At 37.8% G+C, this 72,089-nt stretch overlaps 1 pseudogene; it reads right to left on the bottom strand.

Moving 5' to 3' along the window:
* Nucleotides 1–15,958: 15,958 nt before the first annotated feature.
* Nucleotides 15,959–61,130, bottom strand: LOC124962878 (programmed cell death protein 5-like; annotated as a pseudogene).
* Between the last annotated feature and the right edge of the window lie 10,959 nt (nucleotides 61,131–72,089).

The raw sequence follows: 72,089 nt of genomic DNA, 5'->3' as shown, positions 1-72,089 counted from the left end.
TATTTTGTACTCTAAGGATTTATTGAACTTAACTCTGTAATTGCTAGCAATATACAAGCTCATTATATCACAATTAGTGTATTGATGCCAGCTGTTATGGAGTTAATGGCAAAGTCGAAAGAAATGACATAAAGTACACTCTCATGTTTAGTGAAACCATCTAATATTACTGTTAAAATCTCCAGTTGACCCGGGAGTCACTTGAGTATTGTTTCTTACCATTGTCAGTGTGAAAAAATAAGATTTTTTTCCCCCACCAACATTGCATTTGATAATTGGTTAAACACTAAACTTTTGCCTGTCTTGTATGAAAACCTTTCATACATATTTTCTTATTCTGAAAGTTATTTTTGGCAAAGCTGCAATTTCAGAAACTGTTTTCTTTTCATTGAAATGAGATTTGAGAGGTGTCTGTGTAAAAAAAAAATAAGAAGCAAATATGTTTTTAATTGGGTTACGTGTCACTCAGTATTTTCCCTTCCTGATATAAGTGAATATTTCCGACTTAACATTTCAACAGAGCCTGTGGTTCTTAGGGGAACAAAACCAAGCTAAAAGCAGCATAACACCCAATATGAATTCAATAGCAAAATTCAGAAATAAAAAAAAAAGATTTTCCTGCATTATAAGGAATTGCATATAAAGAAGGTTTTATATACGGTGGTGTATACTGTTCATAACTATGATTACTATTCTTATTTTCACAATTTTGATACAACAGATCAGTGTTCTTTGTAGTTTTGCATCCCCATGTAAAGCCATTGATATGTTTGTTACCTGTGATGTGCTTGTAAAATCGTGGTTGCAAAATTTTCTTGGTTTGAATTATGTAACTTTTTTTGCTAAATATATTATTTCTGAAATACACCAAATATGCAGTGCTTGATATATTTCTTAAAATTGAACAGATGCTAAAATAGGAAACAAGAAACGATTTCTATTTGTGGGAACACTTAAACTAGTTCTCACCCTCTCCTGAAGTGATTACATTGGAACCAATAATGTTTACACGTTTTGTGAATTTGTGTATTTAACTTGGGAAAAAACTCACTCTTCTTCAATGTGTGACAGGTAAAAAGAGAAAATGCGTTTCCAGGAAACAATCCACTAGTAATTTAGTCCATCTATTTTCAGTACTTAACTTTTGTATTTTTTTTCTTAAGTTCACTATGATATGACATTTCATTATTAGATTTTAAAAAATAGTCACTCAGTAGATATTAAAGGATGCAATTGGTTTCAGTTCAGGCAGGTTTTAACTGCGTTTTAATTAGCTTAAAACATATGCTTCCATTTATCGTATTACGTGGAGTACATCCTATCCCATTTAGCTGAGTATTGAGGACTATTGTACAATATTGTGCTCAGGCTAAAACAATGAAATACTAATTGGATCCAGTAAAATAACTGTAACATTTCGATTCCTATTAGGCAGGTTACGTAAATTAGGCTAATATAAAATGGTGCTTAATAGAATTGCAAATATGGTGTGATGATACATTCAGACAGGAAAGACAGTGAAAGGGGATTTTGGAGGAAATCAAATACATTTGCATTACAATAAAACATTTCCTGCTGTGAGGGCTCTTGCAATGCTGGAAAAAGCACCACTCCGCCACCACTCCCTCTTATTTACATAGGAATGCCATCCCAACCTCTTCCAGTTCCTATGAACAGTGTCTGTCAGTAACAGAGAATAACGTGCAGTTTTAAGTCTGTTGATGAATATAGTCCTTTATTATTTCGTCGGGCATCACATCTGAGATCTTTATACTGCAATGAGGGAATGTTTTCCTTTATATACAGAATGTCTTTTTTTGATGAGAATGTGCTGTCTGAGGCTTTAAAAACTGACTGCAATCATTGGATTGGATTGATATTTCCTATTTGAGCTACAAAATGTCTCGCATTTATTTCCTTCTTTTCTTTTAAATTATTAGTCACGGGGCTGGATATTTGGGACATTTGTGTATACTTTAATCATCCTGAAATGGATTAGAAGGAAAGTCAGGATATCTTCTCCCTTCTATGTCTGGGCCCCCTTGGACTTTCTGGTAAGCTTGCATAACAGTACTGTCTAATATTTTTAATGAAGAAATTTAAGAAACTGACACCAAGGTGCAGAAGGGTAGAGTGATCCTTTTTCTAAAATCCTTTCAAGGGCAACACTAATTTTGTCTTTGTTCATTAGCAGAACCCATGGCGAGTTTGCTTCTGTATTTTTGACGAATCCAGAGCACTTTCTGGGCTGAAAGGGTTTCTGGGGAGGAGATTTTTTGAAGCTGTCCCTCAAAGGAAAAGTTGCCCAATGAAGTGGGGAAGGGACTACATTTTTCCCTTGCAAATACACTGATAAAAGAGCTTTCTGCTGAACTCACAAGCACCCTTGAACCTTTCAGTTTGCTCCCAGCGCTCAGATCGCAGTGTTTCTGTGAAATGGCAGAGAGAGAAGACCATTCTGGGCCTAGCATGCAAATGAGCAAGCCACGGTAAAGGAAAAGAAAATTTAAATCCCATCTATTGTATTCTAAGCAGGTTGCTAGCAAGCTTTTGTGGAGCTGGTATAAAATGAATCTCATCTCCTTCCTGGCATGAAAACTAAAAACATACTTTATTTCCTCAGCAGCAATTTTTATGCAGTTTTATCTTCAAAAAAGGGTTTTGTTTTTCCTAGGAGTTTAGTGTAACATTTCATTCATGATACAAATATTTTATCTGCGTCTGTGCCTCTGATTAGACCTTAATCTCCCGGAGATCTTTAGTTGTGGAATTTGTCACTTTATTTATATTCACAGGTAGTCCTCCCCCTCTTTTCAAAAATGTTGGAATTAATACTGTTTGCTCAAAGGAACAGTGATTTTTAAAAGGCACTACATCGTATGGGGCATACTTTCCTGGTGAAGCAAAGCAAGGGGAAATCCTCTAGATTCAAATTCCCTTCTCTTTCAACTGTGAAGAAAAGGATTTTCATCTAGATTTAAAGATGGTAATTGTACAATAAAGGAAGGGTTCTGGCCAGTAGGAATGTGCTTGGGGGACCTGAAATGAAGGGCACCAGGGGCAAAAGAGCTGGTCACCAGGCCCAGAAGGCCAGACTTAGGAGATGCATGACTACCCACGCAAAGCAGAACTGTCCTCCAGCCACGTAGGTAACCTGCCTGGCTGGGTCCCCCATTGTATTGATCAGGAAGAATTAAACTGATTGATTTGTTTCAGCCTCCTTTCATACAGGGAGAGTGTGGGAACCTTTACATATGTTTGCTTCTCTCCTGCTTTCTCTCTCCTTTCCTTTTCCCCTGTCACCTTTTTAAAAATCCTGGTACAACATAATTTCGTATCAGACAAAGGAACTAACCATACTGTTCAAAGAAGGTTTCTGTTCTTTTTAAGTTGTAAGTAACTTTAAAATCTTTTCAATATTGAAAATGATGATTGACTCGAGAATTATTGGAAGTTGCAAAATGAGTACATAGAGGTCCCTTGTACTCTTTACCTAGTTTCTTGCATTGGTAACATATGACTTAATCCTAATATGGTGTCAAACCCTGCAAACAGAAACTGACCATCGATGGACCTTCACTAGTTTTAAGGGTATCCATTTGTATTTGTGTGTGTGTGGTTTCAAGCAAGTTCATCATATAACTTTTTTTTTTTTTGGCTTAGTCATAGATTTGTGAAAAAATTGTGGTGATATTTTACGAAATCTCTCATTAGTTCAACACTGAGTGATAGTAAAAGCAAATTTTTATTATTTTGCTGTTGTTTGTTTTTAATAAAAATGGACTCTTCACAGATTGACATAATGAACATAAAATGTTTAGGTGCAAAAGTGGTACTAAATTTGCTAGATGCAATTATAACCAAGGTAAAAGCCCAGGTAGTTAATTAATATTATTAGATTTTTATCACAACTCAGACATTAATTTTTAATTATACTTAGAATTATAATTTTTAACCTTTCACACACACATGTGCACACTCATAGATGTAAACTTGCTGTAACCCTACTTTTATCTCATTGATCACTAATAGTTTTGGTGTGCACACACATATAAATAACTACACACTCGAATTACACAGATTATAGAGTACAAAAGGCTTAGATCAGGGTCAACAAACTCTTTCTGTACAGGGCCAGATAGGAAATACTTTAAGCTTTGCGAACTATACAGTTTGTTTTAACTCCTCATCTCTGCCTTTGAAGCAAGAAGGCAGGCAGACAATACGTAAATGAATGAGCGTGGCTGTGTTCCAATAAAACTTTATTTATGGTCACAGATTTGAATTTCATATAATTTTCTTGTGTCACAAAATATTATTTTGCTTCTGATTTTTATTTCAACCATTTAAAAAGATAAAAACCAGTCTTGATTCAAAAACAATCTGTGGGCTGGATTTGGCCAGTAAGCTGTAATTTTCTGACCCCTGGACCACATAATACCCAGAATTTCGGGTCATGCTTTCATAGATGTGTGTGGTACAAAAGTTTTCTCCATTCTACACTAATCTCATTGTCACTAGAGAAAGCACAGACAAATTGTATGGGAGAAGCAGTCTGCTAACATGAGAGAGGTTCTTAATGCAACAATACAGTGACAGTACATCATTACTTCCTCTTCATCCTCCTCCTTTTTTTTTTTTTTTTTTTTTTGGTTTGTCGTTTAACATTGCATTAAAGGGAACAACTCAAGTTTCTAATTTTTTTCCTATTTTCTTGTCATGGATATATTAGCAGTACATGATGCATACTAATTATAAAGTTGGCTGTAACAAGAGTTCCTCTTGTGAATCCATTTAAGAACTGATTGTTTACTATCTTTTTCTGTAAGTATAAAATTTTAATTATGCCACTGACAGGAACTGTGCGTGATACAGTGCTCTACATTTATCACTGGGAGAGGGCCAGTTGCAGAGCTGTTTGACTTTGGAGAAATCCTGATGCGTTTGCAATGTTGAGCAGCAGGTGCCACATTATTATGTACAGAAAAGCAATTAGGAAGCATATTGGATGAATGGGGAGTGCATTAATATTAGCAAGTACATTTGTCAGTGGTTTTGATGCGAGTCTTTTTCTTTCCTTTATGCAACATTAAGATTGTGGCTCTCATAAATTCTCCCCTTAAATTGCCATCTGTTCCCTTGTCAGGCAGTAGTGAGGTAGAGAAAGTTTTCTTGACAAAATGAAAGGAATTTCTTTTATTTAAAGTAGAAGCAAAAGGGCCTATAGAAAGTTGCAGAATTGTAGGTTGTGCAGTTGGGCTTTGCCTGTGTTAAGTAATTACCTTCGAATGTAACATTAACTGTGGAACCCTTTGATTTTTACAAGTTGCTGTTTTTTTTCCCAGTCATTTCATGTATTTTAAAATTCAACAGGAAAGAGTTATAATTAGATTAATGCAATGACAACCAGCAATTGGCCACTGGATTAAGAAGTTTGAGGAAGGAAATGCTGGTTTTTTTCTTGTGGTGCATCTTTTCCATTTTTCTGACCCCACTTTTTCCCATCCTGAAAGGATTTAAGAATATCACCCTTCTTTAACCCTAGACTCTTTCTGAAATAAATACCACACAGTAAAAGCAATTGAAAGAAATCCTGGGCCCACGTCCTATAACGACTGGATATTATCATCATGACAAACTGATATATACTTACTATTAAATTTCCAAAATCTTCATTAACTGAAAAGCACAATAAATATGTGATTTTGGTTAATTGAGCTTACTGGTTAATTGAAAGGTAATATAATTCCTTTAATTCCAACCATCTTAATTGAAATGTTTTTTTCTTGAAAATATTCATTTACTTTTTAACTTTAGCTATATAGATTATCATTAAATTTATGCTTTTATGTACTTCCTCATTGTTGCTTGTCTCAGGCATTTCAAAAATGCCTTAGAAGAAGGGAAGAATTGGGCTAAATTCATACCTAATATAGAACATAACTTTATTTTCAAATGGATAATGTTGTCAACTTTTTCTTCTTTTTTTCAAAAATCAGTATGTTTTCAGTGTGAGTCATTAATTACGGGCCCCGAAAAGGTGGAGTGTTCTTGGGTAATATAGGCTCATAGCTGAGGTACCTATAATGAATGACAGATTAATAAGAGAAAAGCATACAGTTACCTAAAACAAGTTATACATGACATGGGAGACTTGGTAAGGAAAGGAACACCAAAGAAAGTTTCCTGGGTATTTTTATGGTAGATTTGATGAAGAGTGACAGTCATGGAAAAATGTGATAGGATACATGGAAACTCAGCCAGGACTCCGTTCAGGTTCCTCACTGTGGCCTTTCATTTTCAGAGAGAGAAGGTGCCTCTTTCCTTCAGGGATGGAGAGGTCACCTTTCCCATGAGGATCTTATTCAAAGAATGTCAGAAAACCCTTCCTCGCTTCATCACCTGCTTCAGGGAGAAAAACAGTGAGAGGGGATCTGAGGGACCTTCCTGCTTCTGTTGCTTTCAGCATGTCAGGGTGGCATCATATTTTGGGGCAGTGTGTCCTGAACCCATCGAAAACATGACTTTTCCACTCAGGTCAAGTGTTGTGCAACCTGGCCCCTTTGCGGGTGCCTGTGGCCATAATTAAGTGAGAGAAGCTGAAAAAGAGAACAAGTTTGAGTGAGGTCTTCTAATTCCCTTTCCATTCTCTTCCCAGGATGAGTAAGATCAAGAGGACTAACTAACCCTTTGCTACCCAAGCTCACATGAAATTCCTGTAATAATGAATGATGTTTACTCACAGCAAGATTGGGCGATCTATCAGTTGGTCAGCTTGATATGTGCAGGTGACTCTTGCTACAAGCTGAAGTTTAAGGACAGGCTTTTGTTGGTGAGCAAGTCCTTAGAGCCAGTGGATTTATCTTGGCCTTCAGCTAGCTTCCTAAAGTTCTGATAGCCTTTTGGATAGTCTCCATCCTTGGAACCCAGGTGTTTAAGGATCCTCTAATTTGGGCAGGGCTAAAGACACCTTATAAATTCTTAAATTGGGAATCCATCTTTGTCTCTTCAGTTTTAGCTCAGTTAACAATATCTACATTCCTTAGAAACTTGGGTACTCCTAAATTTCTATAGACAAAGATAATCTCTTAGGTGATTTATATTCATAGATGGTTAAGGTCATTATTAGATATCATTTCTCAGCCTTTCAAGGGTTATCTTAGAGCCACATTCTGGAATATCTATATACCCTCCCTATCTTGTTCAAAGTGCCAGTGTGAAAAAGGACCATCTGGGTCCTTTTAAAGTCTAATCTGAGTGTGATTGCACTATGGGGTGCCACTCTCACACTAGATAGCTAGTGGGGCCCCATAAACAAAACCAAAAATTAAGTGAAATAGGGCCATTCGCCAGGTAATTCAGGGAAGCAAACCATAGCAAAAATGGATGAAGATATCTTATTGTTGGCAATGAACTTTCACACCCTTTATCTCAGTAACTTCTTTTAACAACCCAATCAAGCAGGCATTGTAGTTACTGAAAATGAAGAGACTGACCCTCTGCCAGGTTTCCAGAGTCATTCTATAGGAAGGGGCAAATGAGGACCTACCAATTCTGCATCTGGTACTTTTTCCTACCTCCTAGCCCTCTTCAAAGCTTTGTACATTTGCACGAGGCAGTTTTTAACTCTAGTTAATCCATTTGCAGATCTCAGTTTCATTGGATATTTGATCAACCTCCAATTTGCTTGGTCAGGTTAAGTGGATCCTAACCTCTCTCACTGACTTCCTGTCCAGATGCCTTTGAGTTTTTTTGTTTAAACCAGATTAATCGAAAGAGATCATGGTGGGTGAAAAAGAACACTGGACTAGGAGTTAGGAGAGCTACTTATACAGGAGTTTAATGGGTAATTTTGAGCTAATCATTCCATCAAACTAGGTTTTATCTATAAAATGAGGGAATTGGATTTGATATTTTTGAGCCCTTTTCTGGGTTGGGATTTTATGTCTGTCTCATATCTCTCAGAAAATCCCTGAACTGCTTGCTGTCCCTAGAGCTTAGTCCTCTGTTCCTCTGTGTGGATGACTCTGGGTCCCTGGGCTCCAGTTCCAGTGGGGAAGTGCACCAGCTGTGTGACCAAGCACGAGCAGCTTGCACCTCTGAGCTTCTCCCCCCGTTTACACTATGAGGATGACAGTCTTTAGTCTGCTGGCTTCACAGGGTTGTATGAGGATCAAATGAGTAATAGTTGTGAAAACATTTTATAAACTGTAGAAACAATATAGTCCATGAACTTGAGTGAGCAGTTGCTGTGTAGCTCATTTCTCCATAGCACCTGTTCTTCCCTCTTCCATCCTGGTCACTGGTCTTCTCTTGAAAGCTAGAGGCAAGGGTGCAAGGGCACATAATCTGAACTGGGTAAATCAGAGCAAAGTTCTCTGTGGGTTAGACCTGTAGGAGTCCAGTTATTCCCCAAGCCTCACTCATTCCTGACACTAAAGAAAGATCTACGGGAAGACATATTTAAGCCCCTTAAAAGAAGGGAAAAAACACTACTATCTCTTAAATTCTGAGAATAGAAAGAAATGTTTTAAACATGAATGCCAGGCAGCCTGGCTTCTACTGGTGGCAAGAGAAAATGCCCCCTGAGCTTTATAATTGGATGTCTGTCACTGCCTTCCAGCCATCCAGGCAGGCAAATTCAAACCTATTTTCTGTCTCTCACTAAAGAAGAATCTGATGCCAAGCTTATAACCCTTCTTGGCATATCTTTTGGATCCTTTCTTAGGTTTCTTAATTATTTATTTATTATTATGAAGCCATCACTTTGAATCTGGGCATGAGTACAAAATGAAAAGGAAAAAATGTGAAAAAAAAAAAAAAAGCCAAAAAATAGAACCATGAAAGTCAGCTGGATTAGTCCACTTCATCACTATAACAAAACACCTGAGATAATTCACATATAAAAAGATAAAGGTTTATTTTGGCTTAAGGTTTTGGAAGTTCTAGTCCACATCATTTAGTTGACTCTGGCTCCATTGATCTGCACCTGTGGTGAGGCAGCATATTATGGATGAGTACATGGCAGAGCAAAACTGCTCTCCTTATTAGCTAGGAAGCAAAAGGTCCCACAGTCTCCTTCAAGGGCCTGCCTCCCAATGACCTAACATCTTCCCCTGAGGCCTATCTTCTAAAGGTTCTACCATCACCAGAAGAGGTCTGAGGAGTTCCTGGAGAGGGGACCTTGATTCAGAACAAGTCCAGGCCATGGCATATGACAGAAGATGATCTCATCCCATGACAATCAGAGACACAGATGGAGATTTATTTAGGAAAGCAGATGCACATTCAAGGAAGAATGAGAACTATCTCAAGGGAGAGACTGGGCTAAGCAAGAAATACACATTCAAGGAAGAAAGTAGCCATCTTAGCAGCAAAAGATGCTTTTGGGATTCTCAGGCTCTTCTTTTAAAGGAAAACTGGTGAGGGGTGGTCATGGGAAGGCATGTGGGGACGTCAGTCTGGTTTACAGTAGTCTGGTCATTCTCAGATCCTTAGGTTGACATGGTCTCCTTATCTGATCAATGGTGCTGTAAAGTCCCTTAACTTATGGGTTTCTTAAAAGATCCAACCTCTCTTTGCATAATTTATTTATTGGTGGGCTAGTTAACAGTGCATAAGGTGATTTTTATAAGTGGCCAAATTTGTGGTGACTTTATGATTTATGAATTTCCCAGAACTTTAGGTGTGCTAGCCCTGGGAGAAAGACTGGCTTAGAGGGGAGATAGGGGTTATAAGCCTGGAAAGGTAATCAGAACCTCAGAGTAAAATTATACTTCCTTGTCCTTCCCTTTTATTTTCTACCTATATTTTATTTCTTCTACTTCATCACTACCTCTCAATAATGCCACCCTGACCAATCTTTAACAAATGGACCTTTGGGGTACCTTTGTCCAAACCTTAGCATTAACCAATTAAAGTAGCTTCCAGAAAGTTCTCCCTGCATTTCCTCACTGTCCTCCTCCCCTACTTTCTCTTCTCCACTGAGTACCCTGCCTATCACCCATCCACATTCAGATCTCTTTTGTCCTCAGTCCTTAGTGACCTGGTTCATTGAATTTAATCTTGGTAGAACTCCGTTGAGCTCCTTTTGTCAAAACTCAACTATTCTTTAAGTATTTATTATGCAAATCATATTTTAGAGTATTAATATTTCATATTTGTTTTGAATTGATTTTATATTTATGTGAGTCCTATATATGGATTCATTTTTATGTTTGTCCCAGTCCTGTAAATCAGGGACAGTGACCTAGGTTTGTTCTCTGTCCTTCTCGTAGAGGAGAGCATTTATTTGTAGCTTCTCAAAGCACTTCCCAGAAGGCATATTTGAAATGAGCAAGAGAAATAATACCTTTGATACACAGATTTCATGTAACTGTCAGAAGTTCCCTTAGGAATTATTAATTCACTTCCATGTACTTTATTGAGAACTGAGATATTTATTAAAACAGTTTCACCACCATTTGCCCAGTATTGTGTTGGTTACTGGGAAAAGGAAAGAAATAGGAAAGAAAAAACCTGTCTTCTAGAGGGGTTTTACAATTTGGTGAGACAAATCTTGATATATACATGTGGAAGATGATAACCTCAGGAATTCAGGGATAATCAACAGATCAGTTCACCAGACTCAATGGCGGAAGCTTCATGGAAAAGGGAGGATGTGAATAGGACCTTAAAGGACAGATGTAATTTGAAAGGAGTAGCAGTGGGAAGGGCACCGTGAGGGGAGGATGTGATTGACAGGAAGGAGCATGGTATGATTGAAAGGCACTAAATGGGACATCCTGAGTGATGAACGTGACTAGCAAGGCTAAGACCGTTAAATATTGGAGGCCACAGACAAAAGGGGAATCCTGAAGTGTTGAAACAGGAGCATGATGGAACAAGTATGGGTTTTAAGAAAGTTGTATGTTGGCAAATAATACACAGATAGGTCAAAGAGAGTAAGTGTCAAATCAGTGTGGTTCATCAAATTCAGATAAATCCAGGATTATTTTATACTTTTTCTTTCTTTCTTTTTTTTTTTTTTTCCCAACAACTCAGAGCCCTTTGTTTATGTTATCTTGTATATGACACAGAATAATCCAGACAGGTAAATAGGGCGTGCCATGTTATCCCATTCCTTGTGTATAGAGATCATAACTTGGAAATGTTAAATGTCTTGCTCAAAAGTAGACAGTGGAGAAGTGGAAGAGTTGCCTTGAATATGGGCATGTGGTTTCATAACTGGGGCATAACGTGTTCCCATCGACCAGGAGAAATGTTACACTCTTCGATCATTGGGATGATCTCAAGGAATGGAAACATGTAAATTTTATTCCTGAAATAAGTTCATTCCAGTTAAACGGACCTTGGTGTTACACCTCCCAGTCAGGCGCTCTGCTTGTTGCCCATTTTCTTAGGATCGGAGCAGATATTTCCTAAGATCCTTTTCAAGACTTTAACTATTGACCAAGTGTGAATTCTTCTCAATTCTTTTTAAGACCTCTGTTCTTTATAACCTAATATGTTGTTGTTTTTATGCTGGGCCTGATTCTTAAGTATTTTAGCAAAGGATAAACTCAAACTTTCAGGAATATTGACTATGAATTTTTTTTTTTTTAGAAAACTTTTTTAAATGAATCTTATCGTTTCTTCAGTCAGAATAATGCACAGATACTAAGTGTATAACTCAATATTCACAAGCTTAAGCATACCCAAAATGGGAAACTAAGTATAAAGAATATCCTAGGAGCCCTCCTCATGACTAGATGACTGACAACTTATTAAAATGCTCATTCTTTTCTTACTTTTTAAGACTTTTTATAGTAGAAATAGTTCTATAAAATAATTAAGATATACTTTCTGCAACATTCAAGTTGATATTTGAAAATATCATTTTTATATTTTTGTACACGTATCTTAATACCCTGAGAAGAGTTAGAATTCTTCTGTTGCTTTTAATGTTAGTGTTTGCTACCCATACTTTAAACTTACTATATAAATATTTATTGATTAAAGTCTCCAGTATTATAAAGAATACTGTCTTTCTTAGATAATCTGGAATAATTTTGGTACTGCTAAATTTCAATTTTCAATTCTTTCTCTACTTTGACAGTTACAATTTGATTTTCAGGGTTTCAACACCTTAGACATTTTTTGTCCCCATCTCCATCTTCCTTTCAGACACAGTCTGTAGGCTTTATGGTCATTATTACTAGAGTGTTCAGGTTCAGTTTGCTTACTAGAATTGTCATCTGTGCTAATTGCAGTAAAGGGAATTGGTTTCTATATTCTGTGCCCCCCAATTTAAAATTTTTTTATTATTTATTCATGTATTTGTGGTGCTGAGAATCAAACATGCCAGGCAAGTGCTCTACCACTGAGCTACAACCCCAACATCCTGCTCCCCAATTTAACATTTATATGTTAATACAAGTTCAGTGTATGATTTTCTCTATTTAAAGTATATGAATTAATGTCCAGTTATAATCCCTAGTTATCAGCAACACAAAGCTTGCTGTTACTTTCACAGAACTTATTGAGTTTGGTAAGTTCTTTGTACTGTGAAATGTTACAAAACAAATTATTGTTATAAAACAAATCTTATGTACCTACAAGAGTTTTTTCTTTATATTTTCTCTTGCTATTAAAATTTATATATATGTAGATATCATTGTTCTGTTGGTTGTGACATGGTTCTGGGTCCTACCCTAGAAGATAAAGAAAAGTTGATTTTCCCTGGAAAGTTTTAAGAATTGTGTCTGCTGAAATAAACTGATAATAGATCAATAGGAGCAAAGACATGCAGATTTATCAACATGTACATGTACGTGGGAGCCACATAGAATGTGAAATTCAAAGATAAGGGTAGATGGTTTAAGACTCAAATAGCCTCTTCACAGGGAGAAGAGAATTGGGGGCCATAGGCACTCTTATAGAGGGAGGAAATTAATTTTAGGGTACAGGATGTGCCAGAAGAACAGAGATGACCTGGAGCAAATTTCTCCTGGGCTCTAGGTGTGGTGTTTAGCCTTTAATCTCTTCCCTGTGAAGCAAGTTCAGTCTTCCTCCATTAATGACATTTCAATAGGAAGGTGGAAGACGACTGTGTTCCTGTTTGGTAAATCTGATCTTCAGGTAGCTGAAGGAACTTCAGAGAAAGCCTTTCTCTCCATATGCTCCCAGGGGCTCTTGGTTTGAAGTTCAATGCCACATATTTTGGGGTACCATTTCCTGAACCCCTCAAAACACCTATAACTTGGAATCATAGTTCTTGTATAACTTACTTTAAAAAGAAAAAATTAAAAAAAATCTTTACTCAGGTGTCTTAATTCTTACATCACTTCCTTTTTGCCATGTTTTCCCCAGATTCCTTCCTGACCTTGACTACTATGTTTCCACTGAGTATGAGATTGATTTGCCACCTGTGAACTTACCTTCTTCCCTAATTATGATTAACCACTATACAGACTTGGCATCAGGAATCTGGGAACTTCTTCCTGCAACATTCATTTCTAGAACTTTTTTTTTTTTTTCAGCTTATGCAAGCGGCCCTACACTAATTCTTTTCTGACTTATGTTACTCACTGCAAGATAAACATACTCAAATTAAGGACTCCTTGTAATATAGTTCACATCTTCTCTCTGAGTTAAGGAAGGAATACTCCCCAAAAAGGGAGAGAGGAAGGTTCTTTCCATGCCACCTCTCCCACATTCTTTCAGAAGAGGACCAAAAGAGATTTCAGGGACTGTAACAACTAATTTTGCTTGTGAGGGGTAATAGTCCATTGTCAGGAAAAGACCATTAAATATTCAAGAATGTAGATAATCCAGAGTTCATTGCCTCAAACTTTACTTTATCAAGGAATCAGTTATCATCAGGGCCTCCTCCATTACTTTTACGATGGACATCAGTTAGGTACCAGGGCTTCCTTATTTCTCCCTCCTCTTTTCTTCCTAGCGTCTAGGTGTTTTGTGTTTTGTTTGTTTGTTTCTAACGTTTCTGCTTCTCTCTAGAGTTTTGTTTCTCTCGGTCAGTATGGTCCATACGATTTTCTTTCCACATACAGCTGTGCTGAATGGCAGCAGCAGGCCCTTGAGCTGTTAGGTTTTGCATGTTATCTGCATCCTTTTGGGAGAGCCAGCATATACCTTGCTTCTGCTCACTTGTGCACATGAGTTTCTGTCTCTCTCCTCTCTCTCTCCCTCAAGCACATGTCCTTTTCCCAATAAAGGGACAATGCAAAGGAAGGAGAGAAGAGGCGAGTGAGAAAGGACAAGGAAGCCCCATCCTGTTGCCTAAGCATTCTTAGTCTCTCTTTGAAAAGGCTCAGAAACTGCTTGTGCAGATGTAGAGGACAGAGGAAGCCTTTCTACTTCTGGTTTTTTCTGTTCTTGCAGGGAAGTGGAGTGGGTGCTATCAGGGGATGTGCTTGTGCTGCTGTATAGAGGGAAGGCAGCTGCTTGCTGTCACCTCTTGACTTGAGCAGTTGCCTCCTGCAGGTCTGGAGGTACCTGGGAAGTCCTTCCTAGACCTGGTGATGCTGTCTTCTCTTGACACACCACGTTTGTGAAGGTGGAAACAATCCAGGTCTTCCCTTGGGAATGCAGGAAAGGTGACATTTTGGGGGAATATGACATTTGGCACTTTATGTAAAAAGTCATGGGTTCTATCCTGCCTATGTTCTCCATAGGATGTGCCTTCCCTAGGGTAAGGCTCTTTCCACCAATTCTTTATCCACACTACAGAAACTATCTGTGCAGGGAGCTTATGACAGTTAGTATGCCTCAGCACAGCCACTCTGTGTGGAGCTTCGGGCCCTTTTCCTTACAGCCAGTGAAAGCTGCACTCCAGGTTTGTGCACAAGTGATTCACCCCCAATGTATTAAAGGAATATATGTTGTAACCCTGTTGTAATAGCTGCAGCCTGATTTAGCTCTGCTGGGAAGTGTGACCAGTACCTGGTATTTATGAGATGATGTCAGTCACATGTGCTCTTTTTCAAGATACTTCTGTTAGATGATAGTTCATAAGTTTTACCTTTGTCCTGATCATATAAAAGTATAAAGTGTGATAATGTTTGTTTTCCAATGCATGTTCTTCATTCAAGTTTTAGAAATTTTTTTTGGTTAAATAAAATTATTATATAACATTTAGGATTAAGTGATAATGTCTCATCCCTGATCTAATTTTAAGATAGTTACTCTAAGTTGGGCATGGTGCTACATTCCTGTGATTCCAGCTACTTGGCAGTTGGAGGCAGAAGGATAGCAAGTTTGAGGCCACTCTCCATTAACTTAGTGAGATCCTGTCTCAAAATAATTAATAAATAGTAATAAATAAGTAAATAAATAGTGCTGGAGATGTGGCTCAGTGGTAGAGTGCCTCTGGGTTCGATTCCAAGTATCACAAAATAAACAAACAAAAACAATGAGAAGATAGTTATTCAAAAGATATGACTTATTCTGTATCTAAAAACAAAAGAGAAGTATACATTTTGTTATAGCACTGGTTAGTCACATGGTAATACTCTTTTATCCCGGGGTGGCTGGGGTGGAGACTGGCCTGCACTGGCAGAGGGTACATGTGGCATATCTACTCAGGAAGGTAGAGGACACATGAACAAAAAGACTGGTGGATGGGGCTGGGGATATAGCTCAGTTGCTAGAGCGCTTGCCTTGCATATGCAAGGCCCTGAGTTCATCCCCAGCAAAAAAAAAAAAAAAAAAAGGTCCAGACTTGCTGAGTGTGTTTGGGGATTGAGAACCTGAACCCCCAGCATATTCACTCACAGGCTCCAAGCTCTGGCTGAGTTCTGGAGTCATCTTTTTATCTTCTCTCTTCTTCAAGTTTGTCTTTAATGGTTTCTTCTTCTTCTTCTTTTTTTTTTTTTTGAATAACAAGTTTATTTTTTTAAAGGCATATAGACAATAAACAAAGTAACATTTAAATGGATCTTAACTTCTGTACTAGAATTGTTCCATTAAGGTCCAGTCTCTAAACATTTTTAGTTCAGTAATCGTCATCTTCATCAGAGTCCATTACTTTTCTTCTGTTGAATTTAACTGTTGTTTTCTTTTCTATTTGTTGGCTTACTTTTTCAAGAATTTCTATCAAGCCTTGTCTGATACCTTCCCGCTGAGTTGTCCATCTCTTGCCACTGTATAAGGTAATTTTCTACTGCTTTAGTTTTTTTGGGCTTACAAGTGCTAATTACTTAACCTGGCCCGAGCTGACTGATCCAGAACGTGGGCCAAAATACTGTTTCTCATTTCTGCTTTCCTGTGCTTTGCTTCTTGTTGTGCTGCATCGCCGGGATCCCCCTGTGCTCCGCCTGCAGCTCGGCCAGCCTCTGCTTCCTCAGCGTCTCCAGCTCCTCATAGGCTATGCTGCGGCCGGCGGGGGTGGAGCAGCCGCCTCGCTCTCCGGCCCTCTTGGAGGGATCTCGTGCCCACGCCTAATGGTTTCTTCTTTAGAATAGTTTCATAAAAACATTTCTGGCAAGAAAGAGGCTAGGAAAGGACAAGGATGTGCCCACAATCAAAATATTTCCTCCTGCCCCAGCTTCTTCCACATTACTTGTTTCTGATTGTGATAAAATACCAGAGTTACATTATCAATAAATGAAGTTTTTAAACTAATGTTCAGAAAACTGCTATTGCAATATTTTTATTTTTATTCTTAATCCCTATTACATGTATGATTACACGAATGGGTATGAATTTACATCATGTACAAACCATAGAAACGAAATGATGTACCCCATTTGTATACAATGAATCAAATGCAGTCTGTAAAAAATTAAAAGCTAAATAAAAAAAAAAAGAAATCCCTAAAAAAAAAAAAAAAAAAAAGAACTGTACAGAGGAATGGGGTACCATGTGATGTTTTGATATATGTATACATTGCATAATGTTTAAATCAGGTGAAACATATTTCCTCAAACATTTATTATTTCTTTATAGTTAAAAACTTTAAGAGTAGTTGTAGGTTACCAGCGAAGTTGAGAGATAGAAAGATATCCCGATATATAGCTAGCCCCACCATGTATAACCTTCTCCATTATCAACATCTCCCATGAGAGATGCACACTGGTAATAATTGATGTACCTACACTGACAGTTTTTTTTAAAAGTAACTTATTAATAATGATCTTTGATTTCAGTTGCCTGTAGAGTTCCCTATTGATATCACCCATCCTGGTATCATAATGGATTCTAATTTCAAGCACCTCTCCCCACTGACCTGAGCGCCAGTGACTCGCTTGTATATTGGCTTATTCTGTCTACACTGGCAAATCAGTCCCAATTGTATGATGGTGCTTGTTTGCCTAATGGGAATATTTTAAAACAAAAGAAGAAATTAAACATGGGTTGAGATTAGCTTTAACTTGAATAGTGATCAGGTTCTTGATCCTAGAATCAAATATTAGGAACTTTCAGTGTCCCTGATACTAGATGATGGAGGCAAAGAGAACATTTCTACCATCATGTTGTGTAGAGTCGAGAGGGGGAAGTGGGCTGATAAGAATTGATGATAACCGTGTGCATTAAAATGGGTACTAGACACCCAGGGGGCTTTGGAGAGTCCTGGAGAGGGGGCTCTAACCCTGCCAGATTGAGGTGGAGGGATGGGTAAGGAAGACTTCCTGTAGGGGTTGACTTAGTTTAATAAAAAGGGGTGAATTTCGACAAGAGCTGAATGCACTGGGGTGGAGGGAGAAGAGAGAATGGTGCTTTGGGCAGAGGTACAGCATTAGCAAAGCTTTGGAGTCTGGGAAGAGCAATGTACATGTGGACAGGACATCAAGCAGTTTAACATGGCTCAAGGATAAAGCAGAGAAAGGGGGAGGTGAGACAGGAGGGCAGATAATTAGGCAGGGGTGTTATCTGTCCTGATAGGAACTTTGGACCTTTCCTGTAGCTGATGGGGTGCCAGTAAAGTTTAAAAGGGACATGACAGAGTTCTTCCTTTAATCGGACCATAACTTCAATTCCTTCTTGCTTTGAAAAGCTGCTGGGTATTTGTCAACCCAATGGTGTTGGAGGTGTTTTTCCTCTGACGAGTGGACAAGCCAAATTCTTCAGAGAGATGCTGCCTGACCCATATGCCCACTGACAGTTTGACAGTTGACAGCTTTTAGTCAGACTAGACTCACTTAAGCTGCTTACCCATCCTGAGGCAAGCACGCGGCCAGAGCCCGGACTTCACATCATTCTGGCTGTCTTAATTGGGCACTAATTAAATGTTTTGGCTGGAAACCTCTCCTTGCCATGGCTGAATGGACTCATTTGAGGCCAATATTTCAGGGAAACATCTTGTTAGGCTGATCTGATTCCCTGTTTAAAAAGAAAATGCACATATTCAGTTTGTTCCTTTCTATTTTAGGCTGAGAATTTATCTATTATATTTTTCTCTTTACGGAAAAGAAAAAAAAAATTTGAAAGGATATTTGTGTATGTACATATGCATATGAATATGTGTTTGTGTTCATATGTATATATACCTTCTATGTTCACATGTGTATGTCTTCCTATATGCACACCCACATACACACACATGCATGCAAAACTCAGGATAGGAGCCAACGGAAGAAGACATAGCTCTGTACTCAGGAAGCTAAAAGTGACCTCTCAATTTTATTTAATATTTATTTTAAACACCTAATTAATCTATTTGGGATATAATTCTTGTATTTGTGACAAAGTTCCAAGAAAGAAGAAATTAGAATTTTACTATATTTCACAGTGAAGGTTAGAAATGAGGGTGACTCATCTCTAATCCCAGAGAATTTACAGAAGGAAGGATGGATGGAACAAGATCTATGTTCCATCTTTACTTAGCTATTGCATGCTGAGAGATATTTCTCCAGCCATCCAGAGGCAGGGTAGATAGGCAAGTGTTTGGGGCTCAGAGGGCTGCTCTGTGGTCTCTATCACAAAGGGTGCAGAGAATGTCTGCAGTGCCAATGAGATGAGGGTGCAGCAGGTACGCTGGGGGAGAGGACATGGTGCCCCATCCTTCTGCAACTTCAGGGTGTTGGTTATACAGCCAGTGAACACACTGGAGGTTCTACCATGAATATGGAATAACAGTTACTATTTATTCAGCATTTCCTACACTTCTGAACTACACCTCTTATGAATTTTGCTTTTCTGGTAGAATAAACTTAGTAATATAATAATTTTTTTTCTAAAACAATGGTGGTAGTATTATAGTATGTAAGGTCTAACATGAAAATTGAGATTTTGGGAGGTTGAAACAAATTGCTCAAGTATATTTATTTTATTTTTATTATTAGTTGTCAATGGACCTTTTTTATTCATTTTATATGTGCTGCTGAGAATCGAACCCAGTGCCTCACACATGCTTAGTAAATGCTCTACCACTGAGCTACAACCCCAGCCCTCAAGTATAATTTTCTACGAAGAAATTGAATGAGATAATAGGGGTTGAAGGTGATTTCTTCTCTGGAAAAGGAAAAATAAGACATACTCCAGTTCATGTGTCTTCAAGTCTTTCAATTATCTTAATGTGTTTTAATATATATTATGCCCGATAAGTATAGGTTTAGAAGACAAAACCTCATCAATGAGCTATTCTTGAGTACATTTGCATTTGGTTCCTAAGGAGTAACTTGTTCATGATCAACAATTATAAAAGCAGAGCACAGTGAAAGACTAGTCTATCTGAACTAGAGCTTCAAACCCTCTTTGATTGTGTGCCTCTGTAGGTCTTAAGGACACATTAAAGTGTTTTGCTGAACTTTCTGATATTCACTTGTTTAGTGAGAAGTGTTCCTTCTTGTTTTGCTACAACCTTCCCCCTCCATATCCACTCCACTCCTCTTTCTTTCTTTCTTTCTTTCTTTTTTTTTTTTCCTGAGCAATGATTCTGTGTGTTCTTTTCCTATTTAAAATTTAAAGAGTTACATTTGGGAGAGGAACAATGTAGGGGAAGGAAACCCTGGAGTGTGTCTGATGTGATCGTTCTCCTCTCTGCCACCATTTTTCCTCCTGCTGAGGGAGCGCTCAGTGATAATGCCTGATACCTGACGGAATCAAGCCTGACACGGGTTCCAGCTGTGAGCATGTGATCAGTTTTATGTTTGATTTTTGCACACAAGTATACTACTGCAAACACGTCCACAAACTACTTCATAAATGCTTAAGGGGTGAATTGCTATTGAGTGCATCAAACATTAAACAAACACTGAGTAATTGCCTTAAAAAAAAAAAAAGCCTACATTTATTTTAGAATGCCATGTGTCTGTTTAAACCCAGAAATTTTTTTAAAAAATTAAATTTAATGGTCAGGTATATCCAGATAACCAATTCTCAATGAATTTACTTTCGAGCTAATTTTAGTCTGAGACGGGTTGTCCAAATAGAAAAGAGATTGTTATTCCTTGTCCTTTACCATCATGATTAAATATGGTTGTAATTATACAATGGGTTGGTTCATTTGTGAGAAACATTAACTAATCTGTTCTCTATTATGTCATCTTAAAGTGGAATCTCATAAGCTGTAATTTTTAAATCCTGATTTTTTTCTGGAAGCAGCATATTACACATATATGATCTTGGTTTTAGTGACATATTTTGGCAATATTATAATCTTACATGTCAGAGTATTCTATTTTAGTGTCATTCCTGTTATAGAAAAAATATATATTTTATTTTAATTTGCCAGTATCCTTAAAAGGCTATCTATCCCTCAAACCAGTTAGTTTGAATTTAAAAAAAAAAAAAGATTAAAACAAAAACAAATGATTAAAATACTTGCTGTTATTTCAAACCCAACAGCTGTCATTTATGAGGTCTGTGCTGTACTGTGATGTTTGTGTTAAATGCCAAAACTTATCCTAAACTTCTTCCAGGCTCATTCATCAGTATAGAAAAGGAGGAGGCCGGGGTCCTGGAGGAATAGTTTAGGAGACAAAAAAGATATTTTTAGCAGTAAGATGTTTTAATTATTGGCTGTGGTTTAGTGGTTTAGAGATTGGAGGAGAGGCACATAATTTATGAATAAATGAGAAGAACCCACACTCATATTAAAAAAGGAAAAAGAATTCTGCTTCCATGCAGAGTTCTCTGTTTTCTGTCTCTCACTGCTTGTCTTTCAGCAAGCACAGACCAGGAGAGGAGGTCATCCCTAGTCTCAGGCTGGTTTATCCAGTGTAGTACTGTACACAAGCGACAGGAATATTACATTTGGTGAGAGTCAAGATTTCAAGTTTTCCCACAAAAGTAGAGGAATGAAATAAAATTCACTTTTTGCTTTGACTTTTTAAGGGGTGGTTGAAGTGAATCTGTGCATATGAAAAAAAAAAAAATGGAGATATGATGGTGATCCTTCCCGAATGGCAGTGACAACATGTTTGTTTGTCTTAACCTTCAAACTGAACATTTCCAGTGATCATTTCTTTTCGTTTCTTGTAGAAATCTGTAATTTCCTGATTCTTCTGATGTTGACAGGGTTTTTAACTGGGTCTTTACTGTGGGTGACAGTATGAAATCACTGTGGATGTTCAGTCTTCCTATTTAGGGCAAATCATTACAATTCCAAAGAAGATAGATAAATGAAGGAGAGAAATGGCAGTTAGTCATTAAAACCTCTGCAAAGAGGAAGAACAAACAAACAAACAAAGTTCCTACTGGCCAGCATTGCTTTTATAGAGTTTCCTCATCTGTGTGCTGACTGAAGAACAATGCTAGTCCTTCATAAAAATGTTGAATTTATGAATCTGGGGGTTGGGATGGCTTTCAGCTTGTTTTTGAATTTTTATGACGCAGTAACTATTCTCTCTCTTTCGCTCTCTTTCTACACACACACACACACACACACACACATGCGCGCGCGCGCGTGTGCACATACATATATACCTATATATATACACATATGTGAATATATATGCAAAATATACATTTTTAATTTAAATTTTCTTTTCTTTTATTTATCTTTACATGGTGCTGAGAATTGAACCCAGTGTCTCACATAAGCTAGGCAAGCACTCTACCACTGAGCAACAATCCCAGCCCTTTGCATGTTTAGTATTTATGTTGAGCATTTATATGAACTACATGTTAAATATAGTAGTATCTCAGTATCCACAGTTTATCTGTGATCAAGTATAGTTTCTAAATATTCAATGGAAAATTCCAGAAATAAACATTAAGTTTTAAATTGTACTTCGTTCTGAATACTGCAATGAAATTTCACACCATCATGCTCTAGTCCAACTCTGTCTCACCGGAGACATGTCATCCCTTTGTCCAGTGTATCCACATTGTATGCACTACCCACCCATTAGTCATTCAGTAGCAGTCACTGTTATCAGATCAATTGTCTGGGTATTGTAGTATTTGTCTTCAAGAAACTTATTTTACTTAATAATGGCTCCAAAGTGTGAAAGTAGACATATTGACAATTTGAATATGCAAATATAAAAAGAGAATATGAAAATCCTTCATTTTAAGTGAAAAGGTGAAAGTTCTTAATAAGGGGGGAAAAAGTCATGCTTAGGTTGTTAAGTTCTATAGTAATTTATTTGCATTAATTTCTCAGTGTGATAAATTAAACTTCATCATAGGTATGTATATATATGAAAAAGCACATTATATGTAGGGCTTAGGACTATCCACAGTGTCATACAGCGACTGGGAGTCTTGGACTGTCTTTTCCATGCATGGGGGCGGGGGCTAGTGCACGTTGTTTAATATTTGTTAAGTACATGTTTGTACAAGATTTCTCCATCCATCTATCCACCCATGTGCATCCTTGCAGTATGAGATTAACAATAAGTGGCCGTCTTTCTTCCAGGTGGTACATTACAACTTTTTAAGAAAAAATGGTGTTTAAGAGTGATGGAACATTTGCGTGGGCATTTTCCAGGATTATAAACTCCCCAGACTAGTTGGAATAAAAAATGTGGGTGGTGGGGAAAGGACATAGATTTACCAGATCTATACTGTCTATACTGGTGATCTACTGTCCCACAGTAACTGGGACCATATGTGTTGTTTAAAAGAATTACGTATTTTACACTTCACTTTGTTCTTCTGTTCAATGCAAATGACAATATTTCTTATCTCATTTATTGTAACCACTCCCAGACAGCTACCATATTTTGTAATCTGTAACATCCAGAGGCAGAAAAAGGGAATGTCTCTTTCTTTTTACCATTTGAAGAGGTGAAAACTCTCCTAGAAATCTCCATGTAGAGGTGCCCTTGTGTTTCATTGGCCCAAACTGTGGTTCTCGCCTATGTTTTAACCAATTATTTAGAAGAGGATGAGTTTTTTCTGAGGTAGGAAAACAGAGTACAGTGGTCACTTCAGAACAAGAAAGGACAGCCTTTCGAAGCTTTCATTTCCTGAGTTTTAAAGAAGAAAGGAGTTTCTGGCTCACCAGAGTTTGGTGTTTCATAGAGTCATTGCAAATTTTATCATCCAAATCCTGTTTGATGTAGAAAGGTGACAGTGGCTTCTCTAATTTTCAGTTTAATTCAGAAATTCTTTTGAAATATAAATGTATGAAATATAAACAACCGACCACCTTATCTCCTAGATATATCCAGATTCTTAATCTCTTCCTACCATCAGTGTTTCCCAATTAAACAGCCAAAAGAGTCAGTCCTTAGGATGGATTAATGACCTGCAAAATTCCATTTAAACATAGCCATTCTTGGGTTTTATTAGTGGAAAAATACAAACTGGTCTGTGGTCATGGATTATTACAGATTCACTCCAGACTGCTGAATTGAACTCTGATGAACCTGCGACACTCTCCATTAAACCTCAAAATGAGCTTTCTCTTAATTGGGGAGTAGGAAGGGAAAGTAAACTAGTGGCTGGTAAATGCCAGATTTGTGAATCATTTCTTTATTTTGGACAGAGTGTTAAAACATTTTTAGATGTGCCTGGAGGTGAAGAACAAGGAATTGGGGAAACAAATTTATTTATTAAATCTTACTCTATTCTAGGCAATGTATATGGTATTTAAAAAATCTAAATGTAATTGCCATTCTAATTGGGGTGAGATGGAATCTTAGGGTAGTTTTGATTTGCATTTCTCTTATTACTAGAGATGTTGAACATTTTTTCATATGTTTGTTGATTGCTTGTGATCTTCTTCTGTGAAGTGTCTGTTCATTTCCTTAGCCCATTTGTTGATTGGGTTATTTGTATTCTTGGTGTAGAGTTTTTTGAGTTCTTTATATATTCTGGAAATTAGTGCTCTATCTGAAGTATGAGTGGCAAAGATATTCTCCCACTCTGTAGGCTCTCTCTTCACATTACTGATAGTTTCCTTTGCTGAGAGAAAGCTATTTAGTTTGAATCTATCCCAGTTGTTGATTCTTGCTTTTATTTCTTGTGCTATGGGAGTCCTGTTAAGGAATATGATCCTAAGCCAACATGTTGAAGATTTGGACCTACTTTTTCTTCTATAAGATGCAGGGTCTCTCACCCCAATTAGAATGGCGATTATCAAGAACAAGCAACAATAGATGTTGGCGAGGATGTGGGGAAAAAGGTACACTCATATATTGCTGGTGGGGTTGCAAATTAGTGCAGCCACTCTGCAAAGCAGTACGGAGATTCCTCAGAAAGCTTGGAATGGAACCACCATTTGACCCAGCTATCCCACTCCTTGGCCTATACCCAAAGGACTTAAAATCAGCATACTACAGAGATACAGCCACATCAATGGTCACAGCTGCTCAATTCACAATAGCCAGATTGTGGAACCAACCTAGATGTCCTTCAATTGATGAATGGATAAAGAAACTGTGATACACACACACACACACACACACACACACACACACACACACACAATGGAATATTACTCAGCCATAAAGAATGATAAAATTATGACATTTGCAGGCAAATGGATGAAATTGGAGAATATCATGCTAAGTGAGATAAGCCAATCTCAAAAAACCAAAGGATGAATGATCTCGCTGATAAGCGGATGATGACACATAATGGAGGGTGGGAGGGGTTAGTGTTAGGGTTAGGGTTAGATTTAGGGTTAGGGTTAGGGAGGGGGGCAAGAATGGAGGAAGGAAGGACTGTATAGAGGGAAAAGAGGGGTGGGAGTGTGGGGGGAAGGGAAAAATAACAGAATGAATCAAACATTACCCTATGTAAATTTATGATTACACAAATGGTATGCCTTTACTCCATGTACAAACAGAGAAACAACATGTATCCCATTTGTTTACAATAAAAAAATCTAAATGTAATACAAAAGGTATTATACTAATTTTTAGATGACAAAATTGATTTCAGAAATGATAAGGGACTGGTGTCAGGCGAAATAATTAGCGATCACTCTAGAAGTGAAACAAAGCATTCTATAAACTTTTTTTGGACTGAATGCTTTTTCTCTCTTTCTCTCTCTCCATATATGTGGAACCAGACATTTTGCCCTTCTGGGGATTATAGTGTAGTGGAGGAAAGCAATATTAAAAAAAAAAAATTGATACAATAGACAGGTGCTGTGGTACATGCCTGCAATCTCTGGGGCTCCGGGAAGGGAGTGTGTGAGGCAGGAAGATCACAAGTTTGAGACCAGTCCAGTTAACTTAGCAAGACACCATCTCAAAATAAAATTAGAAAGGACTGGAGATGTAGCTCGGTGGTAGAGTGTCTCTGGGTTCAATCCCCAGTATAAAACAGAATCATACAAAAATACACGTAATTATAAGTCACGATAAATATTATGAAGAAAAAGTGCAGGGTGTTCTGATAGGGGGATGCAATTTTCACTGGTGTGTTATGTTGGCACATGGAAATAACCACCTGAAGAATGAGGAGGTGTCAACCAGGTGAAGAATGGAAGCAGTTGGGTTCTCTGTGAGGAAATGGCCTATATGAAGTCCTCAAGGGAGAGCTGGTAACTGGCCAATGTGCCCAGAGCATTTAACTGAGGGTTGGTAAGATGAGGCTGGAAACCAGGCAAGGATCAGATTTTTGTAGAGCTTTCCTTGTCACCACGTAGATGTAAATGTTTGTCTAAAGTACAAAGGAATATGATTGAAGCAGGGCAGTGTCACAATTACATTTACGATTCCCAAATGTGTCTTGTTCCTATGTAGGAAATGGATTGGAGGAGTTTCTTTCATTATAGATCATTCCATAAATATTTCAAATCAAAGTTATATGTGTCTAATTAGTGTTAATTAGGTGAATAAGTGAACTTCCAGACTGAAGGTAGAATGATGCTTTAAAAAGCAAATTAATTTTTGGTAGCCAACATTGGAGGAGGACAAACATATTAAAATGACTCTGAGAAAGTATCATAATGTGGTAAAATAAACTTTACCTATTCTAATTTTCTTATTTTTTCTATTGTATAATAATGCTTGAAAAGATTAGCTTTTCAGCACTATCTCCTTAAATTTGTTTCTGTTTTTGGAAACCGTGATTTTCTTTAAATTAGATTCTTAATGCTGAGTACCTAACGATTTGCCAAGTAATTTTAGAGTAAAAGAAATCAAGAGCTCAAAATGTGCTTCTACCCAGTTTTTAGAATTCAGAATTATAACTGATCAGACTGTTTATGTGCCTGCCAGTGCATATGAGATGTATTTAACATTTCGTAGTTACTTTTCTCCTAACCAGGGGCATTAGTGAGCTGTTATTATGAGGGATGTATTGGTGGTTTCTGAAGAAATTACTACCACGGGTGTGTGCCCGTTCACTTAATATGAAGACAAACACTGGCTCATTTATTTACATTTTAAGGCTTTTCAACTTCCTAATCGACAAAGGAACTATTAACATGATTATAAATAATAAATAAATAACAGTATCACAGGCTACATAATAATAGATCATTTAACCCAATGCTTTATTTTGGATGTGTTTCCCCCAAATTCACACGTTGAAAACTTCATCCTCAATGTGACAGTGTTGTGAGGTGGGGCACTGGAGGTGTTCTGGCCAGGAGGTCTCTGCTCTCCTGCGTGGATTAGTGCTTCTGTCAACAAGGCTTGAGGAAGCGGGTTCTCTGTCTTCTGCCCTGGGAGGACACAGCTGGAAGACATTCACCAGATGCCACTGGGAATGTGGAATAAGTTGCTGTTCTTCATAAGTTAGTTTGCGATTATGTGCTGTGGTAGCACAGAAAGTGCTAAGACACTCCCCACCTTTATATTTCAAGTAGAATCACCTAACTTTTTGAAATAGATGAGCTCCTTTTCTTGAGGTCTTCAAGGAAAGACAATGCATCCCTCACTGGGCACACACATCTGGTAAATCAGTTTAAGCACCTGTGATCTTCTGTTTGTGAGCTGGTCACAATTTAAAGTGGGTGAGTACTTGGTCTTTGTGCTCCCTGGGACCCATCTGGGGACCAGGCATTTGAGTATACCGTCTACATCTCTTCCTCTTCATTTCATACTTACCCTTCAAAATGTAGTGATCTTACCTTTTGGGGGAAGGCTTCCCTGAATTTTCATTTAAGTTTACTTAGAATATATTCTCTTACTTTGTACCCTCTGAGCATCATGACATTTATCACAACTAAAATGTTTAGTTATTTTCTTGATTATTTAATATCTACTCTCTCTAAGCTCTATAAGGTTGAAAACAATGTCTGTTTCTATTTAATGGCATCCAGCATATATGAATACAACCAAGTGAAGGTCATTGACATCTCCATCAATATCACAATAAAATGGTATTTAAAGATTTTTCTTACCAAGATTGTTTGTTATGAAATATGTCTCATTATTGGAATACTATACAAATGCATTACTCTTTTTCAGATAAGCCAACTAAAATGATGACAATTGATGTCTTTTAGCTGTTAATCTCACTATCTTGTCCGCAACCCCCACTTGGAAATTCGTGTTATATCATAACCCTGTGTCTACATGCATTATCTATATGAATAAAAGTTCCATGAAAAATTTCTATTGTACTGTAAACACACCTATTATAAAAAAGAATGCTGAACATATACTCCAAAATTGATTGTACCTTCCACTAAAAGGGTCATGAAGGAATATTTGAAAAACACCTCAGATAAATTGGGTTAGGATTTTTCCCCATTACAAAATAAATTACTCAAAATTTAAATTACCTGTACATTATCAGTATTAACAAGCCTTTTATTTTCTGCTTTACTATGCTATATTGTCCACTTTTTTTTTTAACAACTGAGTTATTATATTTGTAATCAGGGAAAGATTAGGGGAATAGAGTTCCTTTTTAGCTATTGTTTTGTTACTGCTATCATATGTACTTCTTTGAAATTCTAACAGTATAAATCTTTGTCTTGTCTTACCAAAGATTCCTCATCTTGGAATCTTCACAAAATCTTTCAACTTTTGATTTGTACACAAAGAGCTCCTTTGTAAAACTGGTTTTCCACAAGTTCTTTGGCAAAGTCCCACCCACTCTGGTCCAATATATGGATGCTCTCAAGGTAAGTTCTGTGAGTGCTGCTTCTATTTAGACGATCAGCTCATGGCCAGGAAACACACTAATTTTCCCTGCATGTATAGTACAAAGTACATTGTGTTGTTTGTATTTAACAGTATTTGTTAGTATCATTATCAACATAGTAATGTCATTACTAGCATTGACAGAAACAACAGCAATCACCAAGATAAGAACCTTAACAACGGTGGCATTTACAGTATGCCATTATATTAATTATCACAATGCATCTGACAGGCTGCTCCTAAGAATTCACACTAGTGAATAGTTTATGATTTTACCCTCAAGAGGAAAACTAGAGGACGCATCAATTCTAATACACCCTTGTCTCTGTGTACCTCCCTCTTCTACTGAGTTTAAAAAAATCAAAGAGGATAGTGATAAAACCATTACCAAACCAAATTTATTAATGGAATTAAGTAAGTTGTTAACTCTGTAATAAAGGACTATGACAAAGAGTGTGTGTAATTTTTTACTCCCTAATTTGATCAGTGTCATTTGGCTGGATACAAGTAGTTCATCAGACAAATGTTTGTATCCAACAGAGTGAAGCTGTGAAAGGAAAGGGATTCTTGCACATTTAATACTTCTAAATATGATTCAGTTGAGAAAATATTTTGCTCCATTGAGGAAAGGAATAGCATATCACCTAAATAGGTTTCATAATTTGGTGTGTTGTGGATTCTGTTTTGATGACCATTAGGAGTGAGATATAGGTCATTATCAATGGAATGTACTCTGATCTAAATAAATAGTAGAACTGAACTTAAGAAAAGGATTTGTTTCCTTTTGGATAAATCATAAAATGATCCTCTAATCCTGTCTAAAAGCTTGTTTATTTACCAATCCATAACAATTAATTCCTGTGTAACTGAATAAATATGAACATTCAGCAAGTAAATTATCCTCAATGATTAGGAATTTCTAGAAAGTATGAAGTTATCTGTTTGATTATTTACACTTTTGGTTACAAATTGTTTCAGGGATCCTGTCGTTACTTTTAGTAATTTGAAGTACTTATTAGATAAAAATAGATTTGAATTTTACCAATTATCTTTGATGGTTTGTTATTCAACCAGCTTCTATCAGAAACCTGTATCATCGATGGCCTTTTGATAGTAATGAGTCTGTGAAATTAAACACTGGAAATAATTATGGGTAAGCAGCAGTCTAAAAGTACGTGACACACACTGATTTTTAATTTATAAGAAGATAATCTTTTTGTATTAGTTTTGGTGTCATAAAAGTTAAACTCAGTTCAATAAAGAGTTTATTTGGGGCGACTAGGGTTATACTCAGTCGTAGAGCACATGCTTATTAGCATGTGTGAAGTTCTGGGTTCCAACCGCAAAAGAGAACAACAAAAAAAGAGCTTATTAGTATTGTTAGAATTCTGTTTATCATTATTATCTTATGTTTACTTATTAAAAACAGGTGTAGGATTTATTGAAGATACCAAACCTAGGGCTAACTCAGATTAACCCTTATACTAGAGATAGTTAGGCAAATTACCTATCGTAGACCTGAGGAATGAAGTAAAATTTGGGTACATTTAATATTGCGCTTCAGTTATAAAATAGAATTTGGAAAATTAGATAAAAAGGCAAACACAAGTTCTCTTTGTTCATTTAGATTTTTTTTTTTCTTTCTTTCCAGTACTGGGGATTGAGCCCAGGAACTCTACCACTGAAACACATCCCCGGCCCTTTTTATTTTTATTTTGTAATGGTTTTGCTAAGTTGCCGGAAGCTGTCATCAAATTTGCAATCCTCCTGCTTCAGCCTCCTGAGTTGCTGGAATTACAGGCATGTGCCACTGTGCCCAGACAAACCCAAGTTCTTAAAAATCAAACCAGTATTCTAGAGTGGGTGCAACTCTGACTGGATGCAACTCCGGCCGCCGTCTTCAGGCAACTTGGCTGATGATGTCGTGGTCTTGCATGGAAGAAAAAGCTGTTATGATCAGTTAAAAGCAAATAACAGGGAGACTTTTTAATCTGATACTTTTCATAAAAATGAGCAGCTTAGTTCTAATACTCTTGGAAAATTCCAAAGGAAACTATGCACACAGAGTCAGATAGAATGTACATTGCAGATGGCTGTGCCAACCTTACTGGTTCACAGATGGCAAAGTGTTAACAGAAACCATCATTTCAAGTTAAACTGTAAGGCCTAGTATTTAGTGTTTTACTCATGAAATATTTTCAGACTCACTCTTTTATTTATTTTTACTTCTTTCTTAGGGAAACTCAGGAATCATAGTGGTGCTCCTCTTTGCTTATAATGTTAAGGAAATTTGAAGTCTGGTTATGTTCACGTGACACCTAAGACAGAGCTCAGAACTTGGGTGTCCCAACTTCCAGCTCTGACCCTCCCCCATTATTTTATGCATTCTGCAATATTCGCATGGAACCTCAGCTCTTGCATTTGTGCCATTAAAGGACTGTGTGAAGTACTGAGATTCAGATGAGATGGAGTAAAATCATGATAAGTGAAGCAAAGGGACAACATGCTGCATTTGTTTGGGGCTTAAATTCTTGACTTTATGGGAAGGAACAAAAGGGCTTTGATATTTCTAATGAGTACTTATGCCTTTTTTATCTTTTAAACACTGTGTTCCCAGTCTGTAATAGTCTGTTCTTGAAGACATCTTCTCTTGGGAGAAAACACAGCTTCTCCCTAAATCGTCACAACCCTCCTCTCAGTGTTTGGTCACTGCTGTTAATGAAAATTTATCGCAGTCTAAAGAAGCGGGCAGATGTTAAAAAACCCTCGTGGTCCTCACCAGCCAGGGAGGGTTCCTCTGTTTGTTATTTCCCGGCTGCTTGGCACGTTCCTGTGACATACAACAAACCCCCATTATAAAGGATTATATGACGAGTCAACAAGCATGTGAAAGATAGCAACCAAATGGTGACTCCCAATTACATGAAAAATTACTATAATCACCCCTGCTGTAACACCCGTCTGTTGGCAAAGTGGTTGATCCCCTCGAAAAGCATTAAAAGAAGGCCCAGTGTATTAAATAAAAATCTCAGTTCTGTGTGTAATCATAAAAATTAACACTGTCACTTTAAAAAAAAATCTAATTGGTGTCCTAAAGGGAAACCTACTAGGCTATGTAAAGTAGCTATTATGAAAATGTTTAGCCTTTTGAATGTATTTCAGACAGCGTTTGTATTGCCAGATTTGTCAGCCAAAAATTCACTAAGCAGATTTGTCAGGGGCTGAGGCCATAATCTGTAAAACAGACATTGGCATAGAGATTAAAGATCAAGAGAATTATATAGGTTTTGTTACCATATGCCAAGATTCCTTTTTCAAAGTAAGTTTGTTTTGTGGGGGCTGTAACCGAAAGCAAGCGCTATCTTTGTTTGGTATTTAAAACAGTAGCATTTCCTGCTGAGAAGGAAAGGAAAGAAGGGAATATAACAGTCTCTGGCACACACTTGGGGTGGGGATGGTGGGGAGGGCAGAGATGTTCTTGACATTGTCCTCTCATTTCTTTCCTGTCTATAATGTAAGCCACATGTGTAGTCATGAATGAGAAATCAAGGGCCTGAGAGCCCTTGAATCGGCCATCTTCCCAGGTGGGGAATGTAGAGTGGGCTGGACCTTTTCCCCTTTCAGAAAGTGTGTCCTCAATATGAAGGGGGCAGACATTACAATCAAGCTTCCCTTTTTGGGCCACAAATGACATCTTTCTGTCTATGAAGCTTCTCCTGCACAATTTTATGTTTAGAAAAAAAGCCAGTGACCCAAAATGGGCTGGATAGAGGATTCCCCGGTTCCTGTTGTAGCCTTTTTGGCAACCTTGTCATGTGGCTTTGAGCAAGTTGTGCAGTCACTCTGAACTCCATATTCCTTGAGTAAGAAAGTGAATCCAGTGCTCTCTCAGTACCCCTGACCTCTCAAATTAGGAGATTCTGTAAAGATTAGACTGAGCACAGATGCAGCGAGAAAACGTGCTCTATGTTGCCAAAACATATTCCTTAGCATTTAATAGAATGAGGGGCTGCTTCCCCAAAACAGTTGGGGGAAAGCAGCTTGCTAGAAAAACTAGGAAAATATTAAGAATCTCTTGGAGTCCCATAACTCAGATATAGAGGGCTGCTTTCCCCAGAACTGTGGGGACTTTGGGGGCAGATTTGGGCATTTATATCAGTCAAATATAATAATGACTTCTGGGCACATTTGCACTTTTGAGGTGAGTGTGGACAGAGTGCATGGTAATACTTCCTAAATTCCATGCCACTTTAACACAGTGTACTCCCTAGATAACCCTAAGACACAAAAAATAATTTACCTAGATGGAAAGGAAATCACACAATTTGTATGGGAACTTTCAAAGGCGCTTACTCTAAAGCTTTTCCACGCCACTTTTAAATTATATCTTCATCACAGGAATGAAATACCGCTCAGGGAACCGCTGACTGAGAGAAGTGGCAAGCAGTCTTCCCAGACTTTATTCAGTACTCACATCCAATCACATGGGTAAACATAAATACATCCCAGTGCTTATTCAAACACTCACAAGTTATCTATATAAAGACAAACTGCCATATATTCTCAGAAGTAGATTTTTTCCCCCATTTCCCTTTTCCATTTTGCATCCAATATATTAACTGTGAAATTCATCTTTTTTTTTTTTTTTTCTTTCTTTTTCTGGGAAGCAAATTATCAGCCCTTCCTGACCCACCTATAATTTTCCATATTTTCTTGAGACAAACTCAGACACACTGAGACAGAGTTACTGGCAAACAGGAATTCTAGGAACTTTGGAATGGGGCTGGGAGTCTGACACCTCCCACCGGCTGCAGACCTGACGCTGCGCCTGGAGGAGCCAGCCTCGGCTCTTGGTTCAGTACCGCAGGAGAGCAGGGGAGATACCTGCGAGCCGCGTTCGTGCCCACGCAGACACTAGGGGGTGTCCAAGGACCAAATGTGTTTCTCCTTCCCTTCAGCCTTGTCTCTTCGGTGCTCCTAGGTCCAGCTAACTTAAAGTGCGGGAGCTAAGGGAAAATCCATCCAATTAATTCCTGTCTTGTGCTGAAATGAATAATGTGGGGTCAGTTTCATCACCAGGCCCGGATTCCCTGGGATCTCTGGTAGGAGTTGTAATCGCGGGGTTTGGAGCCGGGCCATTCCGTAATAGAAGCCACAGGTGATAGGGAATGAGGTACAGTTACCAATGCTTATTACCTGTGCGTGCCCGGATTCACGTGTCATTGAAAAGAGGTCACCTTTTTATTTTGGGGGCAGGGGAAGATAGACCTCTCTGCCTTCTCCTTTTCGTGTGGTCCAGATCGCTTTTTTGTGTAGATTATTTGTTGATTGTTACTTATTAGAAAACATTTGCCCTTGCTACTGTAGACATCTTTAGGCCTTTGGGCTTGGGTCTCTTTATGAATACCTATTACTTCTTAATTATGATGGTTTAATAAGATACGTCTTTCATTTTCATCTCCTATCTCTCTTCCCCTGTGATTCTTCTCCCTTTGCTATTGGTCCCTAAGGGCATGTTACTGGCTTTTCTTTATTGTTCCCATCTTCCCTTCGCCCCTCCTGGTGAATTAAAAAAATAAATAGAAAGCATTTTAAGGATGACAACAGTAATAATAAAGCCAGGAATTGCTTTCCAGCTAAATGCACTGATTGGAAGTCCTATTGAAAATAGCATAAACCTAATTGAAGTAGTCAACCCCTCCCATACAGGTCATGCTATGCTCTATTAACATGAAGGTAAAACAAAGCTTGTGACATTTCTGCTTTTCCTAGACTCACTTTTCCTAAGACACATCAATACTATTGACAATAGTATTGCATTGTGCTTCTCAGTGACCCGAGCTGTCATCTTGTGTTCCTGGATAATTCTTTCTTAATGAAACCTTATCGTATCCTTTACCTATAACAATCAACAGAAAAATAATCATGTTTTAACATGTAGGTATCCAAAATTGGAAATAAATCAAAATTGTAGCCACTAAATAGGTTATAACATTGATCATTTAGATAATGTGGATACTCAATACCTGCCTGTTGTAACTGTTAAAGATTTGAATATATTTCCCAAATTTGTGGCAGTATTCAAATTGCACAAGAAATGTCTTAGGTGAAATGATCAGGACCGTTGAGTCTATATACAAGGATCTGTTATTTGATTTTATATTGAACCATTTAAGCAGACTCCTCAAGAGTCATTATTTGGTCCTGAGCTTTATTACTGAAGTTTCTTATGTGAGATGGAACCGACTATCAGATTTGATAGCAAAGCACTAGCAGCTGGGAAACTGCTCTTTCTCTCCCCTCTCATTTCCCAAACAATGTTTGCACTGATTAATACCATGCAACAAGACGTGACGCAGAGATTGTGTTGGCATTGTGTTCTGATGACCCCACACATTGTGTGCGCTCTGTGGTTCCTTTTGCTGTTCATAGTTATATGGGTTTATCAGAAATTACATGTCAGGCTCCCGATGAGTGTAATTGTATACTGATTGTGTATAGTTTTTTAAACCTCATTATTAGCCTTGTATGCAAACCAAATAAAAGGAAAGTTTAAAAAAGGAAAAAGAAAATAGCCTCCACTGGACGTCATGTCAGAGCCCAGGTGTTTGAGCCTGGACGCAGGGGGGAAACAAAATGTTCTCTCAGGGACATCTGCTGCAGCCATGTGCTTGAAAAAAGGCCCTAATGAATGCAGGGGGAAGGAGAGGAGTGGCAGGGCGTGGGGGGAGAGCTCCGTGGCTCTGCTTTCTCCTGACTGTTCTCCTTGCCTGCACGATTCATTTAATAACAAGGCAGGGAGGACGCTGAGCGATATGGTGTGTGTGCCCTCATTCATTTCAACTTTCATTAATTGGTGCCCCCATGGCATTTTCTCTGAGTTCTGACCCTCTCCTTAGACTCATTTTTATCTGGAAAACAAAAACAAAAACATCTCAACTATGTAGCTACAAATTCTAAGGGGGTGCGGGGGTAGGCACAGGAAGAGTACTGAAATGAATAGAGCTTTCTTTCCTTTTGCAGGGCTAAGCCCTTCTGCCCATTTACACCTGAGCAATTTAGTGGACACTTCTGAGATGGTTATTATCCAGGGTGTGCATTCCTTGGACGCACAAGTGGGAAGCTCAGCAGGGAACGTTGAAGTATTACATACCAAGGATGAGGGCCATTAGAATTAGACTCGCTCTAATGTGGGAAGTGCTTAGTTCTCTTTTAAAAACCTTTAATCAGTATACAGTGGTTCAGTACACAGATGTTAGCGCCAGTGTGAAGGCTCTCTAATTGTAATTTAAGTTATCCCTGCCTAAGGGCTCCCAATCAAATTATTAGACTGTTGCAGTGAGTCTGTGGCTCTTGGTTGCACCTTGCAAGGGGGTATTTTCTGGAATGATGAGAAACAGTGGTTTCTCCTGGGAAGCAAATGTACCATTATGGACTTATTAGGTCCTTGATTAGATCCACAGCTGATAAGTGAGTAGACTTTTCAAGAGAAAATATTGCAGTTTGTTTCAATCTCCCTCACTCAGCCATTGGATTGTGGAAAAGGAAGTAAATGAAATAGAACGAAAGGAAATATGCATGCAATTTAAAAAAGTGGTTGTAAAATTTATTAATCGGTTTTTTATAAATTGCCACTAGCTGTTCAGACATTAAATGGTAAGGCTGTAATAATTTGTTTGTTTTGTTTGTTTCTTGTTTTTCCCAAACCCTAAGCTTGCTTTTTTTCATTGACAGTTTTCTTACTGAACTGCCAAGACTCAAAGAGTTAAACATTCAGAGCAATAATTAATTAATTAAGCGGTCCTAGAAAGTTAACCTCTCAAGTTTCCTTCCTGAAATTCATGTTTATCTGATTTGCTTTAATAAGCGACTTGCTATTGAACTAGTTTTACATACTTTAATTTGAAGATAATTACAGTACTATGATTCACATTTTAGATGCACATTAACTTTTCAAAAGATATCAAGTTAGATACCTTTACCTAGCATTGTGCTTATTTTTTAGTAAAGTGTAACCTGAATAATAATCGACTGACTGTAGTAATATCTTTTAAGCCGTCCTATTAAGAAGCATTTATTTGATTTTAATTGTAGAACCATTGGTCATATTGAGTTCATTTCCTGTTCATGTTGATTTCATGGGTCTCTCCATTAGTATTCAATTGCACAGTAATTAGTCATTAGTTCACCGTGATGTCTTCAAGCATGTGTACACTTATATTCTCATTTTCCACTCAGTTTCTGCAGTCATATTTGAATTCTTTATTTCTGATGGAAACGAAGGTCATGATAAGGAAGACAAAGTGCTAGATCATGAATTTATTAGATTAAACATTTTGCCAAAAGGCCCCTAGTTGAGGCATGCAAAAACTGATGCATTATAAATGAAATAAGTGGCAGCTGCCTAACCACAATACTGAAGTTCCTGAGATGTCAAAAGCTGGGATCTGAAGCATTTGTGATCAGAGATGAAATAACAGCTATTTAGTGAAACTTCAGGATGGCCCTTGAGCCCTGTGTACACCTGGCTAATTCTGATTAGAGCATCTTCAATTTCTGAGGAAAGGTCAAATTCCCAACTTGTTACCAAGCTTCAATAATGTGCTGAATTTTGCTGTTTTAACCAACTGTTTGGCTTTTCGGCTCTATTTTCCCTTATGAGAGAAAGTATTTTTTAAAAATATATTGTCAATGGATTAATTAATTCCAAATGTGCTGTGTTTTTAGCTCGCATTTTATCTAAGGTATTCATTTAGCTCCCATGAAAAGTAAATATGTCATCTGTCATAGTCTGTCACAAGCTCGTAATTTAAATCCATTAGAAAATTGTTCCTGCTTTTTATTTGAGCTGGCTTCACGTTGTTGTCCTAATTAAATTGGAATCTTATATCATTTAAATGTTAGAATTGGAAATGAAATTATTTTTATTCAGGTGATAATGGCAGTCCTATGGCAGAACTCAAAGACTTTGCTTTCAGACTAGTTGAGTCAATGTTCAGGAAGCCATGGTTGCTTGGTATAGGTTCCCATTTGCCTTTATTCCCTCTCTGAAATGAGAAGCAAGAGAAGTGGAGTCACCAAATTAAAGGATCTCTCTCTAAAGGATCTCTCTCCAAATAGACAAGTTCTGCAGTAGCCTATTTCTATGTCCTACTTTTTGTTTTGGGGTCCAAAGGTAATCGAATTCTTAGAAATTGCCTAAAAAAAGGTGTTTTTTTTTTTTTTTTGCGGTGCTGGGGATTGAACCCAGGGCCTTATGCTTAAGAGGCAAGCATGCTACCAACTGAGCTCTATCTCCAGCCCTAAAAAAAGGTTTTTGACGCAATAGTTTACATTGATGCTCCTCAGACTTTACAAACAAATCTCTTGATAGAATACTGAGTCTGCCTCAGTAGGTGTGGGTGGCCTCAAGAATGTGCATGTCTTATAAGTTCCCGGGTGAAGTTAGTGTGGCTGGTTCATGTTTCACGCTTTTGTATCAAGAGCGTGAAATGATTAGTAAGGAAATAGGATGAATCACAACTGATATCTTTTCATAAGGTTTTTTTTTGAGAATTAAAAAATCATTTTTAGATTTTAGAACAAATACCCACAGTTGTTATGTGGACCTAAGACTTGGCTAACATGCTGTTTATTATTGTTAATTTTTAAGCTTTAATATCTATTTTTGATTCGTTTAGAAGAAACTTGCTTTCTTAAGAGGAAAATGTATGCTTCAAACTCACACTTTTGACTTAAACATACTCATTGCAGCATGCTTTTCCATATATTAAATTTAATATGTGAAGTTAGCAGGAAGTATGTTACTTTCATGACTTTTTTTGTGTGTGGTGCTGGGGATTGAACTCAGGAACTGTGCATACATCTTTTTTTTTTTTTTAATATAAAAATTAAATTATCCTCAATTTTGGTTAAGCATATAGGCTTAAGGAATTAATTTTTATCTCTAAATTTAGCGGTATGAGTCTTCCCACAGGACAATATCTGATAAGTTAATGATAATAGATGACAATTTCAGAATCACAAGAAACTGTGGAAATCCCCAAATATTCAAGATGGCTTGACATAAATGTCCCCAGAATTTGTGTACCTGTGTGTTTGAGAGAGGGAGAGTGAGGTCGGGGGGCGGATTTGGAAATTAAATTAGATCAACAGAACATAGTTGATTTCACTTCTTTGGTCATGGAGTCTGGAATTCTTGGCTTTTGCTGCCTCCTCTGAATGTAGTATCTGAATTGCTCTCCGAACTGAATTATAGTCTATAAAGGTTCCCAAATCTATTTGAAGAACTCTTCAAATTTTCTCTAAATTTTGTAAGACAGATTTGAATAAGAATAATCATTACTCATTTATGAAGTGGAACATTCTTTTTTTTTTTTTTTTTTTTTTTTTTTTTAATTAAACTTTAATTTTTTTTTTCTAATTGGTTATACATGACAGTAGAATGCATTTTGACACATTGTACAAAAATGGAGCATAACTTCTCATTCCTCTGGCTGTACATGGTGCTGAGTCACACCAGTAGTGTCATCATACAGGTATATAGAGTAATAATGTCCATCTCATTCAACCATCCTTCCCATCCCCACCGTCCCATCCCTCCCCTCACCGTCCTTTGCACATTCCAAAGTTCTTTTTTTTTTTTTTATTTTATTTTTTTTACGTTTACATAGGGTAATGATGTTTATTATATTTTTCCCCTCCCCCCCACCCCTCCCACCCCTCCCACCCCTCCCACCCCTCTTTTCCCTCTACACAGTCCTTCTTTCCTTCATTCTTACTGCTCTCCTTAGCCTAACTCTAAACCTAACCCTAAACCTAATGCTAGCCCCTCCCACCCCCCATTATATGTCCTCATCCGCTTATCAGCGAGATCATTCGTCCTTTAGTTTTTTGAGATTGGCTTATCTCACTTAGCATGATATTCTCCAATTTCGACCATTTGCCTACAAATGCCATAATTTTATCATTCTTCATTGCGGAGTAATATTCCATTGTATAAATATGCCACAGTTTCTTTATCCATTCATCAACTGAAGGGCATCTAGGTTGGTTCCACAATCTGGCTATGGTGAATTGAGCAGCAATGAACATTGATGTGGCTGTATCTCTGTAGTATGCTGATTTTAAGTCCTTTGGGTATAGGCCAAGGAGTGGGATAGCTGGGTCAAATGGTGTTTCCATTCCAAGCTTTCTGAGGAATCTCCACACTGCTTTCCAGAGTGGTTGCACTAATTTGCAACCCCACCAGCAATGTATGAGTGTTCCTTTTTCACCACATCCTCGCCAACACCTATTGTTGCTTGTATTCTTGATAATCGCCATTCTAATTGGGGTGAGATGAAATCTTAGGGTAGTTTTGATTTGCATTTCCCTTATTACTAGGGATGTTGAACATTTTTTCATATATCTGGTGATTACTTGTACATCTTCTTCTGTGAAGTGTCTGTTCATTTCCTTAGCCCATTTGTTGATTGGATTATTTGTATTCTTCGTGTAGAGTTTTTTGAGTTCTTTATAGATTCTGGAAATTAGCGCTCTATCTGAGGTATGGTTGGCAAAGATATTCTCCCACTCTGTAGGCTCTCTCTTCACATTTCTGATAGTTTCCTTTGCTGAGAGAAAGCTTTTTAGTTTGAATCTATCCCAGTTGTTTATTCTTGCTTTTATTTCTTGTGCTATGGGAGTCCTGTTAAGGAAATCTGATCCTGAGCCAACAAGTTGAAGATTTGGACCTACTTTTTCTTCTATAAGATGCAGGGTCTCTGGTCTGATTCCGAGGTCCTTGATCCATTTTGAGTTGAGTTTTGTGTAGGGTGAGAGATAGGGGTTTAGTTTCATTCTATTGCATATAGTTTTCCAGTTTTCCCAGCACCATTTGTTGAAGAGGCTATCTTTTCTCCATTGCATATTGTTGGAACCTTTGTCTAGTATGAGAAAATTGTATTTATTTGGGTTTGTGTCCATGTCCTCTATTCTGTACCTGAAGTGGAACATTCTTGACCTTCCTCTTTTGTTCTCTCTACCTCTTCCCCTTCTTCTTTTTCCCCTTTTAATTTTTCTTTTCTTTTTCCTTTCTCTTTCATTACATATATAATTTGTTCTTGTTAGCTACACATGATAGAATGTATTCTGACATATTATACATATATGGAGTATAACTTCTCATTCTTCTGATTGTACATGATATAGAATTATATTGGTCATGTAATCATATGTGCACCAAGGATATAATGTCCAATTTATTCTATTTTTCCTATCCTCTCTCTTTTCTTCCCTGTCCTTTCCCTCCATTCTTTCCATTCTCTTTCTTTCTTTTATTATGTGTCTGTTGATGAAAAATAAATTGTATCATTACAGGAAGTTAAGAAAAAAAATTCAACCCTAAAATTTACATTTCATCTTTTTCTTATAGCATGAAACCAAAGGAAATAATTTGTAATTTTCAAGTTTATCCTAGAAAGCTGGTTCACATCAGTGATTCTATTCCTGGTTAAATACTGTGCCAAATTTTGAAGGAAATACTTTTTCAAATTCAATTTAATACATTTTGATGTTTAGGTATAGTGTGTTTTAAAACTCAAGTAAGGCCAATGAAACTGAACAAATGGATTGGGAAAAGAAAAAAAAAGTTCAACAAAATGCTTGAATCATCTCAGATTCTAGAACCTGAGAAGGCTTTAAATAAATAGTGTATAAATTTTTTAAAAATATAAGCCAAGTGGTATGGTGGAAACAGTCAAGTATTCCCCCAAATCAACTGGGACTTCATTCATCCATCTGTCCCTCCCTACATTTGCTACCTGGGCAATTAGCTATTCTTTTTGTTCTGAACCTTATTTTTTTAATTAATTAATTTATATTTTTTAGCTATTACGTGAGAATGCTTATGATTCCTAACTCAAAGTGTTCATGTTAACCTGTTGTTTTGGATTCCTTGACTCTGCAATTTTAGCAAGGAGGAAAAAAAAAAAAAAAACTCAATCAATCAATCAATCAATCGTCAAATGGCTTACATTCTAATGGGAGAGGATAGACAACAAAAGTTAGGGGCTATGGAGAAAAATAAGGCGAAAAAGAAGTGGCTAGGGACTGCTAGGGCAAGAGGTACAAGGATGGCCATTTAAATAAGGTCATCAGGAGAGGGGGCATTGGAACAAAAGCCTCCAGGGAAGGAGCGCTCCCTGTAGGTGAAATAGCAAGGGTGAGAGTCCTAAGCCAGGATGGTGCTTCCCATGTATTTAAAAAACTGCAAAGAGGCCAGTATTATTAGAGAGAATGCAGTGAGCAGAAGAGCAGAGGAAGATAAAGTGAGGGAGGCAACTGTAAGGCCAGATCACACAGGACCTTTTGGGTTATTGTTCGTACTCTGGTTTTCATCCTGAATGTGATGGGAACCTACTGGTGGTTTTGAGCAGAATGGCATGCTCTAACATCTGTTTGTAAGAGAGCCCCAGTTTTTCAGTTTGGTGTCAATGAAGGGGCAAAAGGTAGTCAGATTCTGCATTTTCTCTGCAGGTAGAACTGACAGGAGTTGCTGTTGGATTGCATGTGGAATATGAGAAAAGGAGTCAAGAAAGACTCAATTTTTTTGGCCTGAAAAATCTGGAAAGAGGGAGTTGCTCTTTGCTATGCTGTAGCACTCTGCAACAGAACCAAGTAGGGGGAGGCACAAAATCCAACTTGAGTTAATGTGTGCTAAATTTGACAAGCCTATAAGATGTTCCACTGCAGCTATGAGTTGAGAGTTTGGCAAGTGCATTGGTCTGGGGCTTAGTGGAGAGGTCCTGGTTGAGTGTGGGAAACCAGAAAGTCACCAGTACACTTGAAAAGAGATGTTTCCATGGGGATATGGAAATGAGGGCACTTATTACATAATAGATGCTCAACAAACACAAGTTGCCCTTCCTTTCTCTATTTTTTTCACCTTCTAATTGACAGTCTCATGCCAGTTTTTATTTATAACTAGATAAATATCGGGTCTAAGTGGTAAATTATTTGTTATATGCATATAATTGTGTGTTTTCTTAATTTCTTCTAAAGATTTGTCATTCTGTATTGCTTGGCTGCAGGCTCTGATTCTTGACTTAATATAGTTTCAGAGCATACCTACTCTTGAACTAAGCCACAGTTTTGTAATTCTCCTTTTCTGGTGAGTATACCATAGTACTTATCTTCACAAGTGTTTGTTAATGGATGGTCTGGATTATGGGGTGCTATTATGTAAGCAGAGTAAACTTTTGAATGGACTTTTAGGCTTTTACCTTTGAAGAATATTTAACCTTAGGCTCATAGGCTCATACCGAACATCCAGATGCTTAAATAAACACTGAGAAAATATGCATAGATTATGAAATATGCTTCAAATTATGTACAGTATTGACATGTGCAACTGATATTTTAAGATGTGCTGATTAAAATAGCAACTGATGAAATACTAGACCTCTGGAGATTCTTTACCTATTGGATCATTAGCAATATAATGAAAGTCGATTTTGTTTCTCTGTTATCCTTGTTTTTCTATGTTGTGTCCCTCCATGATCAAGTGAATCCACGACATATTTTTGTTTTCATTTTTAGGACTTCAGAGCTTTTGTGATCAGTGTGTCTTTCCATGTGGCTTACTCCCAGCTCCCTAGTTCAGAAGTAACACAAAGGTAGGGGTGTCATGATTATTTGCTAATGAAGCACTTTGGCTGGAAATTTGCCCTCAGGAAAACAGAGTGCACTGATTGGAAACATGTGTTTTTGATGAACTCTTTTGTTGAGTGAATCTAATTTCTCCATAATGAACATCTATACGTACTGGTTTATTTCTCCCACAAGAAATTGCCTTGATTTTCCAGTCTTGTACTGATGTATAGAGCACTACTTGAAAGCCTAATATGCAGTCATGTGGTTCTAATAATCATTTATGATTTTGGAAAATACCTAGAATACTAGAGAAAACTGCTTTGCTCAAAGATCCTTTAAGATTATATTATCTTTGTCAACTTTCATTTAAAATTAAAAAATAATTTTAGAGCATCTTCTGACACCAGTCAAATTAATTTTATCTAGAATTCTATTTCTCTTTTTAAATTTTTTTCATTAATTGTTGATGAACCTTTATTTATTTATTTGTATGCAGAGCTGAGACTCGAACCCAGTGCCTCATACATGCTAGGTAAGTGCTCTACCACTGAGCCACTATCCCAGCCCCTACAATTCTACTCTAATAAAAAGAAGTTTCAAGAAAAACAAAAATAGCTCGCCTTTCATTATAACCGCCTTCTAGTCAGGATAGGCTAATGGTTATAACAGAGTCTAAATTCTCCATGACATAACACAACAACTTTTGCTTCTTCTTGACACACTTTCACTTAGGATGAGGGCCAGTGCTTTAATTCACACGAGCATTCAGGGATCAGCTTCTTTCCATCCAGTTGCCCATCCCACCCTATCTCTTGAAGGCTCAGTGTTCTTGACTGGATCTTTTCTATGCAGAGAGAGAGAGAGGAGAGGCTAGGGAAATAGCGTGGAGGATTGGTAGTTCTTAGAGACCAGGTCTAGAAATTGCATATATTACTTCTGTTTATGCAGGTGTCTGGCTAACTAGCTGGAACTCAGTCATATGTCTTTGCCTAACTGTAGGGAGAACTCTGAAAGGTGGGTTAGCTGAGTGCCAAGGAGAGGTGAATACAGTATGTCTGAGTCTTAGCAATCTTCTATAGACCCTGTTGAATCAGAAAGCCAGGACACTCAGTGGTAGAGCCCTCTCACCCTGCTGTTTCCCTTCATGATACTGCTTTCCTTGTCCCCTCTTCACTCCTGGCGTTGACCAAATTGTGTGAACTGTAAGATGGGAGTGAAAGGGAAATGCACACCAAAGAAGAATTGATGAAGTAAATAAAATTTATTTAGCTACTTAAGGAAATATTTATCGTTAGTATGCATTGGCCTCTTTCATTATTTGCTTTGAACATTAACTTTGTTTTCCTGTATCAAAAGCTGACTTCTATTAAAAATGAGTTTCAGTATGCATACAGGCTTGTGGGATACAGTGAAGGATATTCTGGCAGAATGTTCTCTTGTGTTGCTGTGTGACAACAGTCCTGGAACTAACATTTCCTGAACAGCTACTGTGTAGGTACCCTGCTAAACCCTTTACGAATATTAGTCTATGAACATCAGTCTTCTAAAAAGTGCTGTACAATTCTGTGAGTAGGGATTGTCCCTATTTGGAAAGAGAGATTCCTTTAATTAAAATCCAGACCTCTTTGACCAGGCTAAAGACTTTCCACAACAGGAGGTTCTGAATGACCTTCCCCCTCCCCCATGCCTACTGCACTTCCCCACAACTTTCTTAAAGGTTGAGGTCCTTTCCAAAGCTCAACACGTTTAACCACGTAGACCAAAGTAATTGGTTATCAAAACAATTGAATCTATTGTGAGTATAGACAGAGACTGAGGCTGTAACCAAACCAGTGTACTCAAACAAGGGATTAGAAACAGCTTAAAAAGAGATCTGGAAGTCATATAAATGTGGAAAGAGATCACAGATGCTTAAATAATTATTTATAGAGATGAATAAGAAAATCAAGTTAGTGCTGTTTCCCTGAATATTGAATTCTTTTCCCAATATATTTCTTCTTCTCTTTTTTTCTTCTTTTTCTAATTCATGTTCTTTATCACTCACTGCTAACAAAGGAAACCAAAAGAAAAAAGAAAGAGTAGGAGAGATTACTTTTTTCTTTACCGTGGACTCCAAATAAAATGGACATGGTATTAACTCCTATAATGATTTGCTCTTTGCTTCCATCTGCATATCTGATCTAATTATACTAATAAAAGGAGAAGGCAAAGGGAGAATTATACTAACAAGTGAAGTTTTTAACTTGCACAGGAAACATTTATTCCCTCCACCCTCCACCCTCCTTTAAATGGCTCTTTTGCATCCCTTGATGCACAGCAGGGGGAGTGGCATTTGCCACCCCATGGCAAAATGGATGTGTGTGCCTCTGAACATAAAATTGGTCCATGTGTGATTTAGCTTTGAGTTGTGTTGTGTTTCTTATACTAATATAATATTGTTCTAGTGCTTGCCCCTGATTAAAGAAATAACATAAATAAATAATTTATAATTTAATTAATAAGGTATAATATGCAAAGCACAGTAATTTCAAACAGCTTGTAATGTCTCTAATGTACTTTCAATTTTTTATTTTACATAAGGGCTATATTCATTATGTGGTTATGATAAACATACTAATGAATTTTATTACAGGAACAAATTTAAACATGTAAATGAGATCAAATAGTATTAAAATGCAAACGATGGTGAAACTTATTACAAACTAACCTTGCCAACATACATGGAGTGATGTCATTTTAAAACTTTGCAAGTTATATCCCTAAACAAAGGCATTGCTTTTTACAATGTCTCTGAACATAAGAATTTGTGAACTGAATGCTTTATTCTCATACGAACTCCCCAACCAAAAAAAAAAAAAAAAAAAAAAGTTAACTAGAATCTAGGGTTTGCATGTAACTTTGGATGACAATTAAAATCCCTTTTCTTGTTCCAGTGAACAGTAATCTGTGCATAATTACATTCAAATGAGATATTAGCATTTTTTGTGCTTACTCTTTGTTAATTGCAGAGTTCACTCACCATGGTGATGCTTTTGATGGAATCAGGCAACCTTATTGACCTGATGCCGTAAGGCGTGTTGGAAAATTCTGCTGTATTCTTCATTTTTTTTTTTATTTTGGCATTTTGAGGAGTCCTGCTGCTTTTATTACATTCCTGACACTTTTGTTAATAAATCATTGCAAAGTTAATGAAAATTGCATTCAGGCATATCCAAAATAATTGTGTCCTTTGTCATGCTAATAAATTGAAAGATGTTGATCCAATGGGTGAATGCATGCCCATTATGGAGAAGTTGGTGATATGGGTGCCTGTTGCACTCACACTTTCTCCTTGGCATATCATTCCATGTAAAATGTGAAAAAGGAAAACAAACCTCAATATGTTTTATTTCATATTTTATACAGTGAGCCTTTAATTAAGTCAGCAAATGGGTGAATTATATCTACATGGAAAGATAGAAGTATTTGTATTATGATTTATGAAAGGTTGTTAATATCAATAGGAATCAGCAACAGTCTAATATCAGACTCATAAAAATATGAAAACCATGTTTGACTGACCTTTCTCTCATGCCTGGGGATTTTCTGCATTTATATATGACCCACTTGATTTAAAAATCACAATGTTAATAACCCCACATTCATTTCCCAAGGCTGCTTCTGTACTAATTTAGAAGGAAAGTGAAGAAATGTGACTTTTTATTAAAAAAATTTTTTTTTTTTTTTTTGCCTTTTTGGCAAGCATCAGATTTTTTCATTCACTAAGCTTTAAGTGTATAAGGGTGTCAGTGAGTGTGTTTGGGAGATAAAAATGCTGTCACACTTACATGCTCTGTGAAGCAGGTTCTGGGTGAGGAAGGGGATTCAGTTCAGAAAAATTTAAGCATATAATTTAAGCATATACATATATATGCATTTGTTTTCAAATTTATCTCAAGGAAGAACTCCAAGTAATTGTTGTCTTGGGGAGTTCTTAATTTATGCACTAGCCCATCATGCTGATTTTAGGTAGGTATTTATTCTGCTATTCAATCAAAAAGCATAGTTTCCATAACAACTGCCACATCAGATGAAACGTACAGCTTGGCATTTGAAATACAGGACTTCTTAGGAGATATGCTTCCTGACATATTGTGTTGAACTTGTGTTCCTTTCATTCTCTTTTAAGCTAGCAAGATCTGTGTTTCTATAAAGGACCATCGCAGTTTTGCATAATTATTACAATCCATCTGCACATTTCCAGGATTTATATTAAAGTAATTAAAGCCATTTTGTATTAGTGGGTGCTGTGTGGAACCGGCTTGGATGCAGGATTCTAAAAGTTCCCACTTGCCTGCTTGCTGTGCTGTAATTTGGAGAACAGAATGTTCCGTAAATGAGGTTTGGGAATACTACATTTTTTTCCTTTCTTTCCTTTCTTTGCAAAGTAACTTTTTTTTTTTTTTCTCCAGTGGAAAATGGAATAAAAGGTTCACCTAGGGACTGGAATTAATGTAGTCCTTCTGCCTAGGGTTAAAAAAGAGCAGAATCACAGCAAGTAACATTGTGCAAACCCTAATATATTTAGCTTTTTCTATGGAGAAATAATAAGGCAGTGTTTCTAAGGCAACTTTCTTCCAAAGAGCAGCAAGCAATTTAATTTATATCCTCATTTTCCCTCACAGTATTTGTTCAAGGTAAACGAGGGCTGATATTATTAACCCCATTTTATGGATGGGATGATTGAGGCAGACAGATAATGTCTTACAGAGCAGATAATGAGGCAGATAATGTTGTACAGGGCAGGGGGGAGACACAGCATGTCAGCAGTAATAGCTAATACCTGTTAGAACAAACCCACAGAAAGAACTAGCTGAAAGTACAAAACAGATTGCTGAGAAAAATCATGCAAGTTCCAGGAACTTTCAAAGGAACAGTTTGGTGCAGATCACCACTTCAGACCCAGGCATGAATCCTTGGCATCTCTGCTGAGATCTGCAATGCTTAGTTTGATTCTTAGTGTTCAGGGTCTGTCTCACAAGAATCTGCAATTCTTCTGGGTGATCCATAGCAGAAGACCACACCATCCAATATAGAAGACAGCATTCTTAACAAAAAGGGTAAATGCATATTTTGAAAAAAATCTAGGTGTGATAAAATTGTCTCCCGACTGGAGAGAAGTTCTTATTTTTGCTCAGTAGAGTGCTCTTTTTTAGTGTTTTTTTCTACTACGAGAAGAATGAATGAGTGAAGGTGCCGAGTACTTTCTCTCCTGAGCCACTTATCTGCCAGACCATTGTTGTCATGCTTCCTAACAAATGGTTATTAACTGGTCTTTCTATGATCCCATCATATACCTATAAGGCTAGATGATGATGAACATTCTTTGTCACAAATAGTAGCATTCACAAAATTTATGGGATATGGAATCCTGGCTTCTGCTGTAATAATGGAGCTGAGATGTTAGGGTGTCCTGAAGCACAAGGTTAAAAGTGCGTGGTCTTGATGTGGAGTAGAGGGTATGCGCACAGGCTTCGCAATCAGACAACCTGCCTAATGTGCCACATAACTACTGCATGCTTTGAGGTGGTTACTTAGTAGAGCTTAGCTTTAGTTCCTTCTCCAGAAAATGAGAATGATAAGAACTTGCTCATAGGTTTAGAAGGTGCTTAGCACACTCCTAGCATATTGTGAAGATTCAAGAGATGGGAGTTTCTAGGTTCATCTTTATTCTTTATGCATGTTGGGAAAGGCCGGTTTGCATTCTCCAGTTTGCTATTTTTCTTTTCTTATTTTGGCTAGTCTATCTCTTAAAGTCTTTTTGTTGTTGTTGTTGTTGTTGTTGATTAAAAAGAATTAACTAATTTCAAGCAAGGAAGAACTCAGGTTTGACATCACTGGGACTATTAACTCTATAGACATGGGAGGTGAGAAACCTTTCCTCCAATTTTGGTTTCTATTCACATCGCATGCCATTAAATTTCTGCCACTGTAAAGGTATAGTGGACGTAACTGGGATGAGGAAATAGGCAGAAACAAGTGAACGTCTCCGCAAACAACCAGAAATTAGCCCAGAGAGAATTCTCAAAGTTTGAAAGAAGAAATTTAGGGAAAGAGGAGTTAAAATACACTTTGCAGAGTAGCTGTTGAAATTATGTAACTTTATGCTCCTCGATAGTACATTTTAAAACTAAAGAAGTGTTAAGCTTATTTTATGGATTTTAGATCCATATTAAGTTTGCAACTGACACTGAGCAGGCTTAGGGGTCCTCTTAAGTGGGGTGGGGGTCGAGTGGGATAGAGCCTGCAGGAATGAGGTAAGAACAAGGAGGTGCAAGTGGTGCATAAAGCGCTTCTGGTACCTGTCTAGCTAGTTCCAGGGACAGCCTGCCAGGCTGACTGGACAACAGGCACACCTTCACTACATTTCTGGTATTCTCAACAGATTGTTCATTGATTATAATCAGATAGTTCTTCCAGAATAATCCACCCAGGAATATATATATATATATAAAAATATATATATATATATAAAAATATATATATATATATAAAAATATATATATATATATATAGGAATATATATATATATATAAAAAACCAGTCCTAGTGAATATTACCCAAAAGCTATCTGTCCACAGGCTCTTCAATGTAGTATGAACAAAAGGTTTGCAAAGGTTTTAATTAGAATTAAAGGAATTTTTGCTGCATGAATGTGCTGGAATGAAAAAACAATGCTTATTTTCTATTTGGCAATGTAGAAAATACTTGCCTTGCACACACCTCCCTTCCTGCTTTCTTCTTTCTTTTTTTTTTTTTTTTTTTCTTTATATATAGGTTTTACTCATCCAGAACCGCCACTTTGGAATGATTGAATTGTTTGATGCTTCTGTGCTTTCGAACAAGTTTTATAGCTTACAATCTACTTTATGGTGTGCTAGAAAGACTGCTATTTTCTTGCATGTAAAATCATAAAAATCCAAATTATTTTTGGATAAATAGAGCCACTGAATAATAAAAATTCTAATATATGAGATTTTCAAAATCTTAGTGAATATTTTTTAATCATCTAATAATTTTCTGTTCCCCAAAATGCTTGAAGCCTATGCACCTAAGACTGAGGTCATTCAGGGTTTAACTTTGTAAAGGACCAGAGTTACACTGGGGAAATATTAAAGATGTGGAGCTTATTTTGAGTTGTTGAAAATATTATCTGACTTAAGTTGGAAGCCCTGGGTTGCAATCTCTTTTCTGCTACCAATTTTTAGATTCACCTTTTGCAAATTACTTAGCCTATTTAGTCCTCAGTTTCTTCGCTTGGAAAAATACAGAGATATTATACAAAATATTCACCACTTCAAAATTCATTCATAATTTATCTAGAGCATCATACACGATGAACATTTTATAACATGTTTAGGTCTCACATGTTTAGGTCTCAGAATCATAGGGAAGCAGCACTAGGGAGAAAACTCCACTTGTGTTTCTGCTAATCCTCCGTGCAGGTGGCATGAGAGACCAGAGGATCTCCAAATAGGTATAGAGCAAAGCATCCTTGGGAAGGTTGAGCAATTGGCTTTTGACCAACTGTCCTTTGCTGTAGTGTCCAATAGAGAATCTAGAGCTGGCACTCAGCCTGGTGCTTTTCTCTTATTTGAGGTTCATACGTTAAACTGCATGTCTATTCAATACTCTCTTGCTCTAAGATTATCTGTAACTTTGAAAATCAAGTATCTGATGAATAGGGTTTTGATCCCTTGTTTATTTTTGCCATCTGACCTTTGACCTATAACTATAAATGAAGACCTGCCTATGTGAAACAACTGAAGAGGGATGAACTTAAAGATGTTGACATAAATACTATACTATAAACAGTGAAAGGACTTAGAGAAGCATTCTGAATTACTAAAAAGACTAAAATCTTATAGCTGATATTAGGTGGTAGATTAAAGATTTCCAAGACATTGCAGAAGAATTTTGGTAATTGGAATGCATATATTACAGTATGTCCCTAATATCAATAGGGTAACTCAACAGTGGATATTTTTTTCTCATATGTCAACATTGTATCAGTGACTGGGCAGTGTTTAATATATTCTTTTTGCTCGTTTCTCTTAAGTTTCTGATGGCTTTGTTTGATCTGACACTTCACAGGAGTCCCTAAAACGCCAAGACTTGTGTAATTCATATATCATGGGTGACAGTTCCTTGGACAACAGATCATGTCTGACTCTCTATTAGATCTGCTATAATCTATGGGCCTGGTGATGAATGGAGAGAAGGTGCCCTATCACAGAGCTCCATCGCTGTCTATCACCTGGAAACGCTGCAGAGACGCTAATTAGAGGACAGTTTTCTGAAGGCCTAACGTGGTATGAAAATTACAAGAAACTGAATCAGTCTCTCAACAACTAAAGTCCAGAAGCTCCTGGGCCACAGTGTGCTCTGCCATGGGTCTTAACCTCCTCTGTGAGGTGGAGACAGACTCCACCCCTGCCTACACCCAAGCTTCCAAGCCTATCTTTTCTCAGTTCTTCTCTGGTGCTTTAGAAAAACTTCAAGGTATTGCATGTATTCCAGAAACCATTTCTCACCATTGAAACAAACCAGTTAAATTTACTTTCATTCATTAAAAGAGAAAATGTCTTAGTCTTGGTTGCTTGAGAGCTCTCTGATAGCAATCTCATTTTCTTTGGTTTATTTAAAATGCTTCTTTACTGTCAGTGTGCACCTGAGTTATCTGGGATCTTTTTCAAAATGCAGATGTTTGATTCAGTAGATCTGGGGTGAGGCCTAAGATTTTGCATGTTTATTAAGCTGTAGTCTCTTTAGCCACACATGGAAGAGCAAGGTTCTAGACAGAAGTATGTGTCTGAAGGTAGCCTGTGGCTGCTCTGAGTTGAAGACAGAAGGGCATGGTTGTTCAGGTTTCAGGTAGAAGCTCATCTGCCATAGGTGTCTTAATTCCATTATTGACTACCAAACCTCATTATTGATTTGACCAGCCTTAAAGGGTGAGACTTTATCCATGAATGAACATTCTGAACCCTGAGCTACAAGGGTATAAAAAGCAAGCCAGGGGATTAATTTCACCCATTCTGTATTAACCCTTCACTACCGGAGCTACTACTTCTGGCCCTGAGCCAGTTGATCTCATCCACAGCTTAAACAGAAGGCTCCGCCCAGAAATAAATACTGTCCTGGAGCCGAGGCAACTTTGATTGAATTGACCTCAAACCATCCCCCTGGCCACAGTTTTGTAGGTTCCCAGAGGGAAGTCACCTCTCCTACAGGGATGCTGCGGTCCTCTTTCCCCTACTGCCATCTCCATCCTTAGATGCTGCTGGCCAGTGGGTTAGAAAAAGAGAGATGGGTGAGACTGGCATTGATGAGGGTGCACCGGCTTAGATTAGGGAGAAAGGATCCTAGATGTCTGTCAGAGAACAAACAGCAAGGGCTGATGGAGAGCAGAGAGTGAAGACTCATAGGAAAATGTTTTTCTGTGGGTTAAGAATATTTGAAACCTTCTGCAATGTGTATACTTTCCCATGGAATTTAAAGGCTGTCGACAGCAGAAACACAAGAGCTACAAAGCTGGAGGAGGAGAGGAGACTTGCTCATTCTCTGTGTTTACTAGAGGTTACAAAACAGCAACTGAAGTCATTGGATTCCTTCTAAGTGGTGGTTATATGGAATATGGAAATGAATTCAATAACTGGAATGTGTGGCTAGAGGAAGGTATTCGTTGGTGGTACCCATGAAGCCCAGTAAATAGGCTGGGTCCTAGACCCTTTTTACTGCTTCCAGGCCTGGGATTCATAAGCTCCCTCAATTTCAAGGAATCCTTAAACCTCCTGCAATTATATCTGGCATTTCCATTTTTACCCCTGGGATAAGTCTCTCCCCCTTCTTTTTATCAGAATATCAAAGCAGTAATCTATAAAAGATTCAACAAAAACTTGTCTAAGTGGCTATAAAAGAAGGATATTTTGATAATACCCTGTGATGTTTAGTGCATTATTCTGTGCTGTGAACTTAATTAGAACATGCTTTGTAATAAATTAGAAGATAGACCCCAGTTCTCCAATAGCAAGAACCAAGTCTGACACCGGATTGCTTGCTTGGGATGAACTATCAGAACTAAGGAGAATTCAAGTGGTGAGTGAGAAGGGAGAATGTTCACCTAGTGAAAACTCAGGCCTAGAGCAGTTTAAATACCTTGCCCAGTGTATCCTGCAGAGCTGGACCTGTCCTCTAATGCCCCTGTGCACTTCACCTAATGTTCTAACTCACCTGTCAATCCTTCAAAAGTGTGCTCCAGCCCCCTTTCTCTATTTCAATTCCACATCTCCCATGATGCCCCCCAGTGCTCCCTGTCCTTGGCATCTGCCCTTAAGCCCAAAATTACTTAGTGATTTTTAGTTTTTTTCTTGTTTCATTTTATAATCCCAAAGTTAAAAAGATAGTTCTTCATTTTCAGGATCTCTCCTGTTTTGGCCTGCTAGTCAGAACTCCATTCTGCTATTTTGCAATACCATAAGAATACAGCAGGCTCTATTCCCTGCCTGAATCTCAGTGGCATGTATTCTATTCATGCCTGCATGTTCTCCAGTCCCATCTGGGTCCACGCAGTTGCATTATGAACTCTGACACCCATGTCATGTCATGTTTAGCCAACTGTTTTACCACTAGTCAAAATCAGAAGTTTTTTTTTTCCTCCCCAATTCTCCCAGCAGGGCTTTCCCAGCTTGGAGAAAATGAAGCTGTCGGCCATCAGTTTATACATCATCACCAACAACAAACATGCCAGGATCAGAACCTGTATTTTGTTATCTGACCATTGCGGATGGCAGGGAGAAAAGACAGCTTGCTTTTCATTAGCTGAGCTGACCCCAGCCCTGGGAGCGGTGGGACAAATATGCATTTTGACTGGAAGTAAACTGAGGAAACATGACGTGGAGCCAGGGAGGGATTGTAGGTCTGTCCCAGGGGTGCGATTTTTTAACAGACTGACTTTTGGCATTTGAGGAAGATCTCAACAACTCTCTGGATAGAATTTTCATAGCTGTTCACTTGGCAGAGCTGATGTTTGTCTGGAAATAACACTGCTCTACTTTATGTTATATGTTGTGGCTTTTGTATATAAATGGTCTTGTTTCCTGGGGCCTGGAAGTGTGGACTTTTCCCCTTCTTCCATGTTTATTTCCGTTGCATCTGTGGCCTTTAATGCTGTGGTTGGCACAATAGGTGTGTGACAAATGTCCTCCAAATGGAGTTGAGTGTTTGTGTGGGGGTGGGAGCTGCCTGTTATTTGCCATGTGATAGAGAAAAAGGAGCAGGTTTTGGGAGCAAATGGGTCTCAGTCTCAATCTGGCAATGTCACTTACTGATTTAATCGCACTGTCCTCATCTTTATCATGGGTATAAGAAAACATCCCTCTTAGAGATGTTAGCAGTGTATTACGCTGTGTGTAAAACGCTGGCATGTGGTAAGTTCTCGATACAGGTTAATTCCCTTTCCTCTTTTGGTTACTTCTTCCTTTGGGTATAATGCTCGGTTGCTAGAAATACAAAGCCAGCTCAATACAACTTTTACATGATTCTTATGGCCTTTCTTTTGAATTTTCTATGTGATAAAGAGCTAAGAATAATGACATTGGAATCATATAGACATAAAACTCTTTCTCCTTTTTATAGAGCGCTCAAGTGAAACAAGGGTCTTGACATGAGCATTGACGGAAGTCTCTCAGTTCTGTACCCCTCTGTCTGTAGCCAGCGATTTCCTGTTTTTCTGTTGTATTTGCACTTAAAAGTAATTTTGTGGCTCTCTCAAAAAGATGGACAGAAGAGCTTTCTTGAATATAACACTGGGGAGGTATTGGGAGAGAGGGACATGGAAACAGAGGACTGGGGTGTTGGGCAGAGAAGAGAAGGCAGGGCAGCTGGAGGGGTGAGGCCTGCCTTCTTTTTCCATGGTCTGGATGCCACCATGGCTGCTCTCTCTTGGCTGGGGTTTTCAGGGTTAAGAGTCAAATCTCACCTACTCTTCTTCCTTAGAACCACAGTAAAGGCACCAAAAGGGTCTTGCTCCCTCTGGCCCAGAATAAAATGAAAGAACAAAGGAAACTTGATTCCGTGCTTGGAAATCTAATTTTCTTTATTGGGTCCATTTTTAAAATCCTAGAGTAGGAAATTCTTCTGGACTTGGGGGCATTTCATTTGGACTCGGCTTAAGACCTGGGGTAGGCAATTGGAATGCTGCTGTAGGGTTGTGGTATAGGTGCTACAACGTGTATGTGTGTCTGGGAGGGGAAGATTAAAGAAATGCTTTTCACAAAGAAGGTTAAACCTTCTTCAGTCATTGCTAGTAAGAAAAAAATTTCCACTCAGAGACATTTTCAATTAACTCTAACAAGTAATTGTCGATTGCCCACTATTTGTAAGACAAGAGCAGAGGTTCCCTGCCTTCCTGGGTTTGGTGTTATGGTTAGGCAAAGCCAACTGATGCAGGAAAGAGCTGAAGAAACATAGAAATAAAGTGCTCAATTGACCATTATTAACTAGTCAGAGTTTCAACCAATAGTCTGCAGTGTGGGGGCAGTCAATGACCAGTGCTGATTAGATCAGATGGAGAGAAATTCTTGTGAGTGGATTTCATAAGAGGGTCTCCCTAATGGGGCATACAAGATGGAGTGTCTATTTCCCTTTCAGATCTTCATATATACCCTAAGAATTGCACTTTTTCTCCTGTGCCTAAGTCTTTGCATAGTTGCTCTCTCTGCCTGGAAGACTTCCTGTCTTCATTTGTTCCTTTGCTTGTTCATTTATGCATAATCTGGATGAATCCTACTTATCTTTCAAAACTCATTTGATGTTTTACCTCCAGTACACCTTTCTGAAGAGCTGCACCTCTTCCCTCCCAGTTTTGCGTAGAGTGAACGGGGTTCCTCCTTCACGTTACATTAACACTTACGGATCTATACACCGTGCGTACAGTGCCATGAGGGCAACCAGACTCTGAGCTCCTTCAGCACAGTGACTTGCTTTATCTCTATGCCTCCTGCATCTACAAGGTTGCCAATCTATAGCTAACTCAAGAGAAGGTTTTTGAATGTGTAAACGATAGAATACTAGAAAAAATAGTTGTGAACCTCAGGTTGTTCTGTTAGCTGCACGTTCCTGGGAAGAAAATTTCTGTGGCAAGGAGTCCGATTTTAAATTCAGAATCTCTAATGCATATCTCATCCCTGAAAATTATGCCTTTGCCCAGCAGTGAGTCCTCCACACTCAGAAGAGGAAACCTCTTAGCACTGGCCACAGGTGACTGCATGGCCCAGCTCTCCTGCTGGGAGCTGGAATGGCTCCACATTGCCTCCAGGAAAGAGAATGCTGAGGCGGGCTTCTTCCAGGACGAATGAAGGGTCCTGGCAGTGCTCACCAAGCAAGCCTTGGGGTCCATTTGGAGATTGACCTCCATGTGTTGTGCAGCACACGCTCTGCTGGGGAATGGGTGCTGGGTTTAGTGTTCCATTTTCCCTGCAAGAGATGCAGAGATGTGAGGCCAACCAGAGAGAGGTTAAAGAGATGTGGGAGCCTTACAGCTGGGGATCATTAACAACAATCAAGACCAACATAAAAAGGCAGCGGGACTTCCCTCCCTCTTGGCCTTGGAAACCATCTGGATAGAGGAAATTTGGTTTAAACTCTGGTAAGGAACTTTTTAGTACTCTGATTTTTTTTTTTTTAACTTCTTCAGAGAAGTCCCCCAAAGCCCTAAAATCTGTACCTCAAAACCCCTTACCAGGACATCAATACATGTTTAGGGTACAGAGCACATAATGACTGACAGCATAAGCCATGCACCTACTATCTTTTTTGGAAATACCTGTTAGACCTGGGGGCTCTTTTCAGACATTCTGAAAGCTGTGACCCAGTTTAATCAGAACTAGGCAGGATTCCTTGACTGTTACACTCACATGCCTTTTCTTAGGTCCTACCTCTGCCATAGCCTCTTAAGGTATAGGTGGCCTCCGGAACCTTTGGCAGACCAGGGCTATGATAAACAATACTCCCCCTACTCTCACCCTGAGAACAGGAAACAGGACCTGAGAATTTGCAGCATATGATGAATCCTTGAGATGAAGGTTCAAGGGCATATGGATTTAGTGCACAGTCTGTTTTTCTGACATCACCTGTACACTGAAGTCATGAGGACTTGGTAGTAGAGATCTGAGGAAGCTGCTGAGTGAAGGGGATGGTGCAAATGTGCACAGGGAAGTAAAGATGACAGCCTACGGGCCCTGAGGGATGAGGAGTAAGCTCAGTTCCTGCATGCTGGTTTCCATGCCCAGGTGCATCTCTACTATGGGTCCTGCCCTTGGGTATCCAGGACATCATGGTGTTCTTATAACTTTTTCTTTCACTAGCTTGAGAGAGTCTCTATGCCTAGCAATGGAAATGCCCTGAACTTGTCCCTGTCAGGCTTCGTGTGACCTTGGCATTTCTATTGCTTTTACTGGGCTAAAACACAGCAGCAACAACAACAATGCATTTAGGTGAAAGGGGGCTGATGGATGACTGTCCCTGCCTTCTTAATAACTGCCATAGTTCATGGCCTTTGGAACCCACTGACTCTGTCTTAGTTCACTTGGAGACCGTCGTCTGCATCATGTAGCACTTGGAGTCTTGATGGCATTCTGTCACCTAGGAATCTGATCATTCTGACTGTGTAGTGTTTCTGTTGAGGTTGTTCCTGAAACGGGGGCCAGCAGTGTGCCTCATGCTTCTCTGTATCTCCCCACATGGCTCAGTTATCGGACACTGCAGGCAGTGACGTGGGAAGGTAATGATGCTAACTCATGCTTGCCTCTTAGATATTGGTGAGTGAAGGAAACCACTCGATTCCCTTGTCTAATTTGCTTTTGAAACCAGTGCCATACAATCAAGGGGGGAAGCGCAGTTCCACCCACTTGTTCTGTTGTTGATAGAGTGTCAGAGAGGCGAGTTTGATGATTCAGCTCCAGGACCAGGGAAGATTCTGTGGCCTGAAAAAAATAATTTTTTTTTCCCTTTTTATCCCAGTTAAAAATAGCTTTATAGTTTTTAGAATCTGATAATAGAAGAAATGTAGATTTACCAAATTTTAGGACCTTAGTTTGCTGTTCTTGAATGCTCTCCCTGCTATGATGCTCCTGGCTGGGTATTTTTTTAATTCAAGTCTCTGCTCAGATATGCCCGGTCTGAGAGGGCATGGGCCCATCTACATAGACCAACCTGGGACCTGCTCTGCACCACCTTTGTAAGCTTTAATTTCCTTCACCACATGAATCACCCGCTGGCCTCATGGTCTGTGTTCTTCCCCCACCCCCAAAATTGTAAACAGGGACTTTATTTTGTTTTGGGTCATGTCTTACGTACCTAAAAATTGTGCTAAGGACTTGGAACCAAAACGGATGTGCAGAATGACTTCTAAAGCAAATTGAAAAGTTTAAAGCATTTATAAAGAATAAAATAGAATGTAAAATATTACCCATATTTCCACCACCCAGAGATAAATGCTGTTAATATTTTAGTAGATAACATTCTTGAAATATTTTAAAGGACAGCATGCCATTTTTGACCTGATTTTTTTTTCTCATTACAGTGGACATGAATATCATTGAACTTAGGCTGGTAGTTCTCAGCCATGATGGTGCAATAGGTGGAGAGTGCTATAGCTCACATTCTAAGCTCTGCCCCAGACCAACTCCACCAGAGACTTCAAAGTTGGAGCCAGTTTTCCTACATTGAAGAAGTGATTTGGATACACAGCTGGAGTTGCAAATTACTAATCTACATTATTATTTTAAAGGCTGCACAGGATAGAAAGTCTTATTTTTCCTTTTGCAAAGTTAATTGGCTTTTGCAGGAATCACAACCTATGACCAATGAAGTTAGATGTACCTACCTACCATTAATTTGGATTCATAATATGATATTAACAAATATTTTTATAGTACTTACTATGTATTTAATTGTATGTGTGTGTGTGTGTGTGTGTGTAACACAGTGTTAAATCCTTTAATCCTTAATCCTTACAAAACTGTATGTTTGGTACATTTTTTACAGCCATTTTACAGGTCAAGAAATTGAGGTAAACACACACACATACACACACACATATAAAAGAAATTGAGATATAAATAAGTTGAGATCACACAGGTAGTAAAAACCAAAGCTGAGATTTGAACCCAAGAAATATGATTCCAGAGTTTATTCTCCTACCCCTGACACTGGACAGCCTTCCTAATATCATATACATGTGTGTATATATGTGTGTGTGCGTATCTCTCTCTTCTCTCTCTTAATAATTCACATTGACTTAGTTCTGCAGTTTAAAGATAACTTTCACTTAGGGAGGCAGGGTGGTGTAGTGGAAAGACTATTGCTCTGTCACTTTTGGAGACATTTAGCCATTATCTGTTTAATGGTTGGCCGACTTTGGGCAAATTGTTTAACTTCTGTAGTTTAGCCATATCTGAAAAATGGGGACAGAAATGCCGACTGATCACCTGTGGAGAGGAGACACGTGATTCATCTATCACGGCGCTGGGCACAGGTAGATCATGAATAGATGGCTGCTATTAGTGTCATCTTCACTTCGCTTGATCCTCACAGATACCCTGGGAAGGACACAGTTTTGGAAAGGTGAGCCGTGTCGGACGCAGTGACTAACGTTTTGCCTACTTCTGTTTCCCTCCGTGGTGTGAGGTAACTTCATAGGCCTGAATCGTCTTTGACCCATAATTTGATGGGTGAATCCTCCATTACATCATGGAACAAATGTCAAAAGTCCTTGCCTCCCCTCTCTCTGTAAGTTCTAGAGAAAAAGGCACACAAGGATAGAATGGGGGTAAGAAGATAGGTGGCGTATCTGCCTTTTCTGGTTGTCTTTATTCTATTTTACTAGTGAGCGATTTAATTTTACTTGCAGAATAACAGAGATGTTAATTGTCATGTCAGAGCTTTTACATGACAAGATACAGTTAGTTATTGAATAGATAAGGACAATTTCAATGCAGTACAGTTATGGTTGAGGTAGCACAAGTGAACGGTGACATTTTTTATTTAACTCCCTATTACATTAAAAAATCAAGTCCTTATGCCTTTTCTTAAGAAATTATCAGCCATCAGTCTTTTGAACTGTGAGGCTTATGAGTTAAATGTGTCTCTGGAATAAGTCTGAACAGCCACATTATAAAGCATCCCTGCCTATGAGCTTGCCAACAATCTACTCTTGCTCAGGATGTTTAAGTTTTAAGGAGTTAGGATAGGAGTGAGAAACGAATGGGCACAGAGCTGAAAGGGAAAACTGAAAAAGGAGTTTTCTTCTGAGTGGGAGAGTCCAGGAAAAGAGGGAGACCAGAACTGGGCTAAGACTGTGTGAAATGGTAGTTGATATTCCCCCCCTGAGATTCAGAACTTAGACCTTCCCAGATATGGCCAAATTATTACGTGAAGTTTAGTCACGTCTCTGTCAGAATTTTTCCATGCTGTCTTTCTTCCCTTACCTTCCATGTATCCCTCAACACACTGTACTTGGGCCAGTAATAACCTCCATGCATGCTTTGTCTTCATGCCTGCTTTGCTGACCTCCCCGCTCTGCCGGCATCTTTTGAATGTATTACACTCTCCTAATAAATGAAGAAACATAGTCTTCCTTTGGCTCCTGACACCACAACTTCTGGTTTTCTTCCTCTGAGTTTGGCTACACCTCCTCAACAGCTTTTATCAGCTCACTCTTTTCCATATTTCAGTATTTAGATGTTTGAGGGTTTCAGAACTTACCCTCTGCCCCTCTTCTCTTTGCACTCCATGCTTCTGTCTCAGGTGATTTTACTTATGTCCACACGTTTATTTATGGACCACTTCACAGAGGACAGTTGTGCATCTCTGGTGTAGTGTTCCCTTTAGCCTCGGATGTGTTACATACCCACCAGGCAGACTCAACTTCTCCACAACTGCCAATTCTTCTTCCAGTTTTCCACGTATCTCGCTGTTCATGTCCAGGCTCTGATCATATCCTGTCAGTCTCATTTCCTAATTTTTCCTTGACTTTGACCATTTCTCCTCTTGAACAGTGTGATTGTACTACGGGAAGCTGCTGTCATCTCTTTCCCTAACCACATGACCCCCTGATACTCTACCATCCTCTTCCAACCTCATTTCTCTAATTTTCTCTAATTGACTTCCCCCTTGTCTAAAACTAAAAATCAAGATATTTATCACAATCTCAATCCCTGAAGGATGGTATATCCACCTCTCCTACCCTTTGACCACCTCACCCGGTCACTCCCCAAGTCCCGGACCCATTAGCTCTGCATTCTCTCCTGGCTGGTCCTCATGTGTTCTGTTCCCTTCTCCTGGAACTCCCTATTTCCCTCAGTATGCTGCATTATCACCCTACTATCCTTCTTCATCCAAAACTTACTACAAAGTGTGATTAAACAGTTAACTAGGGAAGTACTAGTTTATATTTACCATCCAAATACTCCAAGAAAATCCATGAAGGTAGAGGCCCCCATCTCTGTTGTTCTCTGGTTTTGTCCCAATACCTAGTACACTTTTATCTATAGAAGGCACTCTGTAAATATTGATTACAATAGAGCGAAAATAGAGAGGGGATTCATTTAGGGGTATAGATAATTCAGTACAGGGCGCTGGACTTAGCTCAGTGTAGAGCATTTGCCTAGCATGTGTGAGGCACTGGGTTCAATCCCACAAAAGAAAAAAAATAGAATCTGGACAAATATCACAATGGATTCTACTGCCACGTATAACTAAAAAGAACCAATTAAAAAAAAAAAAAAGGGTTCCCCACAGGGGAAAGAAAAAAAAAAAAGAAAATATTCCATTTTAAAATAAGGGATGCATATTTAAAGTTTTTTTCTTTCTACAGTGGTCAGGCTATATTTTTCTTTGAATCAAATTATTTTTTATCTGGTAAAAAAGGTGGGACAATGAGATTTTTTTTTGCTACAAAATTTTAATCAGAGGAGGGCAGTCATTCTATATTTATGATAAGAATATATGCCCAGTTATATAAATGTTCTTTGCCTCTTAAGGAAGATTCTATTAGGGTTTTTTTTTTCTTTTTTTTTTTAAAGTGAGAGGGTTGGAAGATATCATATTCCCAATTGTTGAAGTATGTTTCTGATTTAAACCCACATCTCTTTATGAATTTAATTTAATGATATATTGAAGATGGTTGAAGGGTATGAAGTTCTACACTGGTATTGGTGTGAGCACACCTAAGTAATTAGTGAGGAGTATAAATACTTTCTTTAAATAAACTGCTGTCTTTTTAGCACTTGAGGGAGATTTCATCTGATCCTTTTTTCCTTGATTAAAAAAGAAGTGATATGGCTCTTGTAACTCAAGGGCCTTTATTCACTTCATAGGCATCGCTGACACCAGAGACCATCACATGAAGGAGAGAAGAAGCCCAAATTCTCACCCCAAATAAAACCGTCACAAAATCGCATTTTCACATATCTGAGGATAAAACAAAAAAAAAATAAAAAATAAGTTAAAAAAAAAGCACAATGCTATTCATTTCTGACTTTTTTTTTTTTAAACAACTAAGTACAGGTGACAAATGAATATCATTACACAACTATTTTATAAAACAGCTCCAATAATTATCACTGGAAGCCTTTTGTGTGAAAGACTAGGGGGATGGCAACCGAGAAATGCCAACGTGGCGAATTATCAAGATGGAGACTCCTTGGGAGACTGCAGCAAAACTGGAGAGGAGAGGGACAAAGTTCTGTGGAAAAGAAGAAGTGGGAGGTGGTTTGAAGAGATTCGAGAGAGCAAGAGGATGTGGGGTAGACTGCTGGAGTCCATGGAGGATTGAAAACCAGAAATGGAATTTTGAATGGGACATACATATGTGGGGAATTGATTGAGGATAAAGGAATGGGATGTAGTATTTCAGAATTATAGATGTGAGGAAATGGACAGGGCCATTGTCCACAGGCATTGATGCACTGCCCTCAGTAAGGGAGTGAGTGAGCTCATGGTGCACAGCGTCGGAAGGCGTGGACTAATGCAAGTGCCCCTCCTCTCCCCTGTTTTCATGTTCTTGAGATCTCTTTATTTTCCAACATATGATCTGATGCAATTTTATTTAAAAAATTTTAAATCACGTGAAAAAAGTCTCATGGCTAATGAGATAGCTCTAAATTATGAGATACACACACATGAGTTTGAAAATATTTTAATGCACTTATTCATTTAAATAGTGATTTTCTTCTTATATCTTCAAGTATTTGAAAGATTTTTATGTTGGAGAATATTTCTAGTGATTCTGAGGGGTGGTTCTAGAAATGAGGATGACAGGTAAAATTTGACTCAAAATTGAGAAGAGCTGCCTAAAATGTGGACTGAAACTTGAGAAACGTTCAATGCTTCATAGCCACCGGGTTCAAGTGCAGGAGAGAGCTGCTTCGGGGAAATGTGGCGGGGGAGCTGCGAAGTCAGAAAGCCTGAGGAGGGGCTTAATTTGTTAACCTATGGCCCAGAGGCCTGTGGTCTCCAGATGTGCTGTTTGCTTGTTTTGTTTTTATCTTTTTTGTTTGGATTTCATAATTTTTGGACTAGTTGCCAACCATTAAAATATGGGAGAATTCACAATATCTAGATTTCCTGTTTTTCTTGAAGAACTAGATCTGGCAAGGGGATCTCTATAAATTATAAACCCGCAGGGGGAAGGTAGCTATTGTCCCTTGTGATGGAGAGTAGGATTTCCGGGTTTGTCACGAGCCAAATTGTCATCTCTTCACTTCCCTGTAATCTCATCACTTCCCTGTTCTCTCTAAGCATTGGAGTTAGTACTTGGCGTATAGATTTTCTCCAATCTTGTTTTTCTAAATCTATAAAAATTCCAAGATTGTTTTTCTCATTTTAGCTATTTTGTAGTTTCAGTAGTATGATTAGCTAGTAACTTGTGATTAAGGTTTTCCATGTTTGAGATAGTACTGAGAAGATCCAAGGGAGGTAGAAATCATTGAGATTTTTAAATGATTTTAAATTAGTTATGTCAAAGATAGTTCATAATGATCATCACATCAGATTGGATTAAGCCACTGTATTGCTTATAAAGATGACTAGTTTATAAATACTGTTATTTCTTATATGAGAAGATGTGTTTTTCTTCATCAGTTTATCAGGCATGATATTTGAATTTTTACTTTTATTTTTGTTTTTGCACTAGGGATTGAACCCAGGGGTGCTTAATCACTAAGACACATCCCTGACCACACCCCTTTTTAATTTCTCTTCAGAGACAGGGTATCGCTGAGCTGCTTAGGTCCTTGCTAAGTTGCTGAGACTGGCTTTGAACTCACGATCCTCCTGCCTCAGTGTCCCTAGCTTCTGGGATACAGGCATGCACCACCACACTTGGTTGATCTTCGACACTTTAAGACAACCACGAGTCACTGACATAAATCTTGATATGATTCTTTCAGGAATATTTTAAAGTAGACTGCAGTGATTTCTGCAGGATGTATATAGACTCTAGACATCCACATTTTATAAACACCCATGCTTAACATTGAGAAAACTGAAATAAAATATGTTTCTTTTGGTAATTTAATGTCTTATGATACTTGGAAATATTACCAAGGAGTGAGAAGCTTCAAGTCCTTTAAATTTCACCTGACCCCTCAACAGCATCTTCCTTCTATCTCATTGCCAAAATCACATTCTCAATAAACCACACTATCAGTGCTGTGTAATTCCAGTGTACAACTCATTAGAAATAATAGTACTAGATTTATATAGATTTTAGAGTGGAATCAGATCCCAGATATGGTCATGGGCAAAGTTTTAGGCAAGCGGGAGAGAAAAGGTAAACAAATGAGTTTCTTTATTTCCTATTTTTTTTTTTTGATATGTGTGCTTACAAAACTTTGATCTATTACTTTTTAGTATAAGACGTGCACATTGAAGACTCCTCTGTACTTAACAATAGTTATTGTTCAGATACAGATCTACAGCATGCAAATAGACATTTTGATATGGTGACATTTTCCCACTAAAGAGAAAAGAAAAGCAAAATAATTTTTCAAACCACTTTTTTTTTTGGAGAGGGTGTTATATAGATATCATTTATAAATAAATCCTGAAATAGCTATGAGATATATGTGGCAGACAGATGAGTAAATGTGGTCAATATTAAGACTTCCACAATTGACTCAAGTGGGTAAGATTGATTTTTTTTTAAACCTATAACCCATTATGAGTATGCATTTAACCTCAGCAGACTTGCACAGGGTTCTGTCTATTGTCTAGCAAATGCTACAGAATGAGAGAGAAATGCTTCTTGGATGATATGCCCCAGATCTGTTAAGAGAATTTTTAAAAAGTGAAGGAAAACCCTGTGTTCTTTTCCTCCTATTTTAAAAATTCAGACGAATCCATTATTGTTTTGTTTAGAAATGAACATATGTGATGCACTTTGGAGCCACCCTGTTTATTGTTGTTGTTATTGTTGTTATTATTATTTGTATGGCATTGATGAGAAGTGTGTCATTTTCTAAAATGAATGGAGAAAGTAAAGCAAAGTTCCCTGGCCTTTCTATTTGTCACAGGGAAAATTTGGCAGTTTATTGACTTTCCTTTCTCATTCATGTTGGCATGTCATATTTCTTGCTTTCTGGTTTCCTGATCATGGAGGCTCTTGTTTGAGGTCTGATCTTTACAAGGCAGGGACAGAAGATAGCTCATTGCAATTATTTCATTTTAGCATAGCTCCTCAATGTCTTCTCTAGGGTGCATAGGAAGCAGGCTAATATTTTTAAGAGTTCCCTTCTCCCAGCCTGATACATGCCATATAGAACCATAGGAAGGTAGAGTGGGAAGGAAGTTCTGTAATCATCTAGGTTGGCATTCACCAACCAGCAGCCTGGCAGCCCTCCTGGGAGCACTGTTAGTTTGACTGGCATAGTCACTGTGTTGCTAAGTTTTAATCCAAACCTCTTCAAAAGAGGCATGTGTTCTTCAGGTTTTCATGAGCCCCAGCAATCCCGATTTTCTCAGAGCTACCTACTTGATACATGTATACTAGCAACTTAAACTATCAAAATATCTGTTTATAATCTCTAATTGATTAAGTTAAACCACAGGAAATTTCCATTTTTTAAAAATTTAAAATATTCTCAAATACTAGAAATTCCATAAAGTTAAGTTTTCTTATTTCACAGGTAAAGAACAAAAGGTCTACAGAATGATGCCTTTTTCAAAATAACAGAGATACAGGTTTAGTATCCCTAATCTAAAATGCCTGGGACCAGAAATATTTCAGATTTCTGAGTTTTTCAGGTTTTGGAATATTTGTCTAGATTTTCTCAGTTGAGCATCCCAAGTCTGGAAATCTAAAACTTTTCAAGAACAATAGTGCTTTGGATTTTCAGATTAGGGATGCTCAACCCAGAACATCTCAGAGCAGATATTTTTTTTTTTCAGGGTTTCTAGGTAAAAGATAATTTCACTAGATTGACAAACATTGCCTATTAAAATGCAATTACCCATGGGATTTATAATTTTTGAATCTTTATCACTAAGCATATATGTATGTGAATAATGTATTCCACTTCTTTCCTGAGGGTAAGATTTGATAGGCAGGAAGATGATGGAAGGAAATGAACACCAATGTCCAAGAGGGTACCACTGAATAAAAGGGTGAGAGAGAGAGAGAGAGAGAGAGAGAGAGAGAGAGAGAGAGAGAGAGAGAGAGAGAGAAAGAAATGGGCAACTGAGGAAAACTAATGTGAACACAGCCAGCAAGCAATTTCTGAGAGCTGGTTGGAATTTTCCTGAAATGCTGTTTTCTCTGTAGATGTGCCACTTGTTTTATGTGGATTAATAGTCATCAGAATCAATATGCTCTAAGTGATGTAAGTGAATTTTAACATTCTTTCATTTAACAGATTCCTAGTGTGAACCATATTTAATGATCAGCCTAAAATTGGAAATAGATATTTATTGCAAGGCGCTAAGTTATGAGTTCATTTTGTAATTGAGTTGGGACAAAGATATGATTACAGTTTGTTCATTATATACACTATGGCTTAAATAATGCCTCCGAAATGCATGCATGTAGATGAAACTGCATCTGTGCGTCTAAGGAAAAAAATCCTCTTTTTATTTCAGAATATTGGTAAAATGTGTTCTAAGATTGATTCTGGCAGTTAATAAAAGTAAAGGGTTATCATATTGTATCATACTCTAAAAATTAGAAGGTACAGAGCTACCTAATTACAAGTGACCTGTTTTTCAGCTTTATATTCCTAGATTTGTTATGAAATCAATAGGAATTATTTTCTGATTTTTCTATTTCTAAACATGCCAAGAAAACAATTGCCCTAACTTACTATACTAGCATTAATAAATCATCATTATGTTCTCAGTGATAAAAGTGTACAGTAATCTCAAGAGTTTATATAGCACATAAAGCTTGTTGTCTCTTTGCATTCCCAGGACAACCCCACACAGTGAGCATTAGGATTCTCCCCATTTCTTAGAGGAGGAAGTTGAACTCTGGCAGGACTGACCTGGGGTGCCAGGATTAGGATGAGAGTCTGAATCCTGTGACTCCCATGTGTTGATCCCTGTATGGATGGGAAGAGAAGAAAAAGCAAAGAATCTTCCACTCCCAGACTGTCTAGTGCACTAACCTATTTCCACACCATGGAGAAGCTCCAGACAAAGCTAGAGACTGTACTCAGGTTCTGATCCACAGAAGAGTCAGCCACTGCCTGAGCATATGCTGCAGAAGGGCCACTGTGCTCCACCCTCAGCCCTCATGGCAGATCAGAACTTATATTGTCATGCTGTCCTTCTGCTTAAAAGGGTCGTGACTGTATGCCTTTCATTATCTAGGGAAATACCATGTTATTAACCAGGGGCACTGAGGGGTGTATATGAGAACTAGTGGCACAAATGTATATAGATGATATTTCCCAGTGGTCTGCTGGAGAGAGCCTATTGCAATGGATTATGGAATTTCAAGCCACATTAGCGGAGAGAAACATTGTTCACTGAATCCCTTCTGTCCATGAGGGAGGAAAACACGTGGGGAAGGAAGTTCAATTTCTGTTTCTTTGTAGTCATAAAATGATGACTTTTTTCATTTTGATAAGGACTATCAGCCTTCACAATTGTGAAAAATCAGTTAGAATTATTGAAATGGTGGTACTTGGGCAGTTAAATGAAGATAGCTCATTTAAAAACAGATCTCTGATGTTTGTATCAGAGAATTCTCTATTATCTTCTGCATAGGAGGAGAGACAGCTCTGTGACTGGGAGTAGGCTGCTAAGTGAAGGCTAAAAACATCTAACTCACTTAACATGTTCATCACTTGTAGCAAGAGCAATGAAAGTACTTAGAGGGGTGCATATGGCTGGAGAAATTGTGGGAGATAGTTTCCAAACTATTTTGTAATGAAGCTATACTAACTATACAAAAATAAAGTTTATAATATAAATTAATAATACAAATTTTGGTCATATGCTACAATTGCATTATCAATTTAAAAGTATTTCTACCAGCATTTAATTTGAATGGAAACAAAAAAGACTAATAGCAATATACATACCAATCATATATGTGTATATCAATCATACATATATTGCTTTGCTTTGATATATATATATGATATGTCAATCATATATATGTGTGTATATATCAATATATGTGTATGTATATATATGTATATATATATATGTATATATATATATATATATATAGAGAGAGAGAGAGAGAGAGAGAGAGAGAGAGAGAGAGAGAGAGAGAGAGAGAGAGCGAGCTTTGTGTCCTGCCTGGGTTATTTATTTATTTTTCTAAGCAACAAGGAAAGAGCAGAATAGATTTTACAAATAAAAATACAGCCCAAGCAAATTTATCAGGGTATTAGAGGTTGTGAGCATACTATATACTTTATTATTGTTTCTGGAATCATAGTTCAATTTTGGTCCAAGTTAGGAGAGCACTTGTGAAGGAACAACTGTCGAAGCTTCTCTCTCTCTTTAATTGTCTCTCTGTAGCTACTTGGTAGTGATGAAAAGACCTTCACGGAATCCATTAAATTTTTTTGGTACTGATATGCAGTGTAAGTGATCCATTTTTGTCTGTCACAACCCAATATTCTTTGAAAGTACTCCATATTTTAGGTGCAATTCAGAATGTAATAGAGAGACTCAACCCTCAAGGAAGTTGCAATCTGAAGGCAATCTGTCCTTCAGTGGCACACTCTTCTGCAGGGATGAAGTGCCTCCCTAATGCTCTGTGGAAAGATTGTCTCTTGCTTTGGTATCATCTCATGAGAAGTCCCCTCCCTTAGATATTAGCTTTGGAGAACAGTATGGAGAAGAGGAAAATCTTCAGGATACTTTTCCAATTTAATATATCCATTTAAGTTTGTCAAAGACCAGAATGTCTTTGTTCTGTTGTCTTTATCCAGAAGTCCTGGGTTCACTGGGAAAGCTGACCGCTGACCTGCTTCTGCTACAGCCATGGATTCGTTCGGGGTCAAAGCAATAAGAGGAATTTGCAGCCTTAGGAATTGCCAAGAGTGAGATAGCCAAGAGACCTGGACCTTTTCTTGTCCTGTTGGGCATCAGTGCTCTGTAGGTTTCATTCCATAATGCTTGAGCTCCAGCCTTGGAGGATCTGACAAGGTGGGAAGATAAGATTTGTCATTTTTGTTTCTCAGAGAGTCCTGATGATTATGGCTTCAATTTCTGATCATTCCCGTGGCTCCCAGGGCTGTGATACCTCTGAGCTCAGGCTGTGCTTGTCCAAGTTGAGCAAGCATCTGTCTCATCTTACAGTGGAGCTTCTGAGACACAGATTGTTTTAGGGTGTTGCTTTTGACCAGGAAGAAAATGAGTAGGCAAAAGGGGTTCTCATTCCTCATTCCTTTATAACTAAGGTAACTCAATAAAAATGAATTTTGAAACTAGTTTTTTGTGTTTAATGATATTTTTAAAAAGACTTGAAATTACAAAAAGGATCACTTTTCAAACAGACTGTCCCCCCACACATGCATGCATACACACATATTAAAATGGAGTGGTCATCACAAACGGATTTTTAGTCTCTATCTTATTAGTCTGTGGCATTAACTTATGAAATATAATTCTGAAAATGTACATTCCATGGATGATTAATCTTGATTTGGATATCATATTTGGTGGAGAAAGGCAGTAATAAGAATGTCTTTGGATTGCTTTATACCTTTCATAATATGAACTAATAATATCTTACAAAGGTGTTTCAGATTAAGTCACAGTTTTAGACTCTTCCTTCTGTGAATACTACAATGCAGTAGCTCTTTTACTGAAAAAGGGAAAGTACAAGTCCAGCCACAGACAAGAATATGTCATGTTACATGTGATTCTCTTGTCGGCTTTGGTTTTTGAATATAAGGTAGTGCTGCTAAATATTAAGATAGTTCTTTTTCCTCCGTGTATTTATCCAATGATAGAAACCACAGCACTCATTTTGTGGAGATGTGTTTGTTTAACTACTGGAGGTTATCCCAGTGGCAAGTTCATCCTTATTTGATAATAATGAAACATAAGTTTTATGTGTTTGCTTGAGTAAGATTGCCATCTGGTAAATAATATGTTTTGTGAGTGTTTATAACAATCATGGTTTAAGCCAAAATTGACTTATCATGATTGCTGCAAATAACACTTGAGTGTCCTAACTGGTTTGATTTTTTTTTTCTTTGTTGAATTGAGAAAATGTATTTTATGAAGCTTCCTGCATTTATTTTTAAAGTATTTTGTGGGTTTTAAAGCTTGAGATTTCAAAAGCAATAATTACAGCTGATTACTATCTCCATATAGTACTTCTGCTCTAAAGTAGAACAAAAAAAGATTGTTTATATAGCATCCTAAGTATTGTGTGTGTGTCTGTATGTGTGGGGGTATATATATCTATGCATATCTATGCATATATATGGTTTTTGTCTTTAACTTAGAAATTTATCCATATATGAATTGAAGAACTCAAAACATTTTAAGAAAGTGTAGCTAATTGAGCAGTATATCCTGGATTATCTCAGAGTATTCTTTCTTAGGAATTAATAGCGTTAGGAATATTTGTGGAAATGGTCTATAACCCATTATTTCTCCTTACAAAGGATAAATTTATGATAGGAAAAGCTTGTTTCCAATCTAAGTAAAGCTGAGATTGCCTTTTCTCCATGTCACATGTAAAACAGCTTGTCTAGCTTCCATAAGAATAATTTTCAACCTATCAGTTCAACTTGAAAACTTCAAGTGATACTGAATGATTCATTCTTGAAAATGTCCATTAAAATCTTTAACTGGTTGCTGTACATGTCAAAAGGAACTGAAGGAAATGAATATTTAGACTAGAAATTTGGGATGGGTGTAGAAAAGGGATCAAGTGTTTTTGGTTTGAAGACCATGAGTCTTCATGCCAATCTATTATTTTCACCCTGTCCCAAGGTCAACATTATGGCAGTTGACTGTAACTGGCTCTCTTGCTTTGGGTGGCATGATCTGAAAGGGAACAGGAAAGGCTGAGAGTATGATTGGACCAATACCAAATCATGTTCTGATCTTTGAAATGTTCTCATTTTCTTTATGTTCTGAGAGACTACATGTTTTCATTAGAATGGTCTTTATCTGTGTATTCAACATATGTGGATACTTTCTCAAATCTCATCTTCATTCCTTTCATTTCATAAGTTTTTTTGGTTTGGAAAGTTCATTTTCACTTGTAGTTTTAATTTCCATTATGTAAGTATGACTCCAGATATACATTGCTGTCCCTTAACTTTAGATTTATAACCATACACATACCAGCATTCTCAATGATTAATTAATGTTTCCTTAGACAATTTTTAGAGTTCATTATCATTCCTTTTCTCTTCTTGCTCTTCCCACAGTTATGACCTCATCCATCCCCATAACTGTGGACATGCTGCCTCAATCTAATATTGAGTAAAAATG

This window comes from Sciurus carolinensis, chromosome 13 (genome assembly GCF_902686445.1).
Source record: "Sciurus carolinensis chromosome 13, mSciCar1.2, whole genome shotgun sequence".
Taxonomy (NCBI): Eukaryota; Metazoa; Chordata; class Mammalia; order Rodentia; family Sciuridae; genus Sciurus; species Sciurus carolinensis.
This window is presented reverse-complemented; position numbering and strand designations above follow the sequence as displayed.